Source organism: Macrobrachium nipponense, chromosome 5 (genome assembly GCF_015104395.2).
Source record: "Macrobrachium nipponense isolate FS-2020 chromosome 5, ASM1510439v2, whole genome shotgun sequence".
Lineage (NCBI taxonomy): Eukaryota > Metazoa > Arthropoda > Malacostraca > Decapoda > Palaemonidae > Macrobrachium > Macrobrachium nipponense.
This window is the reverse complement of record NC_061107.1, coordinates 85022939-85080924: the sequence shown is the minus strand read 5'-3', so window position 1 is coordinate 85080924 and position 57986 is coordinate 85022939. Positions and strand designations below refer to the sequence as shown.

The 57986-nt window shown below is 35.1% G+C and overlaps 2 protein-coding genes and 1 long non-coding RNA gene across 4 annotated transcripts in view; 1 reads left to right on the top strand and 2 right to left on the bottom strand.

The window, feature by feature from the left end:
* Positions 1 to 267: 267 nt before the first annotated feature.
* On the bottom strand, positions 268 to 8948 carry LOC135215475 (uncharacterized). 2 transcript variants are annotated; one of them, XM_064250217.1, is made up of 5 exons: positions 8756 to 8948; positions 6924 to 6989; positions 6386 to 6525; positions 4480 to 6104; positions 268 to 2188 (listed from the first exon to the last, which is right to left on the bottom strand). In XM_064250217.1, the coding sequence occupies exons 3-5, from the start codon at positions 6477 to 6479 to the stop codon at positions 665 to 667; spliced, it is 3243 nt and encodes a 1080-aa protein (XP_064106287.1). In that variant the 5' UTR covers positions 6480 to 6525; positions 6924 to 6989; positions 8756 to 8948; the 3' UTR covers positions 268 to 664. The 2 variants fall into 2 exon arrangements, with proteins under 2 accessions (XP_064106287.1, XP_064106288.1); XM_064250218.1 differs by lacking the exon at positions 6924 to 6989.
* Positions 8949 to 16950: 8002 nt separating this feature from the next.
* On the top strand, positions 16951 to 29678 carry LOC135215474 (uncharacterized). Its single transcript, XR_010314695.1, has 3 exons — positions 16951 to 17109; positions 24034 to 24129; positions 28920 to 29678. It is a non-coding gene; the product is annotated as an uncharacterized LOC135215474 (long non-coding RNA).
* A 12124-nt stretch (positions 29679 to 41802) lies between these two features.
* LOC135215473 (phosphatidylinositol 4-phosphate 5-kinase type-1 beta-like) overlaps positions 41803 to 57986 on the bottom strand; it is a 555040-nt gene continuing 538856 nt past the window's right edge. The window contains 1 exon segment of the mRNA XM_064250216.1: positions 41803 to 50705. Within this exon segment, the coding sequence (XP_064106286.1) occupies positions 50622 to 50705 (84 nt within the window). The 3' untranslated portion in view covers positions 41803 to 50621.

The window sequence follows — 57986 nt, the reverse complement described above, 5'->3', positions numbered from 1 at the left end:
AATTTTCGAGCCTGCTTTAAAATTGTATTTCATTTCATAATTGAGCATTGCTCTTTAATAAATGTGCTGTAAAATTTTTGGCCTTTCTCTATTGTTTCCACTTTGTCATGTTAGTCTATGATATTAATTGTTAGCAGCAAAAATTAGGTACTATAAACTCAACCAAATGATTATACAAATTGTGAAACAATTCTTATAAAGTCCAAATTCATAACTCATATGTTAAATAATTCAGACACTTGGTGGAAAAATACTAAAAATCACTAATCTAAAGAAAAACAGAATACTGCTTTAATTTTCAGCAATATATATTATTAAATGCTTTCCAACATAGATGTAATTATATCCAGTATCAAAATCAAAATTTATGTACGGTAAATAACAGTCTTGTGGCTTGGTTAATCTTAAGGTTCATAAATAGTATATCAAAATTGAGAACAAAACAGCCTTACTTTATATACTATTTGAAAAATAATTTGGTGTTTAGGATACTGTATTGAAATTAACATGATCACTTAAAGTAGCCACATCTCTTACTGTTTCCATGAGACAAATTTTTCAAAGTAAATGTTATAACACCATGTACTATGTATAGTCACTACCAATGGGACATTATCAATATTTTTACCAGCAGATGATTTGAAAGTTGAATTATTTAAATTTCTTAAAAGTCTGTTAGCTGAAGAAGACTATAAACAGCCTCTTGAGTTTGCTCCACTGTTGGTACTTTAAAAGGACTTTTGATTGGACTCCAAGAAGTTGAGGCAGATCCTTCTATACTACAGTTATTTTGTTGATGGACCTGAATATCAACAAACTGTTGATCCTGAGACTGATCAACCTGTACCAGTTCCTGTTGCTGCTGGTGTCGTTCCACCTGTTCAGCATGATCAGTTCTAATGTGTTCTAAAACTTGGGTCTTCTTCCCATATATCTGTCCACATTCTTCACATTGAAACACTGGTCTATTGCCAGAATGGATCTTCATGTGATTACCTAGACGACGAAGGGCATTAAACTTACGGCCACACAAAGTACATACATGCTCTGATTTACATGCTTTTTTCTCAGCATGAGCAAATTTGATGTGACTTTCGAGTGTTTTGGCAGTTTTGAATCTTCGCTTACATTTGGCACACTCATACTTTTCATTTGCTCTTAAATACCGGAGGTATGGTCCCTTGCTCTTCTTCTTTTTGACTGTGGGAACTGACTCTGACTCAACAATAGCTTCTGGCAACTGGTCTGATTTGGCTTTCACCTTTGAGTGCTTCATCTCAATATGGAAAGTTAACCTATATTTTGAAAAAAACACTTTATAACATTCAGGACATATTGCAAGATTTACAGCTTCTCTTTCTTCCTCTGCATGTTCCATGATATGATGTCGAAACTCATTAGCAGTTACACAGGAGAATGCACAAGCTCTACAATTAAATGGTTCAATTCCTTCATGATTTTGATTTACTCTATGCAACAGCACATGATCCTCAGTGTAAAAAAAAATGTTGCATGTTTTGCAATTGAACTTCAAGTCTTTAACTGAAGTAATTTTATGTGTTAGCCTAAGATGTTTCTTGTAAGCCTCTTTGTTACTCAACTTATGATTACAATATGGACATTCAAAAGGCAAGTGATTACGGTGCTTATTCATGTGGTCAAACAACTGGTCATTGGTAGTGAAGTCCATTTCACAAATGGAACACACAGGTGAACGTTCCATGTGCATTTGTTTTTTATGAATCTCTAAGGCCTCTTTACTTGACAATTGAATTTCACATTGCGAGCATTTCTCCTTGAGTGTTCCTAAGTGCCCTTTCATATGAGTAACAAGAGAGAGCATTGTTGGTGCTCTGAACTGACACAAGTTGCACTTCTTCAATAAGGATCTTCCCAGTCCTTCTGAATTAGGGGGCTGAAGGTCTATCATCTGAAGGAAGGCTTCTTCAGTTACACAAATATTTGATTTGGATTTTCCTTCCTTTTGATTTCCTCTTCCTCTTTTTGCTCCTGTTTGTGTTTCTTCATCAATATCTGCCTCATCTGGAAAAGTCTGGCTGCTTTTAAGTTCCTTATCAGACAGAATTTCAGGAATACTCTGGGTAAACAGGTACTTCAGTGCACTGTAAGTCATTCCACTTCTCTTGACAGGCTGCCTAAGAAGTTGCAGGAAACTATCACCAACCACCTGAAGGAAAAGAAAGGATTATTTGCAGATAAACACAATACTTAAAAAGTAAAAGCTTAAACTCTGGCTTTGAAAATACTGATTTAAAAACAGACTATTGTTCTTAATATTTTAGGCATATATATATGTAGCTATATCAGAATACATATACTGTATATGAGGCCACATAAGACCCATGGGCAAGTAAGAGCCCCCACCTCTGTAAGGATTATGAAGAAAAATGTTTTAGTGCACTGCTGCACTGGTTAGCATTAGCTCTACTAAATTCTTATGAATGTTCTATTTGTCACCCACACATATTTACATTTAAAAACTTATTCCTTTCTTGTATACTGTACTATACAAGTCTTATAGAGTAACTTGTATTTGTTTACACAAACGTTTCAGATAAACATTGACACAAAACATTTGTGGCTACTGGATGTTACACACTAGCAGAGACTATTATACTGATGTCTTATATAAGTGAAATAATGTGAAATGTGAAAGAGTAAAGGGAAAGGAAGTCACATTATGAGGTAATTAAGGTCTTGTGCAAAGTACCTAATTACAATGTTTACTAGTAAATAAACAATTAGGCAATGATGCATATGGAAAATGCAGTATAGTAAGAGGTTTACAAAATGAATACAAAATTATATATCAAATGACTTAATACCATTGAAAAATATGATATTTTTATAATAAAATAAGGTTTTGTATATACTTACCCAGTAATTATATATAGCTTTTAGTTTCCATGTACGGCAGCCTTATTTAAATTTCCTAGGTAGTGCTCTGATTGCTCAATGTAGGTATACAGTGCCGTCCCCCAACAGCAATACTAGGAACAACTTAGCTAAGCACTTCATTCTGTTTTATGCATAAAGTCCATCAGAAGGGAGGCAGGTGGGCTCCAATCATATAATTACTGGACAAGTATTTACAAAACCTTATTTTATTATGAAAATATCATTTTTGTATGAGACTTACCCAGTAATTATACAGCTGATTGCACATTGAAAGGTGGGATCATGGACATATTCTACTCCAAAGCATTACTTCATGTAATGAATTTGAAAGAGAAAAGTTGCTAGCATTGAAAAAATGCTTGTCATTCCTATTAGTTAAGACAGCTATGCAGATGAATACTGCCTCTGGTTGGCGCTCATCTTAGCTCGTAGTGGCATGGCGGTAGCGCCAAGGGTCACCTCCTACTTAGGGGAAACTTTGCAGCGAGGGGAATGTTCCTATGGCTAGCAAATTCTGATAGGTAATTGCCTTTGCCATGGGCGCAGCACCAAAATAAAACAACCAGAAAACACTGACACCTACATTGAAGTAAGTCAAGACCCATCCACTCAGCACCTTACTGAAAAGGTAAAGATATAATATGTAATAGGAGAACATCCTGCGCTTCCTTCTGCGATGCCATGCCAGTCACTAAAAAACGTCTCGAGGTACTGAAAAATTTTGACACTTTTTAAGCCTACATAAAAATTATAATAAGCGAAGATTGCTTATGCCTCTGATAGTTGGATGGCAGAATGGGCATAAAGCGCAAATAACGCCTGAAAACTAAGGAAGTATAGAGGCTGTTCTTACATCCTTAGCTTCGCTTCAAAGTAGGCCAAAAAAACACTCCACAACACTGAAGCGTGTCTGAAACATGAAGTCCCTATAAACTAAAACACAACATGCTTAGACAGAGGAAGAAAGGTTCTGGGAGGAACTTCTCTTCACAGTGGAAGCAGAGCTATCAGAGAAGGCTAAAATATTCCACCACTCCAATTCGGGGGTGAACAACTAGTAACTGAACACTTCACAAATTAGAAAAAAGAATATGGAAGATTAAAAAACCACTGCGACCTTCCCCTTCCGGTGGTTGTGTAATTCTGCTTGAAGGCTACAAATGTGTTCCAATGGTTGTGTAATACTACCGAAATCAGTGACATAACCGGAATATAAGAACAAGCTGCTGTAAGCACTTGATGTTTAGTCAAGCACAGCAGGAAGCAGAATGCAGTGTTTAGCTAAGCTATTCCTAGTATTGCCGTTGGGGAATGGCACTGTGTACCTACACTGAGCAATCGAAGCACTACCAACGAAATTTGAATTAAACTGCCGTATGTGGAAACTAATAGCCATACAATTAGTGGGTAAGTCTCATATACAAAACTGTATATTACTATCAAGTAGATTTACCATTCCCTGGATTCAAATTCTCAAGTTTCCCTTGGGTGATTAGCAATATTTTTAAATGCAGTGTACATTCCAAGATGGATATGGTTTTAAATTATTTAAACTCTCACCTTTTCCTGCATTTCATCAGCTTCCATGATACTATTCTTGGGAGATAGCTTAATTAACTGGTTCATTTTCTTACCAAGAAGAGCACATGCACGACATAACGCATGTACACCATGAACAGTTCTAGACCCTCGGGTGAACACAGACACGGGAGAGGTACCAATTATTTTCACAATGCCTCGACATGACTTTGAAAGCAGACATTCAAATGGTGTTGACAAAAATTGACCTTTTTCTTGAAAAAACTTTCTCACTCTAGTATTACTGTCTATGCTATGTTGATATGGAGACGGTTTAAGTCCAAGACACAATTTACGATCTCTAGACATAAATCGAAAAAGGTTATTAATATCATTTGCTGTATTGAGTTCACCAGTTTTCAAAAGCCGACTGAATCCTCGCAAGAAGTAAGTAATAGGTGAAAAATCATTTCTATACACCACTTTAAAAGACAGGTCTGTCATAACTTCACCATCAATCTGATAAAAATTAGACATTCTTTTCACCTGCAACCAGCTTTCATTGTTGAACTGAGTTACAAGACCCTGCACTCTGTTATCCTCAGATGCATATTGAGTAAGAAACTTCCAGATATCTCCAGGGTTCAGAGAAGCATTCATGTCCTCATGTGAAGATTGCAACTCCAGCATGGGCAAATCTTCTTTGGCTGCACCATCCCCATCATTACTGTCGGCACTTGATGACACTACACTGCCACTAACAACTATCCCAGTTTCACAACCAAAGGTGCTTAAATCATCCCCTTCCATATCACTGATTTCCTCTTCTAATGCTATTTGCAAGTCCTTATCTTGATCAGGGATGCCATTATCTCTTCTTCTAAATTTGGAATGTTTAAATTGACTAACATATTCATTCAGTTCTCTTACTTCTTTCATTATCCTACCTTTTGCAACACCTTTTCTCCTACCTCTTGGTCGACCTCTTTTACGAGCTGTCTCTTTCACTAAAATACAGGTTTCAGTCTTTTTCACTTCTGGATCTGGAAACAGATACATGATCGTAATAGGAACTTCCTTATTATTTACATAAGTAAATATCCTCTCCCTCTGTGCACTCAAGGAATCAGTTATTCCTGATATTTTGTGAAATTTGTCAACTGCACTTCTACTGACACTCATAATATCATCCTCTCCAAACTTTACAGAAAACATCTCCCTGTTGTTATCACTGTAAGTTTCAAGCAAAATCCCTCCATTTTCTTCTCTCTCTCCCACTTTTAGGCTACCCGTAGGTCCTCCATCAGATGGAAGCTCACACAAAGGCAATGGATGAACAGGAAACCTGGATAAACAATGAGTATCTAGATTACTATCAAGAATCCCTTCCAGTATCTCATCAGTATTTGAAGTGATTTGCACCACCTTTATTTTGAGCATTTCATTCTCCTCCCCATTACTTGTCCCTTTGACACAAACTTGAGAGATTTTCAAAGGGTTATAATATCCTGTCTTTCTGCGATATTCACTGACTACAGACTTCTGTAACTCATTTAGATCAGCTCCCTCTTCTACTACAATAGCTTCCTCTGCTTCCTCATGAAACGTTAAATTTAATTCCCTATAGGAACAGATAGGTGGTTTGTAAACAGCTTTCACCAAGTCACCTGGAAAAAAAATACTGAATCGTAAAATCTTGTTTAACAACAACAGGGAAAAGTATAAAAAGACTTGAAGCTAACATCATGCATTCATTTTCGTCTATAAAAGAAAAAAAAGATTCATTAACTGTTATGGACTAAAATAAAGAGAACAAAATGTCACCAAATTTATAATCTTTTGGCATTTAGGTTGTTGGAAGAATAGCAAAAAATTACTCAATGGCATAAAAATTACCAATACATAATATATTCTTATTCACATCAACTTTTACACAAGATTCACTTACCACTACCCTGAATGTGGGATCCACTGATATGACTGATAACGAATTTCAACAGATGTTTCCCTCTGGGGATGGAATTCCTATCAACACAGTTCATGGTTGAATGAAATTCCTATGGTTCTCAGTGACTTTCAAATCATGACCTAGAACACAATGTACATTTGGGATTGAGTATCACTGCAAAAAATAACATTTCTTTGGAACATATATATGTACATTATTATGTAATAACATAATACTTTTTACAGATAATTTGTATTTTTCTTAGCTATACTATTGAATGCCAACTATTTTTAGGGGTATTTTTCAGCCTTGAATAAAAAGGGGCATCAGATAAAAAAATGTGTGGGGAAAGAAATCAGCCATGCTCCATTCTCAGCAATTCTCTCAGGTAAGTGGTGACACCACTGGTTATCCACTCTGGTTCCAGTTTGCAACAGCAATTTCTAGCTCATGCTAGGAATACCCTTACATAAAAGCAACAGTTTGTATTCTTGTAAGAATATTAAAAGCTAGTTTGCACATGTATCAAGTAACCTACCTTTGACTGGGTGCAGGGATCAGTCCCTGAAAGTCTCACAGCAACTAGGTGTACACTTGCAGACCCCTGAAGAATGCCAAAGATATTCATATGGAATCACTCAAGAGGACAGATTGGCTACAGAATGTAAAAATAACATTACTGATTTTAACTCCAGGCTTACATTTATGAATTACTGAAAAGATGTCAAAATCATCACTTAGAACTACAGTTGGCTCCCATATAAGCAGGTAATTGGTTTCAAGCAATGCAACCATGTTCAGTACAGTGTTTTAACATGCATGTCTATCTTTGAAACCTTCATTTTAATGACTGCACATAATAAAAACCAAGCTAATTTATTACCAATGACACACCTTTGTGCATTCTCAAAAGGCTGGGCAACTCTGGTTATGTTCCCACTAAAATCAGCCTTTCAATGACGATGTTCATGGCCTACATCATGCAAAGGCCAGAGAGAAGAATCTCATTTACAACTGTCTCTTGTCATATGTTAAAGATAATAATCCAGACAGACCTCTCACACCTACTAAGTTATTACACTGGCAGTACATCAAACTCAAACTACCCTTAGATTACACTACCAATCCTTCTTGCTGCAAAAAGATATCAACTATCATTACGACAAAACTGACTTGAGCAAGATTGTCAACCACTTTGAACTGGCCTGGATGAATGAATAGTACCTATGTTGCTGAAGGAAGACATCACAAAGCAATGAAACTAGGGAAATGTCTTCTTAATGTACATATACAATTTGATTCTCTTCAAAACAGACCTGCAATAGACATAGGCACATCCAGTAGTGCCTTTATGGGACCAATAAATAAACTAATTCACCTTGAATACAGTGATCCCATAATGGTAGGGCATTGAGCTACTTGAGCTAACGTTCATCCCCTTTAACTCAACCTTGAGCAGTTACTCTAGCTTAGGGTAAGGGGAGAGGCAAAGTGGGGGAATGAAGAGCCCTAAACAGGGTATGCCTCAGCATCATAGGTTAGGTTAGGACCAGTAACACAATTTTTAGCCAAGATTTGAAAGTCTGGAAGTTAGTAGGTAATACCCAGTAACCTAGGTTAGGTTAGGTTAGGTTAGGGTACATCCCTATAATTATCACAGCTACATTAATTTTTTTTCTTACAACCCTTACTGATTATCACATGAATCATAAATCAGACCATTCATGATTCATGTTTTCTTGCAACACTTAGCCTACTGATTACCACATGAGCCACATACCTATCAGACCACCCATGTCTTATGTTTTTTTTTTTGTCATTCCTGGTTTAAATGTTTCCCATTAGGCTATGGTTAATACAAGTGGTTTGCCCTATATGTACTATAGACAATGGGCAAAAACACAGTTAACACACAATAAGATAAGCAGCTGGAAAAAAACCCTATGTACTACCTGGATAGTACCTAATGTGTCTTGTTAATAATTACTAATTTATCATAGGTACATGCAGTCAAGCTAGCCTATTACCTAGGCTACTATCTAGCTACTATAGCCTAGGTAGTACCTACCTATCTCAGAGAGGAATGGCTGCCCTAAAATAAGCAAAATAGCAATAGGCTAGCTCCACTAATAAGGTTATGTTATCTTTCACAAAGTAAGGAGTTACGACTTTCTAGGTACTTGGGAGGGGAGGATCTGGAGGGTGGAGCCTTCTCTCCTCCCTACCCCGCCATACGGGCCAGGTTAGGGCACGGCGTCCAAGGTTAGAGTTTGGGGGTACCAGTTTGGGTTACTTAAGACATGTCTGGTTAGGTCACCTTAACCCAAATTAACGGATTTAACAACTAACGGTAGTACTGACTTAACTCACCCACTAGCAGCTAGTATTATTGACGTCGTCACTATTGCAGTTAGTATCTACGCTTTTCTATCAAAGTCACCCCTGGCCATCCCGATACAATTTCTCATTTTGTAAACAAATCAACTCTTCTTCTTCTTGCTAAAAAATCCAAGTGTTTCTCACTTAATGCGATATAAACCAACTCCTTACATTTAAATATAGCAAAAAGGCATCAGAATGGGAGCACCTGTTGTCCTTTTTGTCATAACATAGAAGAAGACATATTTCATTTCATATTATATTGTTGTACTTATAGAGAAGAACGAATTAAAGAAATTGGACTTCAGCAACCTTATGAAGAAAATGACAGTTATATTGTTGGAAAATTTCTACTTACAGGTCATAATGAAATAAGAAAAGAAACCTTATACATGATGTGGAAAAAACGAGAAAAAAGAATGAAAGAGTTCAACAATTAAAATTAACTCTAAGATTAAGAGGCGCCGTTGTACAGGCATGGCCTCGACCCATAACCATCACCATTACCATAGATTAACCAAAGCTCATGAAAAGAAAGATTTGCGTCTACGTAATCTAATCAAGATAGAATATATTATATAATAATTAGCCCAATTGGTAAGGATGGAAGCCAGACGCTAAAGATTTTAAATCAGTGAAAATTTGTCACTGAGTCTAGCTGGAAGTGGTCACGGCCACATTGGTGGCTTCTGGGTTCAGACAGGTCACCCTATTCAGTTCCAACTCTTTGTCTGCAATTGTCTATAGATATATATATATATATATATATATATATATATATATATATATATATATATATATAGTCTGATCACATCACCGTGAGTCATATATATACGCATTAAGCTACCTCGGAATTAATATATTTTCATATAGGTTAACCGAAGGAGAATTTTTTTTAGTTGATAATAATTTCGTCGGCTCACAGGCGCAAACCTATGAACTAAGAAATCAGGACATACAGTGAAGCACTCTACCCACACAGCTATCACGAGAGGTCTAAGTTAATGCTGCCTCTCACCAACAAATCTGTCTTTCTCAGGTATTTGTTGTTTTGGAGTCGGCATCAACCCTCCTCGATCTTGATAACTGCATGGTGCTTTTGTTGCAAGTAGCCAATTTACGAGTCTGATCACATCACCATGACTCATATAACGCATTAAGCTACAAATGTCCTTTAATATCTAATTCACTCTACCTCGGCATTAATATATTTTCATATATGTTAACCAAAGGGGAATTTTTTTTAGTTGATAATAATTTCGTCGGCTCACGGGAATCAGGACCTACAGTGAAGCATTCTACCCACACAGCTTTCAATAGAGGTATAAATTAATGCCGCCTCTCACCTACAATGATGTGATCAGACTAATGAATTGGCTACGTGCGACAAAAGCACTACACAGTTATCAAGGTCGAGGAGGGTTGATGACGTCTCCAAAATAACAAATACCTGATCGTGTCAGAGATTTGTAGGTGAGAGGGGGCATTAGCTTATATCTCTCATGATAGCTGTGTGGATAGAGCGCTTCACTGTACGTCCTGATTTCTTAGTTCACACATGTGAGCCAACGAAATTATTATCAACTAAAAAAAATTCCCCTTTGGTTAACATGTATGAAAATATATTAATTCCGAGGTAGAGTGAATTAGATATTAAAGGACATTTGTAGATTTATGTGTATATATATATCCATATATATATATATATATATATATATATATATATATATATATATATACATATATAAATAAAGGTTTTTTGCCACGAAGGGAAAAATGAAAAAGCAAGATAGCCAAGTACTTTCGGTCCTGTTCGGACACTTTACTGAAGGCAAACTGATTTTACAGAGGACAACATAGTCAAAAGAAGGCTTAATATCCAAACTGACACTACAAGATTAGCAATAAGGGCGATTTCACTCTACAGAAAGGAGGAACCGCCTGAGGGTAGCCACACCTTGAAGGATACACGCAGTAAACAAGTTATTCTTCCAGAAAACAGTACATTTTGAAAAAACACGGAAGCATATACAATTTAATATCATGAATTTTACACAAATTTTTCGAAAAAAAAATATTATTAATGAAAAGACGAAAGAAAATATAAATATATATATCGAGCAAGAGAAAGAGGGAGAGAGAATATCGAACCAGAGAGAGAGAGAGAGAGAGAGACAGACAGACAGACAGACAGACAGACAGACAGAGACAGAGACAGAGAGAGAGACAGACAGAGACAGAGACAGAGAGAGAAAGAAAGAAATAATAACTATATACATGTGGGACTAATTTATTAGTTGTTCATTTATTTTAAGGTCCTTCATAAACATCTTACAAATATATGGGTCCAAATGGTACATTCCCAGACTAAGATTTAGGTTGTTTTTATTAGCGATTTGTATAATTGCCGATTCCAGTAAATTTCTTGAAACATAATCATTAGATCTAGCAATTACCGAGGTATCACCCCAATTAATACAATGAGATTTTTCACTCAGATGGATAAACAGTGCATTTGAAGTTTGGGCTGTTCTAACTGAATACATATGCTGCTTAATACGTACACATAAAATTTTACTTGACTGACCAACGTAAAACGATGGGCAATCCTTACAAGGAATTTTGTAAATGATGTTGTTATTTGTTACGGGACTATTCTTAATTAGCATATAATTTAATGTATTGTTATAAGAGAACACTACATTAACATTAAACGATTTAAATATTGATTTTATGGTTTCAAATCCACGAAAGTAAGGTAAGCTAAGTACATTTTTAGGCATTTCTTTTTCATTAATAGCAACACTATAAAACTTTTTGTGAGCTTTTTGATAACATAAATCAATTAAATGAGGTGGGTAGCAGAGATAGTTTCCTATCTTTTTTATGTATTCTATTTCTTGGTCAAGATATTGTGGACTCGTGATACGCAAAGCGCGTAGGAACATAGAAGAAAAAATTGAAATTTTAATATTAAGATGGTGGCCAGAATAAAAATGTACATATGTTAAATTATTTGTAGGTTTTCTATAAATACTGAATTTGCATTGGAAAGATTCTCTATGTATTAATACATCTAGGAAAGGGATGACATTGTTATTTTCGATTTCAACAGTGAATTTTATGGATGGCACTAAATTATTCAATTTAGACAGTAAATCATTTACATCGATACCAACAGGTAAGACTACTAAGATATCATCGACATATTGGTACCATTTTAAGGGGACAAGTGTGATATTCGGGAGGTGTTGTCTCTCAAAAAATTCCATATATAAGTTTGAAAGGAGAAGTGATAAAGGGTTACCCATGGCCATACCAAATATTTGTTTGTAATATTCTCCATTAAAAATAAATCTGCAATCACAAATACATAACTTAATCAAGGAAATTATGTGACCAACGGACATAAGTAATTTTTGAGAGACAACACCTCCCGAATATCACACTTGTCCCCTTAAAATGGTACCTATATGTCGATGATATCTTAGTAGTCTTACCTGTTGGTATCGATGTAAATGATTTACTGTCTAAATTGAATAATTTAGTGCCATCACCATAAATAAAATTCACTGTTGAAATCGAAAATAACAATGTCATCCCTTTCCTAGATGTATTAATACATAGAGAATCTTTCCAATGCAAATTCAGTATTTATAGAAAACCTACAAATAATTTAACATATGTACATTTTTATTCTGGCCACCATCTTAATATTAAAATTTCAATTTTTTCTTCTATGTTCCTACGCGCTTTGCGTATCACGAGTCCACAATATCTTGACCAAGAAATAGAATACATAAAAAAGATAGGAAACGATCTCTGCTACCCACCTCATTTAATTGATTTATGTTATCAAAAAGCTCACAAAAAGTTTTATAGTGTTGCTATTAATGAAAAAGAAATGCCTAAAAATGTACTTAGCTTACCTTACTTTCGTGGATTTGAAACCATAAAATCAATATTTAAATCGTTTAATGTTAACGTAGTGTTCTCTTATAACAATACCATTAAAGATATGCTAATTAAGAATAGTCCCGTAACAAATAACAACATCATTTACAAAATTCCTTGTAAGGATTGCCCATCGTTTTACGTTGGTCAGTCAAGTAAAAATTTATGTGTACGTATTAAGCAGCATATGTATTCAGTTAGAACAGCCCAAACTTCAAATGCACTGTTTATCCATCTGAGTGAAAAATCTCATTGTATTAATTGGGGTGATAACTCGGTAATTGCTAGATCTAATGATTATGTTTCAAGAAATTTACTGGAATCGGCACTTATACAAATCACTAATAAAAACAACCTAAATCTTAGTCTGGGAATGTACCATTTGGACCCATATATTTGTAAGATGTTTATGAAGGACCTTAAAATAAATGAACAACTAATAAATTAGTCCCACATGTATATAGTTATTATTTCTTTCTTTCTCTCTCTGTCTCTCTCTCTGTCTCTGTCTCTGTCTGTCTGTCTGTCTCTCTCTCTCTGGTTCGATATTCTCTCTCCCTCTTTCTCCTGCTCGATTTATATATTTATATTTTCTTTCGTCTTTTCATTAATAATATTTTTTGGAAAAATTTGCGTAAAATTCATGATATTAAATTGTACATGCTTCCGTGTTTTTTCAAAATGTACTGTTTTCTGGAAGAATAACTTGTTTACTGCGTGTATCCTTCAAGGTGTGGCTACCCTCAGGCGGTTCCTCCTTTCTGTAGAGTGAAATCGCCCTTATTGCTAATCTTGTAGTGTCAGTTTGGATATTAAACCTTCTTTTGACTATGTTGTCCTCTGTAAAATCAGTCTGCCAGTGCCTTCAGTAAAGGGTCCGAACTGGACCGAAAGTACTAGTCTATCTCGCTTTTTCATTTTTTCCTTCGTGGTAAAAAACCTTTATTTATACCACTATCTAGACCGTGATTTATACATAGCATCACGTTTTATATACTTCGTGATCAAGTTATTCATATACGTATATAGTATATTTATGTATATATATATATATATATATATATATATATATATATATCTATATATATATATATATATATATATATATACAAATGTATATATTCTCTGAGTCACATACTTCCCCGTCCCCTACAATCCAAACTAGTTCCCATCTATTTTAGTAACAATATTCATCTTAAATAGTTTCCATGTTGGTATAAGATTTGCTTTGTTGTTTCTTCTGTATTGCACATCAGTTGACAATTTTTTCTTTACTGTCAATAAATTTACCACCGACGGCTTCCATTCCTCCAAAACCTCGTCATACTAGCTGTCATTATTAACTCATATATATATATATTATATATATATATTATATATAATATATATGTGTGTGTGTGTGTGTGTGTCATTATTAACTCATATATGTAGTTACATATATATATATATATATATATATATATATATATATATATATAAACACACACACACAGATATATATATATATATATATATATATATATATATATATATATATACATATGTGTGTGTGTGTGTGTGTGTGTGTGTGTGTGTGTGTTAATAATGATAGCTAGTATGACAAGGTTTTGGAGGAACGAAAGCCGTCGGTTGGTAAAGTTATTGACAGTAACAGAAAAAAAATTATCAATTGACGTGCAATAACAGAAGAAACAACAAAGCAAATCATATACCAAGACAGAAACTATTAAAATGAATATTGTTTGCAAAATTGTTGGGAACTAGTTTGGGTTGTAAGGAACGGGGAAGTATGTGACTCAGAGAATTTTATGTGGGAGAGAGAGAGAGAGAGAGAGAGAGAGAGAGAGAGAGAGAGAGAGGCGGGGGATTCCTCTGATGAAGAAGCTGATGCCGTGGAGGTTTTCTCCAAAAGAGGAGGTACATCTTTGATTAATCAATGAAAGGATGGACGTGATAGTGCGACCTCTTTTAGAGGAAATGTATTATCGATTGGTAAATGTTACGTGCGCACACGCAGATTTAGACATACATATGCACACAGACGCGTGTGTGTGTTTGCGAGTATGCATGTACACGTGTAAATACTTTGAATAGATTCAATTTAACAAGCTACCTAAAGCAATAATTAAGTTGGATGTTCAAACTTTACATTAACCGTGATTTTTTTCATCTTAAGCAATAAGTTTTGAATGCAGTCATCACTAGTTCATGATAAAAACAGGATCAATTAATTAGAACCATTTTGAGAAACTTTCATGAAACTTCTTTTTTATATTGTATTATCAACTACTTTCTCTTGATTTCGTCTCTCTATCGTGGTAAGCTCTTATGCCAAATAGAAAACTTCTACTCTCCACAAAAACATTTATCGATTTTCTCAGAGCAGGTTATCTAGTATCTCTCTCTCTCTCTTCGCCTGTCCATAACTAGTGAACTGGTTCAAACCTGTCTATACTTACTACCTTCTAGAATGATGGAAGTTCGTCCTCTCTCACTCACAGCATCCTCATCTGAGATACATAATTGACAAGCTTTAGTATGAACTGGTCTATACCTGTTTGATACGGAGTCCATATGGTCATATAGTTGTCCTCAAGAAATTCTTTGAGATCTTTGCCATAATCTTAAAGGTTGGGTTTCGTAATACCTAAGATTACTAAAAAAAAAAGAAAGAAAAAAAAAGCGAGGAAGCAGCATTGTTTTAAGGATAGTTACTTTATTGTTCGTAAATAAAGAAAAAAAACTTTAACACCGTAATAATACCATGAATCATGAATCAAAATAGAATTCTGAGTGATATAGTTAAGAGTACATTTTTCGTTATAAAAACAAAAAGGAAAATAATGTTTATATATCAAATAAAAAAAGAAAAAGCCAAGCCTATTTACATTCTGACCAAAGTTGGCGCCAAAGGAAAAAATAACCAAAGTTGGCCAAGAAGCCTCAAGATGTGTTACCTAATATGCGTAAGGTACGAAAGGACGCGAACGGAACTGGCCAGAAGATAGAGAAAACTGGACAAAAATTGATTTCTTTAAATAATTCTCGGGGCAAAGTTGACTGAGTACGGCGAGGTAGAATGTCATAAAAAAAAAGTGGCTGGAATTTGGACAGGTTAGACAAAGGGTAGCTACACAATAATCATGTAAGGTACGAAAAAGAGAGAATGAACTTCAGTCTTTGGATCACAGTACGTCACTAACAATGAATGGTACTTGGTCTCGTTACGTACAACAGTAAATAAAATTTTCAATCTGTTTGGTGACCTTTCAGACTATAATCACGAAATGGCGGTGTAACCCCCACCGCGTTTTGCACGTAATAGACTATCCAGTATTTTTAGGATTTTTCCTAAATTCTAAACATAGCTCTGTGCAATTTCTTGCTAATCTGACTTTGCAACTGGTTCAGTGCAAATATTTAGACGTATACATGAAAATGCGGATAACCAAAAATATTTCCCGCGGTCCAGCCCTGAAGGACGAATGAAGGGTGTCGCTGAACGGTCAGGAACTGTCATCATCATTACAACCATTTCTTTTTTCATGTGTCAAAGTTTTCCTCGTTATTTTTGTTAAATAGCTGTGTTGATTTATTTTTTCATTATAACATTCCCGTTTTCAAAGACAGTAAACATAAATAGCTTTTATTCCCTCTTTCAGATTGACATGGATACAGTTATTCAAATTTCTTTTCGGGAAATAAATTCACATGTGTGTTCAAAGATAATAATTTAAATAGCGTGTTTGACGGTCAAACATTCTATTTAAATGATTATCTTTGACCTACCACTTGGGAAATGCATGCGGGTATTTCTTCCCTTTCATCATAGTTTGACCCATAGCTAAAAAGAAAAATTTCAACTTTCTAAAATCTAGAATCATTGAATGAGATTTCCTTCAATTCTATTTCCACCTTTGACGAAAACATTTCAGCAGTTAATAATGACCAAAACCAAGCTATCAGGCAACAGTTCTTTCCATTTTTTACTGTAAGAGCAAGGGTACGAATTTCACAACCAGACAGCCTTTATGGATCAGTCATTCCAATTCCGCCAGTCCCGATTTCTACAAAAAACTTCAAATGAAAATCGAAAACCTTGGCAATCCAAATTCAAGAAATGAAATACAGTTTATCATGTTCAGGTGACGAAGGTATATTTTAGATTATCTTAGATTTAAATGTAACAAGTGTCATAAATGCAACGACGCATGATGGCGCTGTAGGCGTGGGTGAGTGCCGAGTGCCGGCCCAAGAGTCCGAAGGTTTGTATGCGGCCCCCCAGCATTCCGTCTCCATTCCTCCTCGTGACACCGCCAGTGGAAGACTCAAGACACCTACTCCAAAGTTGAAAAAATCCAGTGACAACATGCCAGATCCCTGCTCTGACGGTAATTCCAGTTATAGTATTTTGTTCGTCAGTAACCATCATGAGTTAGGTTCCAACTATTCTCCGGCAGGAGTTTTGTCAACAAATTCTTCTAAAAACTATTAAGATTTTTATACTTAGCCGGCTTTTGAATTTTGTATCAATATGCTCTGCTGAAAGAGGAATCTGTTTCTTTGAAATTCGTGTCTGTGGCCAATCATTGTAAAATCTATGCAATCACTTCATCCCATTCTGAGACGCCTAAAGAGGCTGCAGACATTTCGGATTGATCTAGATCTGGATCGATTTTGTCTGGGCTCGTCTCCCGAGCCAGGATGGATCAATATCGAGGTATTATTGTGAAGTCCTAAAGGTCAACATTTGCAATACGTGTCACTAATCTGCCAGCATCCTTTACACTATCAATAAATTTATATTTTCGTATGTACGATATTTCATACAGAAGTAATCGCAGTGGCAGTCATTATTTGCCATGAATACTCAAGGCATATGACTGATGTGAAACCATACAACTGACGAGTGTTTTCCAACACTATTTCGCTGTCTTTGTTAATGGCTACATATATCTGCTTTTCATTATTTCACCTTAATGCTCATAGACTTCTTTGCCAAGTGCGAGCGCGCGCCACACACACACACACACACACACACACACACACACACACACACACACACACATATATATTATAATATATATTATATATATATATAGATATATATATATATATATACTATTATATATTACTTCTTTAATAGTAAGGAATTTGCATATTGCCAAGGCGAGTGCCTCTGGCCTCTTTAAGGAAAAATGACACCGGCTTAAGAAGACGGCAACTTTAAGCTCTCAGGCAAATTCAAACTGAGTTAGAACAGACAACTTATGAATGCAGGTTATTAAACTATTTTCATGTTATACAACGAACATAGAACAAAGAATGCAAAATTATTAAATTAGAAACAATTGATTTTCTGCCGCTGCGCACGGAGATCGGGAACACGTGTGTTTGTTTTCGAATAAAGTTATTGTTCAAAGTATGCTCTCTCTCTCTCTCTCTCTCTCTCTCTCTCTCTCTCTCTCTCTCTCTCTCTCTATAGAGAGGAGACTGCTGAGTCATAACACTACTCAGAGTTGTGGTAGGATACCTCCTGTTTAGAAGCGCAGAATTGGAATGTGCATGAATGAAAATATTGGACGCTGATGGGACACATTGTTTGCCAAGTATATGTGGTTAAGGAGGACTGAAATGTGGAGGTAGGTAAAGTTTTAAGAAGGTTAGCGAAAACGAAGGATGGATCCAGGTGTTTTGAGACGGTTTCTTCGTGTGAAAAGACTGAAGGACAGTAGGATGGTCAAAATAGGATAATGATATAGGAATGTGTGTGTGCGTTGTCTGTAGACAGAGGCTTGCTGTGCTGTGGATTAGTCTTCCGTGTACCTAGAAGTCTGAAGCGAACAACGTTGTTGAAGGTGGCCAGTCCACGAATGACCACGATTCATCAGTTAAGGGTACGAAATGTGGCAGTGAATGTTGTGCTGTTCTCTCTCTGTGTGTGTGTGCTTTCTGGAAGACTGATCTGAATCTAAACAAACACAGCCACAAAATTTAACACAACACCTACAAATTTCAAGCCATCAGCGCATAGCACAGTAACTATTAATAATTCGTTGATTAACCGATTTAAAAATAAGTATGTTCATCAGTTACCTTCGGTTCTGTAGATACTGCAACGTATAAAAAGTTTCTATTTTCCTGAACAATGTATAAGAAACAGTGTAGGCCTGAGTTATCGACCAAAGTATGTAGAGGCCGCAGGCTAAGTTTGCGTCGAGTCAGTCTGCTGACTGTGGCTTAAGGTGCAGTAGTTTGAATGCAATTCAGCTTTGAAAAGCGGATGGAACCCATAAACGGTCCCCAGGGAATGAACGACAACTCCTTTGATTAAAGCAGGGGTTCTCAAACTTTTTAACTCCGACCCCCTTATGAAGTTTTAAATTTTCTATCGATCCCCTAGACTAACATTTAATATTTTAAAAAAATTTCAAAATCAATTAGTTGTGTATTAGTTTAGTACTTGACATTCAGTATGATAAAAAAGGTAACACCTAGTAAGAAAATATGTTTGGAACTTTAGATGTACGAGTATATGTAACTTAATTCTCAGACACGTTAGTTATTCATCGACCCCACTTTGACCCCCTGACTCAGTTATTCATCGACCCCCTTTTAACCCCCTGACTATTCATAGACCCCTTGGATGATCTTATTGACCCCTGGGGGTCGATATCGACCACTTTGAGAACCCCTGGATTAAATTTTAAAGTTTGCAACATAGACAAACATAACACCAGACGCGTTTTGTGATGAATGGTACTGAAATCGTCTGCTATACCATTACATTTTGGGAGACCTTTTTTCACTCATAAATAGATAACCTTTTTTTCACTTTTAAATAAATAACCAGTGGGTATGCAGTTTCGCCGTGCACTCTTTGAGAACTTATATGTGAAAGTTCTAAGTCCACGTGTTGCATCATAACTGGCAGTGTGTGATGAAGATTCTCTCTCTCTCTCTCTCTCTCTCTCTCTCAGCCATTTTCCACGTCAGGGGTAGTTTCCAAGATAAAACAGCACTGCCACATTCATACTTTAACTGTTAAATCACAGTTGGTATCCATTTGTGACAAAACTTAAGAAAATTAGCCATTACTTAGTCTTATACAGAAGGCTCATCAGCTGTGCGTCAAAACCTCCCACACACGCTGCAGCAGTCTTGGTCTTGTATGTCTGGAATGTTAAGGGCCATCCTTTACTTTACACTATACTGTCTGTGTAGCTATCCAGGTCTTTCTCTCCATTCCCCGGACACTTCTGAATATACACTCTTCACCAACCTTCCTTCATCCATTCTTTACACATGACCAGACCATCTCAGCTAACTCAGCACACACTGATCCATCCCTTCGCCTACGCTAACCTTTCCATCAATACTACATATTTCCACTTTGTTCTACCTATCAGTTCTTCTTATATGCTACATATGTCATAAACAGCTCATCTCAGCAGCTTTATCCAGACTTCATTTCCATAAAGGCAAGTTGGCTCAGAAGCCTCTTAATACATTCCAGATGTTTCAATAGACAATTCTTCTACCTTTCTTGCTTCAGCTATTCTGACCTAATATTATATGTTACATTTACTCCCAAATACGCATATGAATCAGTTACTTCTACTCTTCCAATATCCACAGCAACACATATTGTTGCATGGTCCTGATTTCTTTTTATCTTCATCATCTTACTTTTAATCATATTTACTCTGAATTTTCAAACTCTTTTATTAGTTTTTACAGTTCCTTTTTACTGTCCCCAGTCACCACTGTATTATCTGCAAATATCAACCATCTCATTTTCTGGTGCCACAACTATGCGTCTAGAACTACTGACCTCCCTGATTTCTCACGGTACTCCGTCAGTAAAGATGTTCAACAGCCAAGGAGACGTAGCATCCCACTCGTAATCACCTCAATTGTTAGTGTCTCATCATTCTACATCTTAATTGTCCTCCTCGTGAGCTTAAGTCACCTCTACCGGCCTTTTCGGGCTTCATAGTCAATAAACTTCAAAATACCCACTCCATCGACCCAGAGCTGCATCTTTTACTCTGAGGTTCATTCGTTCTCTACCATCTAGTTTCCTTAAAGATCTTGTTCATCCTCTCCATCTATTTTTGGAGTTGCCTTCTCTTTATCTTGGAATTGCTTCTTGTCTACCCTATTTATCCACCATTATGGCTGCATTTGATCTTGTTAGTCATACAACTGTAATAGTCTTTTATTTATGGCTCCCTGTGGTCACAATGACTCGCCATCAATCAATAAATAAAGTTCATTTACAATCGTTCCACCTAGGTTCATGAATGTTCATCAGCAGTACGTCATTTCCTCACCTACACACTGCTAACCATCTGTCTTCTATATGTGCGAGGTTTTTCTATTCCATTGTTTATTCCATGGTATCAAATCTGCGCTCTTTAGATGTTCCGTTCCTTCTTCACTAAACGTACATATATATACTTTCTCACCAACCTAACACCCTTCGTTATTTTCACCTGACGAATCTTCCCACCAAAGGTGAATTTAATACCACAGAGTTGTATTTATTTACATATCTTTTTACATTCTTACAGTCGTTCCTTCTCCACGTAAACGATACAAAATGTTAACCTTAATTTTTGCTTTTTTTTTCGTACATCAACAATTATCATCTACACATCACAACCAAACACTGCATCGTTCATTGATTTACTCCTAAATAAGGGTAGGAATTTATCAATTTTATTCTTCACCGCTCATTGCTTCATGATCCTACTACTTCCAGTTATCCTAATGACAGTGCCCTCTTGTTAATATTCACTTTCACCTTGCCCGTAAATGGCAAGGTGAAAGTGAATATTAACAAGAGTGCACTATCATTAGGATAACTGGAAATTAGTAGGACCATGAAGCAATGGGCGGTGGAAGAATAAAATTGATAAATTCCTACACTTATTTAGGAGTAAATCAATGAACGATGCAAAAGATTTCTTCCATAATTCTGGGCAGCTTCTCACTATCACCAGATAAAACTGAACTATCTGCCAACATCAACCACTCTCCACTGACGACCCTTATACGTGACTGACGAAACTGCATCAATCTTTCGCTGACTCCTGTTATCACATTATCCGTAAATTAAAGAACCAAATGTTTTTCAGCTTTTGTTTGTGAATCTGTGTGTGTAAGTTCCTGGACTAATGAAAAAACTCCAGGTAAGCCCCAGGGCTTTAGAGATCAAGTACTAGACCTCCGACAGACATATTTGGAGAACGTTTTGTGTCTTGTTTGTTAGATAGTCAACCCGATCCAAGTTGATTCTTGTGTATCTGTCAGTTATAGACCTTTTGTTTAGCAGTTCAGTAAAAACTAGGTGATCGACAGCATGGCATACTTTTTGCTTTTTGTGATAATTCGTTACTTGAAAGAACGAGAAGGGCATCCACCTCAACGAATGCTTGCATCTTCTACGTACGTCACGACCTTAGATGCTAAAATTAGAAGAGAAATTCTTTGATCAGGTTTTAAGACATTACTCAAAATATGACCAAGGAAAATGAAAGGAAGGCAGTCAGTCGCACTGGGTCATAGAGTTGATAGAACGTACCAGAAAAACAAATCCTTCATTCATTTGTATCTATGTTAGAAAGGTGGTGAATAACATTTTAACGATCCAAGAAGCGAGCTGTACTGACTCCAAGCGTCGGCACCGAAAGGTCAACTCCATGAAACGAAAAGGGCACAGCTCGTATAAAAGAGCATCGCCATCTTTGAAATACCAGAGAGGCCACTTGAGAGCAATGCGACACCAAGTTATTATTATGAAGCCTAAAAAATAGTGTATAAACATAAAGTTCATCAACGTCATAACAGCTGCTTTGTCAAAACTGTTTGTCTCAAGTAATTTACAGTGCTACAAGTAAATAATTTCCGAGTTCTTTTATGAAGAGAATATATATGCATTTGACTGTATACCATGAAAAAACATAATAGGCAAACTTGCTTTCACTGTCATATGTCTATCGAAAACTGCTTGTACACGGTCTTGTATAACCGAAAGTGGCTTCTCTCTCTCTCTCTCTCTCTCTCTCTCTCTCTCTCTCTCTCTCTGTGCGTGTGTGTGTGCATGCAACTGTTATTCATTTCCATGCATTCATTTAACAAATTATAAACATACGTAGGACGATCTTGGAAACCAAATTCGCGGAACAATATTGCATCCGCAATATTATTCTTCGAAAATTGTGGCCCATTTCATTTTTATCCCCAGCTCCGTATTCAAAATCACTTCTCTGTCTATGTATTCCTCTTATTCACTAAAACTACTAATTATCCACCAAGGCTGAGCTGAGAAGTCTCCCCCACCCCTACCCCGACCCCCACTTTAAGAATGTTGAAGGAATTTGGCGGCGTGCTCATCGATCGATCAAAAGGTCCTCTTGGGCCAAATTCCACTCTTTATTGCTTTCGTGACTTTTTTTTTTTTTTTTTTTTTTTTTTTTTTTTTTTTTTTTTTTTTTTTTTTTTTTTTTTTTTTTTTTTTTTTTTTTAATCGTGCCGTAAAATTTCGGCCATGCTATGGAATTTCATGGTAGCATACGTTCAGTTCATTACCTTCTTTGACAGAAAACCAAAGAACTTCGCGCTTAACTTGCCCGTTGAGATGAAAAGCAAAAGAAAATAAGGTATGCAGTGACGAAATTAGACCATCGTTGCTTCACACCTCATGTATTATATGCAGAATACTCTTCAGGGTGTGTCTGTCCATAAGGGAAGGACTTACATACTGGATATAATTACAGAACAACCTAACACTTATAGCAGTAACTTTAGTTCGCATGATAATGATAGTAACACTTGCACTAGCAATACCGTTCGAAACCAGAAAAAGAGCTGTTTCAGCGTTAGTCTTGTTCAGATACCATTAGATTGTCCTTGAAATAAATCACCTCATTACCCCAGGGTTACAGATTTGGTGCCTACAGCTTTAGAGTAAAAAAAAAACTTAAGGCACTGGACAGTGCGACTTCTACAGAATGTAGATGCTGATCCTACAAAAACGAGTATATAGCATGCATTAATTCCAGCGGCGCTGGTAGGGCAGGCGATGCTAAAGGCTTCCTATCGAAAAAGAGCTCAAGGAAACAAACCAAAGAGGACGCCTTCAAGCAATGTACCTAATCAAAATAAACCCCAAGGATTTAAAAAAAAAAAAAAAAAAAAAAAAAAAGGAAAGTCTGTGTACCATACAACACCTACGTAGGCTTATAGCAAGATTTGTATTCAAGCTTGACTTTCAACAATGATAACTGTAGCTACTCCTCTGATTCCAGATACTTGCAAGACCGGAAAGGGTGACTGCTCTAAGGATGGGGGCGGCTGCTGCAGCGAGAGCAAGTGCAAATGCAACAAGTCCGGAGAAAAGAAATGTGAGTATGAGACCTCTGCTCAGACGCGACCAAAAGACGAGAAAGTAAACCTGATATGTGATTTGCTTCGTTCATTCAATGTTGTTGATCTTCAGAAGGGTCGGAGTATCAAATAATATTGTCTTGGAAAAGACAACAATAGTAGCAGTAATCATTAGATTTTTTTTTTCTGGACCATTTACTTGAGAAAATGAAATGTGGGGATTTATGGTTTGGTAGTGATAAAGTTAGGTCTAAATTATATCTCATAACAGTCTTCCATTTTCACTGTATATAATATATATTTGTGTGCGTGTGTGTATAGTGTAAGGTCAGTTACAAGAATGAAGAATGTTTGTGGTAGAACCCACTGGGGGTGGGGGGTGATAACGTGACTGAGCAGCATAAGGGTAGCATAAACTATATCCTATTAGAGAAAAAATGTTCTAAAAGAATAAGTGGCACAAATATTTGTTCCGTTACAGGAAAAGAAAACTGAAGTCTAGGTGCGTGAAAGAATGCTAAAAGCATAACATTACAATGTATATTGTATAAGGTATGGGGGTACTTAAGAATACTAAACAGATAAATGATTGGTGGCTGAAGGGCTTATTACGAAAGAGTTGTATTAGAATTGTTAATAGAAAAGGGGAGAAAATCACCATATATGGATGGACCCGTAGAAAAGTTATGATAGAATTAAAGTGTGGCAGGTGTTGAGGCTCTATTTAATTTAATGAAAAGAGGCTAGAAGTGCTTCGTATAAAAGCGGGAACCCATTTTGGGAAACCCGGATGTCAGTGACTCGTTTGGTGCAACCTCGGTCTAGTAACAGGCAAGGGTGTGTTTTGTCTCCATAAATGATCATTTTTCATGAGAGAGCAAAAGGATACAGTGCCAGTTGGTGACTAGCAAGGAAAGAATAGGTGAAGCATGGAAGGCAGCTGGGTCTCTGCAAAAAGTTTACCACAGGAAAGTGTACGGAAGCCAAAGTTGAAATGAATGCATGGTTGGTTGAGCTTACCCCCGTTTATAGAAATGATGTGTGAATGTAAAAGAGAAATGGGAGAGAGACAGGTGTTACCGGATGATATAAACTATTCACACTGCACATGTGACATGTGCTGCAAGAGTTAAAAAGCTGATAATTATTGAGATTCTAAAACCTGCATTAATGACAAACATGGCGTTTTGGTGGGAGTTGAAAGTATAGAGAGAATGGAGGATCTTGGGTGAAAAAGTGTGAATAATTATTAAGTTTTGAGGGGATAATCAATGAGTTTTGAGAGCAAATAGGCCTTGGCTACATGGATGAGAAGAGGTGTTGAAATGAAGAGACTTAAGTATCCAGAACGCGAAGGACTTCAGACAAAATATAGGTGAGTGGTACAGTATGTGTGTGTGTGTTTGTGTTTGTGCATAGCAGATGTTGAAACTAGCTCTCTGGGTTGGTATATGATAATACCGATCAAGTTTCAGCTTGCTCTTAGGCTCTTTCTCAATAAAATTTGCAGATGAGGAAATGTCACTAGCTGTTGATTAAATTTTATCTATTACGGACGGACAAGTAGCATTTAAAGCGGTTCTGGACGTTCACTAATTATTACTGGGGCTTTGAACGCCATTTGGGTATAAAAACCAACAAACGACACGCCCAATTAACGATGCATTAATAATAATAAAAAAATATCTTTAAAAATACGAAAGTTATTGAGGGAAGTGACGCGGCTTGTATATTGGCTTTGGTTTTACACACACACGCAAAAGAAAATGAGTAAAATTTACGAACTGTGCTTCGTAATATGCTAGTATTGCCATCAACTTTACATCTCGTTCTTTACCATAATGCAAAGACAGATTTTAAGTTTTAATGGCAAGCTTTGGTGGCTAGGAACAGAAAAAGACAGTTCATTGTTTGAGGATGATTACAGATCATCAACTTTCACACTTTCTCAGAGGTACAGACGGGAAAAATAGAGCAAGAGGATTTTACATACATTATAGATTTTCATGATAAATAATTGGTCTGACACCTCGATCTTATGACATATATTGGCGGACTGGCATACAAATAGTGGAGATATCCATGCTTATTTTATCTACAGCTTAGAAATATAATTGGACACTTTGGCTTCATAGATCTTACTTTTGATGTGCGTTTTAACTCGCCGGTAAAAAAAAAAAAAAAAAACAAAAAAAAAAAAACAAAAAAAAAAAAAAAAAAAAAAAAAAAAAAAAAAAAAAAAGACTTGATATCGGTTCCTTTTACAATGCTGATAATCAATCCTACCATTTTTAAACCATGGAATGATCATATTCCCCTTTCTCAAAGGCGAATAAATGTCTTTCTTTACATGAAAGGCACTTCTCTCATTATGTAGAAGTATTGATCTGTTATTCCCAATTTCTTAGGTCCCAGTAGTTGGCCTTTGTCCTTATTTTTTTTTTTATTCCATTCCATTCCATAATAGGATGAAAATCAACTTTGAATTCTGTTATGGGTTGCTGTTTAACATCGCTCATATATATATATATATATATATATATATATATTATATATATATATATATATATATATATATATATATATATATATATATATATATATATATATATATATACAGAAGTTAAAATTGATCTTCTGTTAAGGAATGAAACGGAATAACAAATTGAGGACAAAGGCCAACTGCAGCTGGGACCTTCGAAATTAGGAATAACAGATCAATACTTCTACACAATGAGAGAAGTGCCTTTCATGTAAAGAAAGACATTTATTCGCCTTTGAGAAAGGGGAATATGATCATTCCATGGTTTAAAAATGGTAGGATTGATTATTTATCAACATTACAGAATGAACTGATATCGAGTTTCATTTTTTTTTACGCATGAGTTAAAACGCACTTCAAAAGTAAGATTAAGATATGTGAAGCCAAAGTGTGTCTACTGCAATTATATTTGTAATAGATACATTAAATCAAAAGCTAGTGACATTTCCTTATCTGCAAACTGATTGATAAAGAGTCTGAGAGCAAGCTGAAACTTAATATTGGTTTTAGGTGTCAAAACTGCTGGGAATTTGCAACAAGTGACAAACCATTTATACAACTAAGGCCCGTCGTGAACATAAGCTTAGCAACGGTGACATATACAATTTATGTGAAATTTCTTTTGAACTAGATAACTTTCACAAATAAATTGAAGTTTTCCCATCTTAAGTATCTCAGGCATGGATGAGATATTGACAGAATTTATTGATATATTAGTTTTTGACTCAGGATGCCCTGTAAAAATTTACTATTTAACAACCTAAAAGTGAATCTTTCTAAAACACGATATGATCATATACCGTTAATGCTGAACCTTTTAATAACATGTTATGTAAACAATTGATTATCGTCTTTTCCTAAAACAGAGAAAATGCCAAACGTGCCAACAACAGCAGAAAAATGGTAGAGTTAAAATTTATTGCACCTACAGAGTACCGGACATAATTAATGACCTGATGAAACGTGAAAATAAAAGAAAAAAATGTAAAGTAAAATGGTTTCAGAAACATTTCGTAAATATACATAAACCTACATTCAAATGGTTGCGTAATTTTTTTTTTACTTGGTAAGAATAAAAAACCAATAATAATAAATCACACAGCAACCTGTTCTTGTTACGCCTTGCAATTATTCCCTCAATTACCCATACAGCAAAACTGTTGTCTATACTCATTTTGTACTTGTGTGTAATAGATTTTCAGGCGTCCTCCGTTCGTCCACTCTAAATGCCATTGTTTCTTTATATGCATGTGCAGTAAAAACCTCCCTTACAGACCACTTCGCTAGAAATACCACCTCAAAATTAAGACCACATTTCAACAGATCCATTTAGACGAAATAAATAATGGTTTCGTGAGTTCTTGGTTTTCTGAAAATAGCGACGAGTGAAATATTTTCGTGGTTACAAATCCATTTCATGACCGAACCGGCGTATATGATGCACAAAATAAATCCCGTAATCTACGCTATTTCAATGGTCTAGATATCAAAATAGTTTTTTCAAATCAAGTTATTGAGGGTTCCGCGAGTAGCTACCAGGTTTTCTGCTGTGCAACTGTTAATGGGATCTGCAATAAGCACAATTTTACTTGTGCACTTAAAATGTTTATGCATGAAACCCTAACAAATTAAAATTAAAGTAAAAATTTAATTACGAATGAAAGTTATTGAGGGTTCCGTGAGTTCTGGGTTTTCTTCAAATATCAGTTTGCATGCTTCTAGACACGCGCTAATCATTACTAGGGCTTTAAACATCATTTACTTACAAATAAAAACCAACACATTATACAGGGTTTCCATAAAGTCCCAGTACCATTACATGTATTTACTGCTCAGAATGGTACTGTGACTTTATGGACACTGTATAAAAGATTAAAGCTGGGAATTTTACCTTTACAACGATGCCTTAATATAAAAAATATTTTTACGCATAAGAAAGTTATTGAGGGTTCCGTGAGTTTCGGGTTGCATTTTCCTGTTCCGGGGTTTTCTGTGATAGGGAAATTTGGCCTTGTATCATGTCACATGATTGCTCGCGTCCGCTGGAAGCGCTGCTTACTATTGGCATACCCATAAAGAAATCAATGGCGCTACGGGCTGCTCTAGGAGCAAGAGCCCGTGCCAGCACAAGGCTGGCTTAATCTTCAACAACAACGAAAAATCATGGCTGACACGAAGTGACGCGGTTCGTAGGTGTAGTACACTTCATTTTCTTATATTGAACAATTAAACAATCACCTAATATCTTTTTTTTTTTTCCTGCAGGTGGTTCCGGCTGCAAATGCAAGGGCAGCGATGGCAAATGCCAGTGCACTGATTCTTGCAAATGCTAAGCTGAACATCGAAAGATGGCAACAATGAGAAATCCTGATTATTATCAGCTAAAAATTTTCCTGCTTCTTTCACTAAATCTGCACCTTCACCTTCATCTAAATAATTGCTAAATTCGCCTTTTATCAAAATTCACACTTTCACCGATTTCATGAGTTTATAATCCTTAAATCAATATGGTCACTGTGAATATAAAGAAGGTAAAACATGGGCGCCCGCACACAGGAACAAGGGCGGCACTTGCCAAGCCCCCCCCCCCCCTGAAATCCTGGAAAAAATTTAATATATATACATACACATATATATAATATATGTATATTACATTTAACTACATCACTTTGATTTCCTTCCATTTTACAATATATTCTTTCAATTTAAGTAAATTAAATGTATCATTGTATATTGTATATTTGTATATTGTAACAACTGCGCCGTTCTTAACAGAAATATTTGAATTCAACTGAACAGTATATGTAAAGTATTTTTTTCTTTATCGCATCTTGCTTCACTTAAATCTGTGGCATTACAGTTCCACTGCATATAACAATACAATTTGCCCCCTTGAAAAATATGCTACGGCCGCCCATGAGGTAAAACATATTACAGTGTTGTCAAATAAAATTATGCAAGCAGTTATATTGTTTGCACTGTCACGAATATTGGTCGCTCGTCAATAAAGGAAATAATGCAACATTTCTGAGTTTGGATCGCCTAAATAAATAAATAAATAGATATATGTATATATTATACGTATATATATAATATATATATATATATATTATATATGTAAATCATATATATAATATATATATATATATATATATATATATATATATATATATATATATATATATATATATATATCATATATATATACATATATATATATATATATATATATAATTATAGTATATATATATATATATATATATATATATATATATATATATATATAATATCTATATAATAATAATAATAATAATAATAAAAGGATCCCATAAAAACACCAAAATATAGAGAAAAATACTTTAGTTCAGAGACTGCTGTCTCCCTCTTCAGGTAGATGAATGAAAAAAGTTACAGGAAAGGTGGTATTTATACCAAGAGGTCCATCCACAGGTAAGCCAATTTAGGTCACTCCCGCTGACAATCTTCCTTTAATCTTCTTAAGCGTTGGTTGAATGAAAACCTTGACGATGACATCTGAATCCCATGCTCCCTTTCAGATGTTCATTACCTGCCTCTGTTTAATCAAGGCCAATTCCACTCTTGTACCGGCAGTTGCTGCTATAAATTACACGTGACAAATTCCAGTTTATTCTATGGTTATGTTCATTTATATGGTTGAAAATAGCTGAGTTCTGTTGTCCATACCTAACTGACTGTTTGTGTTATATTAATCTCTGGGGAAGTGATTTTCCTGTAAATCAAATGTAAGATTGGTCAGTCCAGACATGGGATTTCGTAAACGCCTGTGTCCTTGGGGGATGTCTTTTGTCGGACGTTAATCAGGGATTTGGCTAAGGTGTTTGTTTAAGTAAATGCAAAAGGGTTAGATTTTCCGAGGCTCTGGGTCACCGTCTTAATCCTGTCCAGGTGTGGAATTTCTATTTTATTATTGGGTGTCTCTGGTGTTGTCTTGAGGGGGTGGGTAGAAAATTATGTTTGCTTAGTGAATCGCTTTCTCAGTTATATGGTCAGGTTACCTTAAAGACGAAAGCTGCTTACGAATTAGTTCAAATTCTTTTTCCAGGAAATCGGGGGAACAAATTTGTAAGGCTCTTAAGAATAGGTTGCTGGCTACACCTATCTTGATAGGAATGTCATGATAGCTGAAGCAGTGAATGTATGAAAGTGAGAACGTTGGTTTTCTGTATATGTTTGTTTGTATGGTGTTTTTACGTTGCATGGAACCAGTGGTTATTCAGCAACGGGACCAACAGCTTTATGTGACTTCCGAACCACGTCGAGAGTGAACTTCTATCACCAGAAATACACATCTCTTACCCCTCAGTCGAATGGCCGAGAATTGAACTCGCGACCACCAAGGTGGCAGGCCAAGACCAAACCGATCATGCCACTGAGGAGCTGGTTTTCTGTATATAATATATATATATATATATATATATATATATATATATATATATATATATATATATATATATATATATATGTGTGTGTGTGTGTTTGTAGCCTGTTACTTAAAAATGAATGGTGGCAACATTGCACGTGATTGAATTTTCAAGAAATGTACAAAAGGCAGTGAACTGCATGACAGGTAGATTTAAAGCCACCAAGTTTACCTATACAAGTTAGGTTGGAAGCATTCCCTAATTTCCCTTTGCATTGGCACCTCCGAGCGTCTAGTCCCAGGTCCTGAACTCGTTTAAGTTTTGTGTGAACTAGATAAGTAATAAAGAGTTTAAGTATTTACGCAAGAAGGGTTCATACAGAAATAATCCAATTGTCTGAAGCAAATGTTAAAAACAATACACAATCTTTTGAAAGAAGTTAAGGATACTGCAAGTGTTCTAATTTCCAAAAGTATCCTAGAATAGTTGGTACTTGGCCAATCAGTTACATATCGGGTTTACCTAGAATGATAGGTAGAGCAGTTAATATTATTATTATGCAAAATAACCATACATTTTTATGGAAGAATCAGATAGGCCATGAACTTATCCAACTTTAATTACTAGCCCACATACCTTTTCACTTTCGTTGTGACCTGTTCCAGCTAACTCAATACCAAGCACTAAATTGCCAGCTCTGGGAAACAAAGCACAATGGACTTTGCACAGTCCAAGGTTGAGAAGTAATCGTTAACTATACCTACACCGTATCGTAAGATGATGCGTTTTTGTTACCCTTCTCCTCTGCTGACCAAGGAGTCACAAGTAGCACGGAGCACAATACAGTCAACTGCGCAAAACATACCTGAAATGAATGGATTTTGAGTGCCTACCAATTACTCAAAGAGAGCAAATGTTTTATGTTCACTTTCACTATGAGTTCACTATTTCTTTAAGCATCTAAACTAAACTTATGCTACTCTGACAATCTCCTTCAACTGTGTGATATGTGGTTAGGATCCTGGAGTGTCAGCCATATTTACAAATCATTCTACAATTTCTACTATCACAAATAAACACGACTACAAAATTAGTACTTACCTAAAGCCTAAAAGAATAGTTTCCAGGTAATACGGATTCATTAACCGTTGTTTAAATTTTTAGTTTGCTTGTTCAAAATGTAATTCGAAATATAAAAGATGATCAATACTGAGTTGTCAACAGGGCATCAGATGCTAAGACCCGTGTAACTCAGCTATCTGTTTGTCTGGTCATGAAAAATCAAAAATACCTTTAACAGCATATATTTTAAAAAGCCTCCCAAAATTCCCAATTCATGACAAAAATGAGGATAGTTTATGCCTCAAACTAAGAGAATCAGCCCGAAATACTAACAGTTTTGCATTGAATGACCATTCAATGCATCAGGTTTACCTAGAATGATAGGTAGAGCAGTTAATATTATTATTATGCAAAATAACCATACATTTTTATGGAAGAATCAGATAGGCCATGAACTTATCCAACTTTAATTACTAGCCCACATACCTTTTCACCTTCGTTGTGACCTGTTCCAGCTAACTCAATCCAAGCCCTAAATTGCCAGCTCAGGCAAACAAAGCACAATGGACTTTGCACAGTCCAAGGTTGAGAAGTAATCGTTAACTATATCTACAATGAACCTTCGGTTTCATTGACTCCTTCCTGATAATTATAAGTAAGACTTATGAGGCTTGGACAGGTATTCTCTAGTAACTTCCACCGGCGAACACAGGTCGAATCCAGAAAAGGGATTTTGACAAAGGAAAAATCTATTTCTGGGGAAAGACCTGTGTCGCCCGGTGAACCCAATCCTCTCTATTGGATTTCCCATCCCTATACCAATCCAAGCCAAGAGAACGGGTCTAATCCAGGAATGTTAGGGGCGCTCGGGTCCTGGTGGAGCAGGGTAGTAGCGGCGAGGGGGGAAGTGTTGCCGATGTAACGGCCCATCTCTAGAGGGGGATTTTGGAAAGGGAATCTCTAATTGGCAGAAGACCTGTGAATAGTGGCTTCCACTCGCCTTGTACTTTACACACGACATCCTTATGGTGCTCACGCGAGGGTGGTAACCTCAGCATACCATGCTAGCTTTTTTCTCTAGTATATCTAGAACATATTTGTACTAGAAAAGGCATAAGCAGGAACCTTTTCACTGGGCGACACAGGTCTTTCCCCAGAAATAGATTTTTCCTTCGTCAAAATCCCTTTTTCTTACCCTCCTCCTCTGCTGACCTAGCAGTCACAATTAGCAGGGAGCATAATACAGTCAACTGCGCAAAACATACCTGAAATGAATGGATTTTGAGTGCCTACCAATTACTCATAGAGAGCAAATGTTTTATGTTCACTTTCACTATGAGTTCACTATTTCTTTAAGCATCTAAACTAAACTTATGCTACTCTGACAATCTCCTTCAAACTGTGTGATATGTGGTTAGGATCCTGGAGTGTCAGCCATATTTACAAATCATTATACAATTTCTACTATCACAAATAAACACGACTACAAAATTAGTACTTACCTAAAGCCTAAAAGAATAGTTTCCAGGTAATACGGATTCATTAACCGTTGTTTAAATTTTTAGTTTGCTTGTTCAAAATATAAAAGATGCTAAGACCCGTGTAACTCAGCTATCTGTTTGTTTGGTCATGAAAAATCAAAAATACCTTTAACAGTATATATTTTAAAAAGCCTCCCAAAATTTCCAATTCATGACAAAAATGAGGATAGTTTATGCCTCAAACTAAGAGAACCAGCCCGAAATACTAACAGTTTTGCATTGAATGACCATTACTAAAAACAAAAAATCCAACTAATACTGTATTTTCATTAAAAAAGAAGCATATCATTCACACTCGGTCGTACATAAAAAAAATTACACAAATTACCCATTAATGGTATAAGTTATGTTTTTTATATAGATTTTGGCATTATGCCATGCACTGGGGCAACAAAGGCCATTCAGCACTGAAACGGAAATTGACAGTAAAAGGTTTGAAAGGTGTTACAGGTGAAAAACCTCGCAGTTGCACTATGAAACAATTGTTAGGAGTGGGTGGACAGTAAGATGGAAGAAGAGAATATGAACAGAGGTACGGTAAAAGGAATGAAAGTAGTTGCAGCTAGGGGGCGAAGGGACTCTGCAAAGAACCTTAATGCCTACATTGCATCAAATGAGGTGCACTGATGGCACTAACCCCCTACAGGGATAAGTTTTGTTAAAAATAAATATATTTGAAGCAAGCCATACAGGGTTAAGGTACAACCTTTTCATAAATTGAGTAGCTCACCACCATGTGATTCCAATGTTAAGAAGTTCAGCTTGGATTTAATTTTGGTTGGTTAATAATAACACCAGCCACTCTCTTCAACCTTAGTGTACAATCATAAAAGTATGAGTGTCAACAAAAAGATGTATACACTTATCCTGAAAACAATCAAATATACCTCACCTTTGGAATACAATGTTAGGACATAACCAAGTCACTAGTTCAGGTTGACTCCAACATATTACCAGTGGCGAGCCGAGTGTGGGTGACCTTTAGTTTTACACCAAAAATATTGCTAAATAATGTTATGGCACTGATTACAATTATCAAGATATCCAGTTTGGTTGTCAGTATTCATCAGATTTTTCAAGGATCTTGTGGATAACTACACGGGGTGATGCAGCTAGGCACCTGAGAGGGATGAAATGCACTTATCTTGGGAAGTTGACAACGTTAAAAAAACAAAATGTCGTCATTTATTACCTATGAACGGTACAAGAGTAAAAACTCAACACATGAAAACTTTGGTGACTGCCTACAAAAATTCGTAGCATTTAATACAGCTTTTTGGTTATTCAACTGTTTAACATTTTTTTTCGTTTATCCAAGGTTTCTTCCCTAGTTTCTAACCAAAACTTCACAACTCTCTATCTCGGGAGTTTTGAAATTAGACAATGAAATCGAATTACAGGCAGTCCCCAGGTTATGACGGTCTCGGCTTACGACGTTCCGAGGTTACGACGCTTTTCAATTATATTCATCAGAAATTATTTCCAGGGTTACAACGCATGTTCCAGGGTTACGACGCATGTTCCAGAGTTACGACGCCTACAAACGCTGATCTGGCAGATGAAATATGACACCAAAAATGCAAAATAATCAATATTTAAAATTTTTTTTATGAAAAATGCAATAAGAATGCAGTTTACATAGTTTTGAATGCACCTAAAGCATTAAAAGTAAGGTTTTCTTAGGATTTTTGACAATGTTCCGGCTTACGACAATTTTCGGCTTACGACGCGTCTCAAGAACGGAACCCCCGTCGTAACCCGGGGACTGCCTGTACTTGCTACAAGTGTATGCTGATAACATGTTGGTACTGATTTTGCTTCTGCCTGTCCGCCTATTTAACTGCAGTAACACAAAAGTAAAAGCTTTATGCATGCCAAAATATGTCTTCAGTCGCCTAAAGCCACTTTGACAACCGACCAGCAAATGCCCCGGCAAAATCTCTTGGAAATATTGCAGCTTCAAGAAGAGAAGACGAATGATGTCGAGTCACTTGTATTCATATTCTCCAACCACTGGGAAATTTAAACGCACATAGAATATTTTCATTACTTTATATAGAATAGCACACAGCTACTGTACAATTAGTTTGAGTAATATCCAAAAACATAATATCATACAATAATCTTTGGATGTACCCACCAGTGTTCATTGCAACAGCAATGTTTCAGCAGCTGAAGTGTAAATTTAAGAAAATTCTTGAATACACTGTATAAAAGTGGAATGAATCAAAATTATGTACAAAATACTTATTTACTGATGTACATAAACTTTTTCAGCCAAATGACATAACTTTTCAACACATATTTCTTTGAATTCAAAATCATTCTAACCTAAAACATTGAATATCTGAGTTCACATAATTCCATGATTATTCTGGAATTCAGTCCATATAACACAGCATGAATAAATAAATACACTTTGTACATATTTCACAAGAAAGAATGAGCATTGATGTAAACAAACATGGTCACAGGCTTTTTAGTAACCCTCTGTTACATGGAGATTTATAAATCTACCTTAAATTTATGATAAGCAAATTATTAACTATAATCACAGAATATAATCTGAGGAAAAACAGCTCACCTAATTCATAAAATAAACATCACAGAATATAAGAAGACACTGTTTATTCCTTCAGTTTAGCATTTTACAATGCTTCAGAATAGTAGTCTGTTGTTTTAAAATTACGAAGTACATTCTTTAATACTCTTAGTTAACTGTAATAATTTTCATGATAATTCCAATGAACAGTTCAAGCAATATGGTAGACAATTACAATTTAAAACTAACTTGTAGACCAAATAATTTAACGTATTCAATAAGCACATCTCTTTACTCAATAACATTACAAAATCTAGGACCACTAACTATGAAAATGTAATCACTGCTTACTGGTGTAATTAGATAGAGAACTACATTTTATCGCAAGAGTACCTAGTGCTTTGTCCTTAAAAGGCAACCATGACCCCAACAAGAATCTTACAGGTCAACATTTCTGAAACTGTTACACCATTATCTTCAAGGTTTGGAGATAGCTACATATGTTCTCTTAAAATATGTAACAAATGGTCATCATCAATACAGGAAAAGAATGAAAAGTCTACTGTTTTGTTAAGGTGTTAACTTAAGGCATGATAAGGCATCTTTTCAAGATTTATCAACTTTTGTAATCCTAGGGCCATTATTGCTATCATACAAAAGACTTAAGAAACAAAGAAAACACACATATGCTATTTCCTTCCATGTCATCTTTACATGTTACTACTTGAAGCAAGTTTTTCCCCTCTAATTTTATACATTTGTCAATGAAGAGGGAGAACTCTGGATGCATGTGAGACATGAACTGCCACTGATCATGTCTTTTAATTGGACATCTAGGAAGTCTGCCAATTTTGGAATTAATTTTGTAGTTGTGCTTTCTTAACATGGCTATGATCAAACAGGCTTACAATTCTTAATCAATTACTTTGTAGGGACATCCTGATTATGGTAATGAATTTGAAGGGTCTGAATTTTTCCAAAGTCAAATAGAAATTGTAGTGCAGTACATTGTTTTTTCTAAAGTAAAGACTTGGTTACATAAGTTAAACAAGGAGATAGGTAGCTAATCTAGAAACCTGCAGAAAATTTTCTATCAAAAGACGATAATGTACAGTATTTGTGCACTTTTCAGGCAAGTACAGTGACATGGACTGATTGACTGATTTACATTATGAAAAATGAAAAAAGGGAGGGTCATATTATTTAGTACTGTAGCAGTCTACTTACAGAAAAGTAAGCAAGTCTCCCCTGATATACGGTGATTGTGTCATATTTGACATTTCCAATGAGCTTGCACTTACTCAGCTCATGATTAAACACCTTCCAGTCCTTACAAAACAAGAGTTTCTGCAGAGCCTGTCTACTTTAAGAGGAAATACGAGAAAAGTTCTGAAAAGGTGGAAAGAAAAACATATTTTACCTTGCATAACTGGAAAAGGGCACTTTATGATATGGAAAAGGATACTACCGCGTACCAGAATTAACAGTCAAATATATATGCCAGTATGAATACTCCTTTGCATGAATTTACAACTATCAAATGAAGTTGGTTTCATTATTATCATTATCATTTTAAGTCCACTCTGAGTGACAAGCACTATATTGTTACTGCTCATGTTATTTCTCTCCAGACTTTGACTTTTAAACAATGAGAATGTCAGTGAAAAGGCATTAATATTTAACACAACAAGACCAAGATTATGGAACAAGTCCCAAATGCCAACCATGTCACCCTAGTTCCCAGCCAATCACACCAAAAGCACACGACAATAGTACTTTAATTTATGTACTCCATAGTCTACTAACAAATGATTGAATTACCAGCTTTCAAATATTTTATAAATATCCTGCAAATTGAACTCCACCATAACAGGGTCAGAATATTTCCGTGTAAAACTGTATACTTAAGAATTCTATAAGAGCATTTATTAAAAATACTGATTTCTTCTCTATACACTGATCCTGAATAGCAATTTCCCAGATGAAATTTAACAACTGTTAACAACATAGAACCTTGCTGGGGAAACAGAAGTCTATAGAGTACACTAACTCAAAAGGTGTTAGCACAAAAGGTTAATAAAAGATAACTAAAGGGATTTTTACATGAATCTTTTGATAATTACAGTATTAAGAAAATAAAAATAAATTTGAGAATTTTCATCTATAATATAAAGAGGGTGGAATAATGCTAACATCCAGATGAGGGAGATATGTTCCAATAATAGGAGACAACAGATCTGCATCATATGACAATTAAAATCACCTCCATAAATATTTTAAAAGACCTATTTTTGAACAAGGTCTAGCTCAACATTAAAATATATGATTCTGTTTTATTAGGTGTTAAAAAAATAGAATTTAGTCAAATTAATACCTAGTATTTTCAAATACTTATTAGCATTGACAGCGCTGTGTATAAACAAAGAATAATGTAGTGGTAGTATGGTTCGAGATAAGCTTATCATTGATTTCTTATTTGGCTGGAGTTTAACTTCATACCCATGACTCACTTCAATACTCAACAATCCATTAATGATCTGTGTTACACCTAGAAATAATCCCATTCTGAATTATGGGAGCAAATAAATGTGGGAATAACATCTGTATGCTGCACTATCTTACTTGGCATATTAACAATCACACAACTATTTAAGACTAAAAGCAACAAGGTCCCAAACCCCACCCTATGAAAACCAGACAAGATAGGCTCCAGAGAAAAATATGACAAACATCACTGCTCTGTTTAACTTCTAACTGCTGACTCAAGATTATAATTCCTAGGCAGTGAAACTTACCTTGCATCCATAATTCACACATCTGCATGCAAACCTCATTCTCATTTCTGGCTTGTTGAACTCACTTTCATTTACAATGTCTTTACCTCTGTTCCTCTAGTCCTCTAGTTTCGTAAACATTATGGCTGTTCCTTGATAAAACTTCTGCCACTTTTTTTAATCAAATGCTTTCTTATAATGAAGGGTCGACTCCCGAATGAGTATACTAGTCTCAAATGGCTTTTATTCTCTGCATCCTCCAAATCAGTCCATGGTCATTCATCACCCACCCACTCAATTATAATTACAATTTTTGTGGTTACCACTGTTATCATCATTCAAAATGTGCTTAAAATCGTATGGACAAAACCAAAAAGAGGCCATTAACTTGCTAAGCAAGCTTCCACAGAATACAGTGCACATATTTGAACACGAGAAAATGCATGCGTATCAAGAGATGATAAAACTGAATGCTCCACTCCAAGCTTGTGGTTACTTGTACCCCTTCTACTCCACCATAATTCTTCTCCTCCTTCCTATTCTCATTATTCCAAATGTGCTCACACTCATATGGAGAAAGCCAAAATGGCTAATAACTTGCTGAGCAAGCTTCCACAGAATAGAATGCCCATGTGGGAGAGAAGCAAAGAGCAGCAACAAAAGAAGCATAGTTAGACAGAAATGAGCATGACAAGCAAATACTGTAACACTACACAATTTCATAATGAATAAATACAGTTGTACATAAATGCTCAATAGCCAAGAAATAACAAGATGAAAATTAACTTCATGAAAAAAATAGCTGACCATCATATGATGTCTTACAATGATCTAAACTATGTATTATTAGAAGTCTATGGAAACAAAATCATTATCAAGCCTTTTGGTATGGAAGAAAAGAAAATATGTAATGCTACTGACATCTTATGCAGAACAACATTCTAGCAATGGTATTAGATACCAACCTGTCTGTAGACACAGAAAGCTTTAAGAACATCACAGAGAATTTAGAATAAGTGGATTATTCCTTTTATACTATGAAAAAGAGAGCTTGAAGTCAATGGTATCACTCTGTATCTTCAAATATTCTATACCAAAGGCAGTTTTATGCAAGTAGTACAGTGAATCATGAAGGGGGGAGTGGCTAATTTAGTTTTGATTTTGCTGGAGCTCAGCTTCTTACTCTAATAATCACACCACTTGCTGATCTATTTCAGAATTCTACTCAAGACATCAATCACTTTGTTTTGCACTGAAGGATTGAATAAGTTGCATCATCTCTACAGTACTAGTACGTTCTCTCAGACAACAATCTTGTCATTATTAAAGACCAAATATGACACAGGTCAATATGCAGTGACAGGTGAAACATCAAACTATTATTTTGGACCCAATGCAAACATTTTCAAAAGCACTCCCCTGGTTACTAAAAAAATAAATGAAAGAGATAGGGTAAAGTGTTTACATTACCCTTGTCATCAACCACGGCAGAGGTAGCACAAAAATAAACTTGAACTAATTTGAACTTATTCACAATGTTCAATTATGTCTTGGATGTAAAAATTTACAACTGGTGTAAAAGAGCATTAAGGAACCTACCCAAATTATTCATTTAAGCATTTTAGTTTCCTGGGAGTATGTATGTATATAAATACCTACATGTGCATATATGTGTGTGTGTATCTCCAATTTAGACAGCTAACAACTTTACAGAAAAGTGTATCTGATTACTTATGAAAGGCAAGTAAAACTTTACAATTACGTAATCATTCTTGCAGACGGAGCTTCTCCAAAGGTAAAAGATTCTTATGAAATTCTTTGGAAAAAATTCTTGAAAAAATTCCTTATTCTGTAGCATTTTTGTGCATTCCTCATAATAAAATACGGTTTCATTGAAATCACTGCTCTATGTAATATATCTTTCAACTAAGTTCTTTGATCAATTCACATTACACTAATGCCATAATCCACACATGCTTCGTATAATTCTATGCTCTCAATAGTAAGACTGATAATTCAGTCACAATTAACATTTTAAGAAACCACTATCTTTCAATAAAAGTTTTATGTATTTCTGTAGACATTTTCTTTGATAATATGGTATGCAATGTTATTTATAGGATACTCAATAATGGAATATTATTTTGTTTTTCATCTATCCCATTTAAAAGACAACCTGGTACAGCAAACCTAACTCATATTCATAGTTGATTTACGCAGTAAATAAATTTATTGAGGTAGGCAAGACAAAAAAAAATCATACTGAACTGGACAACAATACAGCCAACCACACATAATAAGGATTTGAAGTACACACAGAAAAGCATCTCCCTTAAAAATTCTGGCTCAAAAATCACCATTTTCTGGAAATACATTTGGCTAAACAACTACATACATGTACATATAAAAAGTCACTGATAACAATAATGATGAAAGATACAAGCAAAAATATGCAAAAAATACTCTCTCATCTGTAAATAACAGTTGGTATAAAGATCTTCAGTTCATCTCCTTATTCATTTTGAAGGACATGAAGTACAGTACATAGTATTAATTAAATCAAATAAAATTGTCAAAATGCAATTCTGTCAGGATAAAATAATTTCTTTGGTGATATAAATTATTTGTGTTCACTTTTCCATTGTTCTTCAGCATCTGTAACTTCTGGCAGTTTTAACACTAGATAACACAAGAAATCAATCTCCATTTATCCAAAGGCATTTAAAATCATAATTATGTGACCATGCCTTCCAGTCTACGAAACAGAGAGAAAAGCCCAAAATGACAGAGTACCTTGGCTTTGTACTGCTACAGATGAGTCTGTGGAGAAAAAGAAAATCAAATGAATAAAACAATGACAATGCCTAATTGACATGTGCATACAGGATATTTGGAATCAGTTGGGTGTGATACTGTAACCTATGTAGTATACATACTTACCTTACAAACAACCTGAAGAATGTATTGTACTTTCAGTAGAAAACATGTTTTTACAATGTATCACCTACAGCCGAACAATCATTTATTTATCTTTGAAGGTTAACTGAACAAGAAAGAAAGCCCTCAAACATATTACCAGCAAATGTAGTCTTATGGCATAGTACATCAGTAAGCATAACAACAATTAACAAGTAAAAAATGTTCCGAAGTTTCTTCAGCGTACTTTACGTAGTGTTGTGTAAAGTGTATAATGCTGTATGAAACTCTCAGCCATGGCCCATGAAACTTTCAGCCATGGCCCAGTGGTAGCCTGTGATGTACATAGTCATGGCTAGCTTTAACCTTAAATAAAATAACTACTACTGAGGCTAAAAGGCTGCAATTTGATGCTTGATGATTGGAAGGTGGATGATCAACATCAATTTGCAGCCCTCTATCCCAGTAGTTTGTAAGATCTGTCGTTGGACAGAAAAATTGTGGACGGACAGAGAAATAGCCATCTCAATAGTTTTCTTTCACAGAAAACTAAAATCCATTACGCAGACTAAAAATTTTTCAGTAGATAAGACAAAAACTGTTCACAGGTGAGGAATTAGCACTTCCTCTTTCCTCTTGTATTTAAATGAACATTAGCAACATTAGCAAAACAGCATTTACTTTAATTCTACAATCAACTTTGGGCAAAGAAACTTTTTAAAGGTAAGTATATCTTAGTGTAACCAGACCACTGAGCTGATGGCCCGATGGATTAGATGGAGAAATGAATTTATAATAACCAGAAATTCCTCTGGTTCTGCATCAGCAGCAGCAGGGAGCAATCTCGGGGAAACTCTTTATATTGTATTAATAACCAAACCAGGTAAATCTTATGTAATCCATCAAATTATCAGCCAATAACCCCAGTTAAATTGTAAAAGTAGTGAAAAAAACTGTAAACTCATGGGTAGCATCAAACTCAAAAACCCACAAAGTGTAATATATAAACACCCAAATAATGACTGAATCACATAGAACAATCTATACTTGATTCCTCATGTTACACAGAATACCACATTCATGGAGGATTAAGATTGTAATGCAGATGGTAGTACATGAAACTACCCGGACGCAAACTACCATAAAAATGCTTCTACTGAATAGCATGTGAAGGAAGCTTTCTGCTTTTATTCATAACACAAAGATCAAAAATCAGACTACTCTTTCCAGGTGCAAAGAAATAAAAATTGTCAAATGATGTCCCCCCAAAAAGTGTTTCTAGCAGCACATTATTTTTCACAGAAACCAAGGACATTATGAATGAGTTACCAAGTGGAGTTAAATGTAATGTACAGAGTATAAGTGCAGCTCTGCTATAGTACATGTATTTACACTGGCTTACATCTACAGCATTCCTAGTGTGTTCTCAAAATTGCAAGAATGAAAGTACAAAATATATATCAGGACCTCATCAGTGGGTTTCCAATTTCCTGTAAGGAAATGCAGTCATGCTTCATATAAATCAGGTCAAGATAATTACTATACTGAATTAAAACTGGAATACAGTCTGATAGCCAAAACTGCAAATTTTTTAGACCAACTTTGATACACCTGTTAAACTGAGAGTAAACACTGCATACAAAAAAAAGAAAGTTAAACTAAATTAAACCTGATAAAAAGGGTATCTCCTACTATATTATTTGCTAACAGTACTAGCCGAATATAGGTATGTACTTTGTTAAGCTAACAATCTATTCGGCTATGTGGATTAAATGCTGACTTACTCCTTGAATGGGTTAAGCATGATTACTGCTCGAGTGGATTAAGCATTTCTTACTGCTTGAGTGGTGCACTGCTTACTGCTGGAGTGGATTATGCATTTCTTACTGCTGGAATGGATCAAGCACTTCTTACTGCTTGAGTGGATTTAGCATTGCCTACTACTGGAGTGGATTAAGCACTGCTTATTGCTAGAGTAAATTAAGCACTGCTTACTGCTTAAGTGAATTAAGCAATGCGTACTGCTTGAGTGGATTAAGCATTTCTTACTGCCTGAATGGAGTCTGCTTACACTGCTTGATGCTTGAGTGGATTAAGTGAATTGGGTGTTACTTACTGCTTGAGTGGATTAAGTGTTGCCTTAATGCCTGATGGATTAAGCCTCGACTTACTGCTACATTGGTTGGCATTTAAAATCCCCAATGAGCAGGTTATTGTTAACATGTTTTTGGGTGATGCTGTCTGCTTATAATGTGTACAACACCTCAGGCCCTTTGGGGAGGGGGATTAAATGCACCCTCTTACAGTTGGTGGGAAAGGGAGGTGGGGGGGAGGGGGGGGGGGCAAAAACCTTGGTTAGATGTACACCAGATAACACTCCAAGCATACACAGTTGTGTAGTATCTGGCTCCTCTCCTCTTATTTCTGTTTTAGCTGAGGGGATTATATATTGGCTTGCTGAGTCAGTAATTGGCAAGGCAAATCCCAAGATATAGCTATTGTTCTTAACAATTTCTAATAATTGGGGGCTAAAGGTCAACCTTGATGTTATTGTTCAACACAATCATTTAGATTAAGGCAGCAAAATATATAGGTTGACATTGAATAAAATACTTGGGAGCTTACAGTATTCATGATGAAGGTTCAGAATAATTCTTAGACATGTCAGAAGCCTTGCAAAGAGCAATCTAGATACTACACAAATGTAAGTCATTGTCCAACAAAAAATTTTCAATCGAAGAGGCTTTTTTTCTAAATGATCATTCGCTTAAATTTCTAAATTACAGATTTTTTTAGTTTTTAGAATTTTGCTTTAATTACTAGATTATGCATACTAAAATTATTTGAATCCAAAAATTGTCCCTAAACACACAAAGCACCATGATGATGCTGAAGGTATCTGAATTCACACTACAATTTATGATTACAGCTCCAAATTGTCTTCACCTAACAATGCATCTGTTTTCACAGTAGTACTGTCAGCAAGATTGATCAGTTGTTAAGATTACCTCAAAAAACTTTAGCAACGGAAGCATTACAAGCTTTTCAAAATTATTATCACAAAAATCCTATGATTCCAGAAATTAAGTTTCCATTCCACAATCTATATGAAGCTAGTAGTATATACTGTACTTAGAAATCTGGTGAAGTGGGCACTGGGGGAAATGAAGATGCTGATTAAAGCAGTCAAAGCTGCAACTACTATGCCTAGACTGAATATGATTATCCCTGTCTGTGGTTTTTATTTATAAAACTTATTGGATTTTATAAATGGTACACTTTGTGTAATAACAAATTTGATAATAAATTTTAAAGATTAAATCCCCTATTTGATTAGGATGTGATTCAATAAAAAATAAGAGCAAGACTGACATACTTATCTTGTCACACTCACTTTAGCATGGGCACTTGATGAATAACAATGATGACATAATCCTAGGATGCTGAACAAGACATAACTGTAAGTGAAGTGACTCAATTTCTAACCAATAAATTAAATAAATAATCCTGTAATTTATCAAATAGAATCTAATTAATTTCTTAAAAGCAAACTACGTATATGGGAAATTTGTAAGTGAAGAACATTACAGTAATACAGTACTATACGTTATCAAAATCAGACTCAGGATAAAAAATAATCACCTACTACTTATGGCCAGGTAACATTATGAGGCAAAGGTTCAATTTGAACTATTACAGTATAACAAAGGCTCTAACTCATTCATTTAAAACAAATTTGCATTCTTTGTTTGGTGATACATAAACACACACCTTTGGTAAAACTTCATTTGTCAGTCAGCAAGATTGTGCAAAATTTGGTCAGGCCAACAACTGGTTGGAAAGCTGATGAAGAATGCCAAACGACAAAAACTTTCATTTTGAAATATCATAATTTCCACATTTACTTCAATTCTGTTTTCCTTTGATCAACAACCATATGGAGAAAAGATGATTAAAGTAACAAATATAATTTAGGAGAAAATAATAAACAGTACGAAAAATAACATTCTATTTACACCCATAGCCTACCTACAAACATGTGAATTCATCTTTATATACAGATGTGCAAAAACATTTACTATAGCAATTATCACAAAATCTGGACTCCCCTTTCGTTTGCTGTCTCTTCAGAAACATCAGAAAAAACAACTGAATTTTTAATACAAGAATGTCATAACATGTATGAGATTTCAGTTAAATATGCAGACAATACATGACTTACTTCCTTATAACTTGAAAATAAAAAGTAACCCAGAGGGTTAACAATAGCCGAGAAAAACTTCACACGATACTATCCACTGGTATCTTGAAAAGAATGAAGAACAGCAACATCCAAAAATTAAAATAAAAAAAATTAGGGTATAATGTACAATAGCATTATATTTTCACTGTCAACCCTTGCCACCAATTCCAAGACAAATGAAATGGCTAAACTCTAACCTCATGCACCGTGGACTTCAAACCAGTATCCAAGGTTGTGTTAATCTTTGTCTTTTCTTTCTTTCATGTGAGAGCTAAGATACATGCACATTGCAGAATAGGCAGCAAATTACACTTGATCCTTGTTACTTGCTGAGAGTAAGTTTTAATTCCCATACCTTCCATATACTGTTTTATGTATTATTCCTTTCCTCACATTCATCCCCTAAGTTTTAGGTGCATTATAAACAAGAGTAATGAAATATCTATCTTTGGAAATGAGAAATACTGAACCAACAAATATCAAGTCAATCATATAAGAGATTGTTGAAAGCAGCTCTTCATTTTGAAATACCATACATTACTTAAAAGAAAATAACAGACAAACTATTTAACTCCCTAACCAAATCCAAGGTATAAATCTTAACCATGAAAAACATGTGTAAAACTATAAAAATTTACAAATACAATAAAAAATTTAACATTCAAGTTTACATTAATATACTGTATGATTGCGTATAAACACATCAAAACTATTCGGTGTATATATATGAAAACCTAACAACATGTAATAACATAAACTGCTTGTGATGTACCAGCCAGTTTGAATAGTACAAGATCATTCCCTCTTCATTCCTCTGATTTTACAGTCTCGGTGAAAACAATATCACAGGTAATCTTTGTGTAATGTTAGCTGATTTGAATCGAAATACATTTGCATAAAGTACAAACCACTGCTCATTCACAACACACTACTATCAATGTTCTTCAAGAAACTGAAGGATAAGCCATAAATATTTACAGAACACGGATGCACCCAGCAACCTTCAAGAACATACACAACCCACAGGTCGAGCCAAACTTCAATTTCCTCAAATATACGATCAGAGAATGAAGAATTTCCTTGCATGGCTCTTGTATTCTAGGTCAGTATTTACAAACATTGTTACATTCCTTTTCCTAAAAGAAGGGAAAAGCTTTTGGGAAGCTCATTAGATATCCTGTCTCGTATTCTTTTTATGATCTTATCTTTCCAATCGTTTCTTACGAGTCCTTACTATTGTCAGGGTGCTCTCATTCCAATAGCATCATTAAAAAATTATTTAAATTCCATAATCATCATTCTACAGCTTTGTGATACTAAACCTATGAAAATGGTCACTGGTCTGGCCAGACAAGGACCTGCAGTTCCCTGTAAACAAATTTTCCCTATCCTGTTCTTTCACAATACCTGATGCAATATTACTTCGCCATCTTCATGACAGGGAACTTTCCACTAAGAATAAGAAGCTGAGATGGGGATGTTAATTTTAAGCATTCCAAGAAATCTGAAACATCAACATGATGCTGAAGATCATGATGATGATGCTGGAGACTTTCCCCTGGTGTATTCAACTTCCAAACAATTCAAAAGAAAATGGTGATGGAATTTTCCCAAGTGAAGGAATGGTTTTTAGAATATGATTCACACCTTGCCAGTAGACTAACCAGACTGTCTGAAATCATGTCAGGTGTAAAGGCTGCTATATCCTTGCAAATTTTTATCATCATTATCTTCATCATTAGCAAATATGTATATTATATGGGACCATCTCAAAGTCCATTAAACTTAGCACAATATGCTCCAACAGAAAACAATGCCCCTATATGAAAAAGTACAAAAATTACAATTACAAAATGAACTGCCTATCATTATGTATTTCTAAACCAGGTAATGGTTCACTCCTGCCAAGGATGAAGTACCTATCAATTACAATTCCCATGAGGTGTAGTACATATGTTATTTTCAAGGCACAGTGAACACCCCATATTCGCGAACTCTCATATTCGCGGATTTCTCTCTGGAACATATACCGCCATTATTCGCCGAAAATTTGCCTATTCGCAGTATTTTCCTATGAGAAATATACATAAATTTCTTTTTTTTATCAATTTTATCATAAAATGCATTTTTATGATAACACTTAAAAAAACCAGGTATAAACATTTTTTGTAAGTTTTTCATGAGTTTTAACAAAAAAAAAAAAGGAAGTTTTAAGCGTTTTTCTAGGGGTTTCAGCTATTTGTGGGTAGGTCTGGTACCCATCCCCCGCAAATACAGGGGAACACTGTATAATGAATTGGATATTAAATGGTGTTTGTGGCTTATTATTTGTGATTGCAATGCAGCCATGCATTATTAACACTACAGTCTCTCAAACCTATAGCATTAGCCTGTACAATACCACTAGGAACACCAGTCAACAGCTTTACAAAAAAGAAATAAAACCTTCTGGTACCAGGCAGTGTGGCATCAAAACAGAATGTAAACATTCATGTCTTGCATATCAAACAACAAAACTAGTGCTTGGTATACAAGTACAACAGGTGCTAGTGAAAATTCCAAGTTGAAATATATATTACTGTCCATATAATTTCCATCATTGGCAAAATACAGTACATAATGCCATTTACAACAATCTTGATAGAAAGGCAATGTCTCTGGGGACTCCTGGCATCAAAACAGAAGAAATCTCCAATGGTGGCAGAACAAAAAGATTTGAAGTACAGTATGTGGTATGACTGTCAACATTTTTAGATATAAAAGTCAACCACAATCCTGAGTTTTCTTACAGATTTGAAGATACATTTTATGTGCTTTGCAAGAAAGCTTTGAATCACAAGTAACAATTTTCCGTATACCCAACCCTCTGCGTGAATTTGCTCTGGGATCCGAAGGCAACACAACTCCAAACAAGGATTTCAACCTAATCTGTCACTGTAAGCTTCAATACCAATTCAATAACTACTATCCTCAGAGACAAATTCATATCCTCCCTCTAAGACCAACCACCCTCTTTCATGCAGACTGACCTTACTCACACTGACCTCTCCTTCAACTGTAGCTCAAGACAGACTAACTAAACCCTCAACTCCTTGGGGTCATCAGCCCAAGGATTGGTTGCCCTTGAATTGGGTGCTGTGTGTTTATATCATGATGGTCATTCTATTTAAAGTACTACCTTCCGTTTTTTATTACTGTTCCCAGTACAGAGATGTTCTGTTCTTCTAAGAGTACGTACAGGCTATATCTTTATAAGAAATTCCATTTCCTAAAACATATTTTGTTGTACAAAAAACAACCACTGCCTTACGTCAAGGCCCCTCCTCCTCCATTGTACACAGAGTTGCCACAAATCAAAAGGGATGTGTAATTGGTGGAAATGTAAGAATACATGAAGTTGTATCCAATTTGAGGGGAGTCTCATTGTTTTAGAGATAGTAGTATAAATACTTTATTCTTTATGGGTGGTCTCCTTTTATCCTCAAAACTAGCAGCTTTCATTACATAATGGTTTGAATTCTACAAGACAAAATTTTCTTTTACAAATCTTGAATGTCTGTGTCCCAATCATTTTTAGGTAAAAACCAACCTAATAACAATAGAGATAAAAAACTACACCTGGGTGGCTACAAACCCAAAAACAGATGATTCTGTTCATCTGGGGAGTGCAATAACCCAATTTCAGCAATAAAAAATAAAATTTTAACTATTGCACGCACAAAAATAAATACATTACATACTGAAATCACAAAAAACATGTTCAGCAGGATAACAAAAATAGATACCGCTGATTTTACATTATATCCCTAAAATAATTTTTGTCAACTGCCAAAAAACATAACAGGATCAATAACTGGCACAATATGCATGTAAATTTTGCATTTTAAAGTATAAAATTGTCATATTAAAAAATAAATTGTAACCAACTGACCAAAATTTAAATGTCTATTGGCGTACATACTGTATAAAACCAAGTTATCTGGATCTTGTGGGATAAAGAGTTACCCTCATGGATAAGCAAACCCCACTATGAAATGGAACAACCATTTCTTCAAACCAAATGTGTACATAACTTACAATAATGAGTAAATAATCTGTAAATTAAAAATAAAAATACACACACATCATTTACAGTATACACAATCACAAGACGGCGATGTGCAGCACATAAAGCAGGCAGGCGAAAGGTAGATGTAATATGGACAGGTACATTTCAAGCCAGCAGCAAGCTGCAACCAATACAAAGTGCAAGACAAATCACCAGATATATTTGTGAGCTATTCATCACAACTGCTAGGTAATTCTGAAAAGTCAACATTCCTTTCAGAAGTCTCAATTCATTACCTGCATACTCAGTAACTGTTTCATTGGAATATGTAACCACACAAAAACTATCAACTGCATCAGAAGTGCAGAGCAATAATCTGTTCATTTATCTATTATATAATTTACATTTGACATATACTTCACTGACAAAACTTGCTTTTCACACATATTCCAGTGACTCGTCATGCACTTCCATGGCCATGGTGAAGTGGGTATACGAACTTTGCCGTTTGTGTAGTCGCTTCTGGAAAGTAATAGGATCAAAATAACATTCAGAAATAAAACGTGACAACAAACTACTATTAGACAAAGCCAAGTGTAAATTACAAAATCAATAGAAAAGACAAAATATTTGTTTTTCTACCAGTATGCTCAACTTATTACATAAAAATCATATAAAAATATAAGGGATTAGAATCAAAATAGAATAATCAGCATGGAATGTTTACAAAAACACAGTCAATCTCATTATTTAAGTCTAAATAATTAGGACAAAAACTCTTCAAAAGACAAAAACAAAGTCACATGCAACTAAAATCAAGCCTGGAGAAACATGTTGGTTCCTGCTAGATTTAATAATCAAACTTTCCAGACCATAATTACCTGCCTCTAAAGAAATTTAACAAACAAGCAGTTTTGTACAATATATCCAAATTATGGTCAAGGCACTCTCTTGACATGGTTTGCAGCATACTATATCTCATCAATACCTAATCAAAGCAAGTAGTATGGAAAATAGATGAAAGTTTGGTTGCAGAGGAACAGCTGAAAATGTGATCATAACTGTAATATACATAAGCTAGTCTAACAAAAGGTGATCAGAGCCTACAAAATGAATAAAAATGGATAAGGCTTTTAGACAATGAGGGGCAAAGTACAATGTAATGTATATGAACAGTGAGCAAAATTCACAGACAGGGTCACAGGATCATATGATGGTGTTTATAAGGGGGTAGGAACCCCCTTATAAACACCATTATGGCTCACATTACGGTACAGTATGTTCAGTCTAGTATGTGTACGGTACTGAATTATGGTACAATAATTTTACCAAAATACAGTACTGTACGATTCAACTACATAAAAAATGCACAAAATTCCATCCTGTACCATACCTTAGGCTGGGATATATCACTAAGCAATTACTAATGCATATTGGTGAGTGTGTGTGTGTTTGGAATTTCTTAATTAACATGTATGTATATATCAGTGTGTAATTCTTGAATTAACACATTTTTGTATTTACTGATATCATTATTATCATTAGTAGTAGTAGAGTAATTAGACACTACGTACTAGTAGATTTTATTAGTTTACTAATTCTATCTTAAGTATTGATATCTGTTATTATTGATACCATCATCATTATCATTATCATTATTAATATCATAACGACCACTGAAAATATATATACATGTACATATAAAGTCCCTTTGCTAATTTACACCTGTTAACATGTTCATGAAGAGGGGAATTACAGATGTAGATTCAGGTTGCTTAAACATAGTATAATAAAGTACGAAATTACGGTACATTACTTTTACTATATGCACTGTACAGTATGGAAAAATATTTGAGGGTACAGTACAAAATTATGGTACAGTATTTTAGCCAGGTACGAGGTAAGGAAAAACATTCCATACCTTACCACACTACCAGCTTTCGTAGAAACAGAAAATAAAAGCACTAAGAGGAGGGATAAAAAATGAGAAGTTTCATTAAAGGGAGAAAACTGACTGAGGTACACTTGCAACAAAGAATATATCATTTGTGGGCACAAGAACAATATACACATAGGTAGTTAAGAACAAAATGAAAGAGAAAAGACACTTGCCAAAAATACAGAGGGAAATCTAAGCAAGTTTTTTATGGAGAATTTTCTTCTGGTAAGTAAATTCATAATGTTTAATGAGCAAATGGACATCAGGGCAAAAAATCAGTTGAAGAGATAAAACCTGAAGAGAAAGTAGTCCTGAGTATTACTGCAATTAGTCTACGCCATAACCTGCCACTGTTCAAAGCTCCTCCAGTGTATTACTTTTATATTGATCATTTTCACATATTATACGGCTTAAGGATTTACGCAAGTGTTTCAGTGAAGCCCTATATTAACTATCTATTGAATGATAACAAAGAGTGACTATTTTGAAGATGCATTGAATGTGGAGGAGAGAAGAGAGGCTGAACTGAATGATGCATAAGTGGAAGGGGTTAGTGCAAATTTGGAGATACTTGCTGACTTAAATTCCAAAGACATAAGGAGGAAAATCAAGAGAAGGAAAAGGAAAGGCACAAGGAGTTGTTGGCACTACAAGTGACTGATTGGCAAGGTATGGCTGGAAGAAAGAAAGTGTTGGAATGGAAGGACATTAATATCCATTGGAAGGACCTTAATATCCATGAAGTCAAAAAGTGGTCACTCAATAGGAGTGGAATGCACAGCATTCTTAGGGGTTAAACACATGGCTGATGAGCTATTTAAATAGTTGAATAATGCTGCTAAGCTTTGGAATTTTTCTGCACGAGGGTTAATCCATCATTAAGTAGTTAATATATGTATGTGGCAGTGAATATCCTGTTACCTTTTCCCTACAGCTATTACAAGAATGAGCAAGAGTGAAATATGGTGGTATACAGAGTTGGTAAGATAATATAGATAAAGACACAGATCACACTTTTTAGATGGTTCAATGGAAAAGCAAACAACAGGCTGGTGATAAGTATACATATATTGTACAATAATTTGCATATTCTGGGATAAAGGGAAGGAAGACCTAGAATTTCCTGGACAGACTGAGTAGGTCCTTAATATCCAAGAAAAAAAAGAGTGCAAGCATATTAGATGTAGAGGGATTACACTGATGAGCCTCCTCTTAGGACAAATGAAGCAAATAGTGTTGAAGTTTTCTCCAAAAGAGGTATGAATATGACTGCAAACATTTTCTTCATTTTTCTTGGGAGCCACTCCCTCTTAAGGGAAATGATTTAATGACAAAATACATTATGTACACTCAATTACATATATACATATACATATATACACATATATATACATATACAGGCAGTCTCCGGCTTACAACGGGGGTTCCTTTCTTGAAATGTGCCGTAAGCCAAAAATCGTCATAAGCCAGAAAATTGTCAAAAAATCCTAAGAAAACCTTACTTTGAATGCTTTGGCTGTATTTAAAACTATGCAAACTGCATTTTATTGGGCATTTTTCATAAAAAAAACTTCAAATATTGATTATTTTGCATTTTTGGAGTCATGTCTTCCGCCAGATCAGCGTTGTAAGCGCAGTAACCCTGGAACATGCGTCGTAAACCTGGAATTATATATATATATATATATATATACTATATATATATATAATATATATATATATATAGTATATATATATTTATACTGGAATTTTATATGTATATGTATATATATATATATATATATATATATATATATATATATATATATATATATATATATATATACGTATATATATTTCCAGGTTTACGACGCATGTTCCAGGGCTACTGCATTTACAATGCTGATCTGGCGGAAGACATGACTCCAATAATGCAAAATAATCAATACTTGAAGTTTTTTTATGAAAAATGCAATAAAATGCAGTTTACATAGTTTTTAATACAGCCAAAGCATTCAAAGTAAGGTTTTCTTAGGATTTTTGATAATTTTCTGGCTTATGACGATTTTCGGCTTACAGCACATTTCAAGAAAGGAACCAACCCCCGTTGTAAGCCGGAGACCATGCCTGTATATGTATATATGTGTGTATATTTGTATATGTATATGCATATATATATATATATATATATATATATATATATATATATATATATATATATACAGTGATATATGTATATGTATATATATACATATATACAATATAATATATATATATATATATATATATATATATATATATATATATATATATATATATATATATATAAAGTGGTCCCCCCGTATTCGCGGGGGATGCGTACCAGACCCCACCCCCGCGATAGTTAGAATCCGCGAATGTTTGGAACCTCCATAAAAACGCTAAAAACAGACCTATTTGTTTTGTTAGTTAAAACTTAAGAAAAACCACTAAAAATTTTCATACTTGGTTTTTTCAATAGTTTTATCACAAAAAGTGCATTTTATGATGAAATTGATAACAAAAAACCAGGAATTTGTGGATATTTCTCATAGAAAAAAAGAAAAATACGCGAATGCGCGAATTTTTCTGCGAATAATGCAGGGAAACGTTCCCCGAGAGAAATCCGCGAATGTGTGAGTCCGCGAATCCGGAGAACGCGAATACGGGGGGTCCACTGTACATATATATATACATATATATATATATTATAATATATATATATATCTATATATATATATATATAGATATATATATATATATATATATGGATATATATATAATACTGGTGACCGTATCGCAGACTCACTGACTCGCGGATTTCTCTCTGGACTATATCTACCCATTACTTGTGGGAATTTCGCCTATTCTCGGGGTTTTCCAACAAAAATAATCACTAATTAGTGTATTTTAATGTTATTTTCATGACTAAATACATTTTTATGATACAAAAATGATTTACTAATTTTCAAATATTAATATTGATTAATACTGTATTAGTAAGTTTAATCAGATTAAATGATATCACATAAAAATAATAATTCTCTCTCTCTCTCTCTCTCTCTCTCTTGCAGAGATGTACGTTTTTTGTATGATAGATAAACGACTTACTATTTTCAAAGATTAATATTAATGTAAACAGCAATAATATCAATTCATTAAAGAAAATACTATAGTGAATTAGTAAGATTTTAGTATATAAATTTTAAAAATTATGTAAGAGTGAAGGAAATCCCAGTCTTTCTCTCTAACTCCAGGTACTAAAACTGTCAAATATATCAAGTAATGTGATTGGAGGGGGAGGAGCTGTTGTGTTGTTGCCACTAAGTGTTCATGTAATTTCTCTCTCTCTCTCTCTCTCTCTCTCTCTCTCTCTCTCTCTCTCTCTCTCTCTCTCTCTCTCTCTTTTACTGAGATGCAAGAATTTGTATAGTACATGTACTATATGTTTATTAATACTTTCAAATATAATAATAATAATATTGTGGGCACAATTTTCAGTGTCGAAAATGATAACAATGATTGCAGGTTCACAATAATATCGTATGTGAAGTATATAAAGTCTTTAATAATAAGAGCTTTTGAACCCTACACCAGGTTCATCCTGGCTGAGGATGAACCTGGTGCAGGGTTCGAAAGCTCTTATTTAGTCATGAAAATATATGAAAATGCAGTAATACAAAAAATCTGTGAATAGGCAAGTCTGTAAATAGCAGAGGTTTACCTTACAATTATATATGTGTATATATAGTAGTACCTTAGACTTCAAACTTAATCAATTTTAGAAGGCTGTTCGAAATACGATTTGTTCAAAATATGAAACAAATATCTCATAAGAAATAAAGGGAACCAGAATAATTATCTGGCCCTCCCAAAACGTCCCCCTTTTCACATTTTTTTTTTTTCTATCATTAATGTGTTCAAAAGTTAAATTAAGAGTGTAACGTAATAAAACAGTATGTTATATGAAGTAAAACTTTTGAAAAAATTTTGTTGCCCTGTACGATTTACGAACAGTGTTTGGTGAAAATGGCGCACGGCTGGTTGGGGGGTGGAGGGAGGAGAGACTGGAAGCGTTTGAGAAAACTGAAATGGTTGCAGTAGGCAAAGGTTGATAAAATTAATTTTATTCACATTTTAAAAGGATAATCAAATGAATCTGTAGTGTGTGTGTCAGATTGTTTCTGAGAGAGAGAGAGAGAGAGAGAGAGAGAGAGAGAGAGAGAGAGAGAGAGAGAGAGAGAGAGAGAGAGTAATCAGCCTGTCTGACTGTTGATATGTTTACACCGCATGAAAGAGTTTAATTATGCCACAATACATCAACTTACTGATGGCAAACGGCAGAATTTGAAATAAACATAAGGATTTTGCAAACAAATTCGTAATAAGTATAGAATGAAAGAAAAGGAAAGAGATCAAATAACTTTTCACAAGGAAGCCGCTAATAAAAAAAACAATAGAAAGCACACATAAGCTGAACGGGCAGGCAGTGCATTTATTATGGAGCCGAGATACTTTTACAGCGGTAAAAAATCGTAAAAAGCAATTGTCACTAGAAAGGTATTTTACCATAACCAAAAGAAGTGATTTGGACAAGTCGAGTGTAAGAGAAAGAATAATCATCCCAGCTCAGCTGGTAAGTCAGTAGGAAGCAGACCCTCATCATCAAAACTAATAGGAAACCTTCTCAAAGAAAACCTCTTGAAACACCTCAATGAACTGAACTTTCAAGGGAAGAAATCGGAAAGCTACCAGAAGATGGTTAGTAATAACACTGTAGGCGACAGTGACAGTAAGGGAAAGTAATAAAGCCAGCGAGGACAAAAGAGAAAATAGAAAAGTCCCTCAGAGTGGCGCAGTTTAATGCACAATCAATTTGGAACAAAATAGATCTCTTCAAAGCATTTTTAGCAAGTGAGGAATTAGATATAATAGGTATCACAGAAACATGGATACAAGAGGCAACAAGAGACTTCGTAGGAGAGTACCAGATAGCTATATATAAATTGTTCAAAAAAGATAGACTCAATACAAAAGGTGGAAGCATTATGTTATATGTTTGGAACAACCTCAGTCCAAAAGTGTAAAATTACATCCATGCAAGAAGTGATTGGCATCAACTTAAACAAACTAGGGAGGAAGATAACTCTAATACTAGTGTACAGACCTCCCCACCAATCACAAATGTCCGATGAGGAACTATATGCCCTACCAGGACAAGAAATAAACAACAAACTCTGCATAATAATGGGAGATTTCAATGTAACAGTACATTGGGACACGATGACCTACGCATCAAATGTAGAAGGAAAGAGACTTTTAGATTTTGTAAAAAATGAATTCCTCCACCAATGGGTTGACAAACCCACTAGAGGAAACAACATACTAGACATTGTCCTTTCAACGGAAGATAATCTAGTATCTGACCTTTCAGTAGGTACAAATCTAGGCAAAAGCGATCATAAAATTATCCCATTTCAAATCAATGTTCAACATAAAAAAGAGAAGATATTAATGGGATTAGACTACCATCAACAAGACCTAAAAAAGCTAAGGGAGTGCGTTAAAAATCTAGAGTACAACGAGAACACAGGCATACATAAGCACTGGGAGGCCTTTCATGAGGAATACACAGAAAAACGCTCTAGCTGTATACCATTAAGGCAAATACTAACAAATGGCAACCCTTGGCCAAAGTGGTTCAACATAATAAATTAAAAATATGATAAGAGAAAGAGACAGATTCCACAAATCAATGAACCCACACCCAACACCAATAGAAGCAAGCAGGCATAAAGAACTCTGTAGATTGGTGGACAAATTAGTAAGAAATGCAAAGATAAAAGAGGATATGGGAGTTGCATTAG

Excerpts from the sequence above, each read along its gene's own strand:
- LOC135215475 (XM_064250217.1), bottom strand. The coding sequence starts at position 6,479 with ATGAACTGTGTTGATAGGAATTCCATCCCCAGAGGGAAACATCTGTTG. Across the intron at positions 6,105-6,385 it reads ATCCCACATTCAGGGTAGTG|GTGACTTGGTGAAAGCTGTT; the intron begins GTAAGTGAATCT and ends TTTTTTTTCCAG. Across the intron at positions 2,189-4,479 it reads CTGATGAAATGCAGGAAAAG|GTGGTTGGTGATAGTTTCCT; the intron begins GTGAGAGTTTAA and ends CTTTTCCTTCAG.